At 43.1% G+C, this 72,089-nt stretch overlaps 1 protein-coding gene and 1 pseudogene across 1 annotated transcript; one reads left to right on the forward strand and one right to left on the reverse strand.

Moving 5' to 3' along the window:
* Window positions 1–11,315: 11,315 nt before the first annotated feature.
* LOC147454696 (uncharacterized) lies at window positions 11,316–13,460 on the forward strand (annotated as a pseudogene).
* Window positions 13,461–17,347: 3,887 nt separating this feature from the next.
* On the reverse strand, window positions 17,348–39,685 carry LOC147454697 (monodehydroascorbate reductase 3, cytosolic-like). The gene is made up of 10 exons (XM_086516563.1): window positions 39,505–39,685; window positions 38,560–38,631; window positions 38,211–38,262; window positions 38,059–38,139; window positions 19,502–19,620; window positions 19,139–19,358; window positions 18,934–19,052; window positions 18,730–18,855; window positions 18,314–18,454; window positions 17,348–17,769 (listed from the first exon to the last, which is right to left on the reverse strand). Exons 1-10 carry the CDS (start codon window positions 39,553–39,555, stop codon window positions 17,446–17,448), a joined length of 1,305 nt encoding a protein of 434 aa, XP_086372689.1. The 5' UTR covers window positions 39,556–39,685; the 3' UTR covers window positions 17,348–17,445.
* Window positions 39,686–72,089: the final 32,404 nt, after the last annotated feature.

The raw sequence follows: 72,089 nt of genomic DNA on the forward strand, positions 1-72,089 counted from the left end.
GGAAAACAGAGTGGTAATATGTACGCTCGGCCAAAAGCAAGACGCAGAAGACTAGTCTAGGACTACTCATGTTGTGTTATCAACTGCGATAAGTAAAGCCTAAAACTATAGTTCACTTGCTTTGTTAAGCCGTTGATGATAAGCCTCAATGAGAGGTGATAGTCATCCTACTTGTAATCTTCAGGACCTCAAGGCTCGGCGTGAGCTTAAGGTTGTTTTGTGATTATATTTTTTTCTTAATACAATTCACTCACAAATTGTGAATTGTGAGTGTTGCCAAAAAAAAAAGGCTTTTAAGGTTAAAAACCATCTCCCGCCCCTTAAGTTATGGCATCTCAAGTGCACTGCCCAATGTGATCCCAATATTTTCTTGGCTTTAGGTATTTATTTTACTTATTTTTCAAAGTCTGGGTAGAACAATTTGCTAAGGTGACTATTTAAGCACACCTAGCCCCCATTGTATAATCATCAATTCATTGCCAAGGTTGGTTGGTCCACTAATCTCTCTCTCTCTCTCTCTCTCTCTCTCTCTCTCTCTCTCTCTCTCTCTCTCTCTCTCTCTCTCTCTCACACACACACACACACACACACTCACACTCATGTATCCTCCCCATTGCTCTATGCTTCCGCATCTTTCAACTTTGACATGGTACTAGAGCTTTAAGCTCATTGATATTGGAAGACCATGGCGAGAAGAGGAACACATGTGGTGGCTTTTGAAACTAGCAAGGAGGAGCAAGAGCAAAGCATCAAGGCATGCATGGGCCAAGGACCAGTGTTTTGAAACGCAAGAAAAGGATACTAGTGTTTTCCCATCGGCTAAGTGGTGCAGCTTCTTGACCCTCTAGGCACCAGCAACTATGGTCGACAACGAGGACTGGTGGCAATCTTTGTGGCACGCATTTAAAACACTAGAGCAAGGAGAGTCAGTACCGTGGAGGTCATAGGCGTTATGAGATGCCAGTAGTACAAGGCATCTGAGAGCTCCCAACGTTCTATAATTCTCACATATGCGCTAGGCAACGCCATGGAGTCAACATTTCGAGAGACACATTTTCCTCTTCTTGCAGGCAGGGCATTTTGCCAGCAACACAAGGCATTTGCGAGCTCCCAACGTTCTATAATGCTCACATATGCATTAGGCGACGCCATGGAGTCAACATTTCGAGAGGCACATTTTCCTCTTCTTGTAGGCAGGGCATTTTTAAACGCCATCGCAATTAGCATTTGGAGATGCATGGCTTGGAAGGCCAAGGTGGACAACATTTTGGCAGTGTTTTGAAATGCAACGAAAAATTCACTCGGAGCATTCAACAGCAGTGGCGCATAGCCTTGGGATGCACCAACCTTGTGCCAAGTTTTGAGATTGTTCCCGCAATGCCTCACGTCATTGGAGAACCATAACCAAGACCAATGATCGGCTATGGAACATGGATCAACCAACAACTGATTAGCGGCCTATGCATGGACAAATTTCCCATGGAAGCCGTCAGTTTGTTTGGCACAAAATTGTGAAGCCAAAAGCAAATACACAAGTTTGCTAGAGGACAGAGGCAAAGGCAAGCTTGACAAGGATGACAATACCATTATTCAATTAGCTACCTCGATATCCACAAGATCCAACAACTGTTGTTATAAATGTGACACGACGCTTTCTTTCACTCAAGAATGCAAAGCCAAAGGAAAAAACAAGAACTCACGAAAGGACAAAGGAAAATGCAAGCTGCACAGAGATAACGGTGATAAAGAATTGAAAGAGGAGATTAGCATGGCACGTGTGGCAACAGCCACAATGGCCACGAGGCGAGATTTCTAATTAGATGGCGGTTGGTGCAACTAGCTTCAGCCAGAGAGAGGCTTGTGAGCGAGAGGGGAAAAATAAAGCTCCCTACAAATCATTTGGACCCTTGTGTTGGAGCTCAAGTTAAAGGTATTTGAAGCCGTGGGTTAGAGTTCAAGGCATATGCATCTGGCAAGGAACCAATCATACGTATCTAAAACACTATGGATATGTGCGCCACTTCATTGTTGTTGTTTGGATTATGGACATGATGTGTTTCAAATTTCATTGTCTAAAAATTATGGGCGTGATGTGTTCACAATTCACGAATATAGATTCTTGGAGGTAGTGTGGTCTACCGTTCAATTTTCTATGAGGCAAACGATACTCAAGATGGAATTCTTCTAAGGCAAAAAGTTGGAGGTGGCAATTCCGAGGTGTATCCAATAGGGACCACTACTGGGGTGCCCATGGTAGCTTCTTCATTGACTTGGTCCCACTATTTATGTCCACTATGAGCTGCAGAGAGGATTTTTGGTAAGTTATTTCTGGTGTTCATTAGGTTTAACTTTTTCTTTATATCCAAGATATTGTTGTTTGCAAAGACATGTGTGGTAAAAATAGGCGTTGTCAAATGCTTCTTCATAGCATATCTTTGAATTGTGGAGGGACATTGGTTGTAGTGTTGGAGTAAAGTAGCTAAATAGATTGGCCATCAGCTTTTTACAATACAATTTGTGTCACAATGAAATTTTAAAAGGAAAGTCTATAGTATGGAATTGATTGTTACATTGTCTTGGTAGTGGTGGGTCGTGCCAAGAGTGTGTTGCCATTGGTGAAGGTCAATCCCAAATCTGGTTTTCCTCTCCTCAATCAGTGATTAAACTAGCTCTTGAATATTACAGACAAGGAGTAAAAGTTCGAATGCACATTCAATGACATCAAAAACTGGAGCCACAATGTAACAAGGTGAGAATCTACACAAATTTGCATGAAAGTAGAAAGCCAAATTCATGAACGAGGTTTGCTAAGCAAGCCTCTAGTGTGCAGAAAAGGTTACCCTTAATTTGTCCTAAGGACACCCATTAAACCCCATAAATAATATAAGGAAATGGATTAAAATTTTTACAAACGTCTTTGGAAATGCACTTATTGCAAGTATATGTTCTACATGTGATAAGGGTCATTTGTTTTTCTTTTAAAATACCATAAGCACGAGGAATTTGTATTAGAAAATCATAATTCTTACAAAATTGTAGTAGTTGAGACTACATACGAACCAGACCAAAGGTTTATCTATAAAACATAATGATGTTGTCGGAATGTGTGCGGTCAAGCTAGGAAGGTGCAAAACCTTTGGCTGTGAGAGTTCGTGATGAGAGTCACAAACACTTTGTGAAAAAACGTTTGTGGAGAAGCACCAATCCTCTTTCTAAGGGTGATTGAAAATCTAAGAGCGCTCGTGACACTAAAGTCACAAACCCTCTTTCCTATCGTGCTTGAAAATTGCTTGTTTTCGTAGTTGAGATTATCATAAAAGGATCACCAAACCACATTCAATTTCACTTAAAAATACCATTTGAAAACACTAAAGTTTCAGTCATGAAACCTCGATGCTCATACAAGCACAAATCTCAATCAAAACCCAAACCTCTTTCATGTTATCATGTAGCCTCGGCCCCCAATTACATAGTCGTAGCACCAAACAATCAAAAGAAATGCACGAGATTCCACCTTTATGGCGATGATTTTCTGATCTTGCAGAGATTTATGAGCTTCTAAATTGAAGCCCACACACCATTTTGATAAGGGGAAACCCTAATTCACTCCCTCACAAGCTCAGATACAAGATTGCGAAGAGGCGGGACTGTAGCACACATAGATTGGGCAAGCATGGAAGCTATTGCACAGTAGGGAAAAATTGCATGTTTTTTCTGTAAAAAGCCACCCTCTCTCTCTTCCCCACGGCAATATGAGATGATGTGTCAATTTTTGGGCCATTTTGCCACTTTGGACCAAAACTAGGTCATTTTTAGCTCATTTTTTATGCGAAAAATCCCAAACAGAGTCAGAAAAATCCCTAAATTTGTGGGATCACTTGCATAAGCATAAAAAGATTATATAAGCATCATTTTTCATCAATATACCATTTTGGATCACTTTCCATGCAATTCTGCAATGGCATCTATTAGTTGCTATTTTTGGCAGTTTTTGTGCGCATCACTCTTTATAGGCAAGATGAGTGTGCCACCATGAAACACTTGGACTATGTACATAGTAAAGCCAAATTAAGCATCTTATCAAGTGGAAAAGCATGCAAATGCACCACATCCAAGGCCACGACTCTTCGAATAGGTATGTACATAATAGCGACCACAGTAGCCGCTTCAACATATATCACAATCTGTACATGATTTCTTTTATTTGCATACATCAAGAAGTGTCAAGAGTGAGATGAATCTTTTTATTTCAGACTATGTACGTGCCATGGCACGACATCCACCCCCTCTAAACCTGCACATCCTCCGGTATGTGCCACAACAACATTTGTAAAGCATTAAAACTCACGGTCAAACGCCATATTTTCACTTTCATCCTCAGTTTGCATATAGTTGGATTCATCATCCTCTTCACTTGGTTGTGCATCAAATGGATCATCATCCCCTCTTCTTTTGAATAATTTAATTCTTTTTCCTACAATGGGAATTTTCATTTCTGTCCCATCCAGTTCACGCAAAGTGTAAGTTGCATTTCATGCACATGTTTAACAACATAAGGACCAAACCATCTCTTTGTAAGCTTCCTTATTGTAGAGAGTTGTTTTTCAAGACTACTATCATAAACCAACACCCAATCACCTTCTTCAATGTCTTTTGGTTTGAGCCTATGCCTCTTGTCAAATCTATCTTTGTTTTTCAACCTTCATTCTTTAGTCGAGTTTTGCAAGCTCAACATCTTCAAGCCTTCTTTTCCATTGTTGTATGCGCAATGCAAGAAGGTATTCTCTACCCATTCCATCTTCCCATGGCAATACATTCCATGTAAGAACTACACCTTCAATTGGCATCACACGTTTTTTACCATACATCAATTCAATAGGCATATAGCCGGTGACTGAACTATGTGTTGTACGGTCAGCCCACAATGCAAATGGCAGTAACCTTGGCCACTCTCCAAGCTTACCTTCACAAGCCTTAGCTAAATCTTTGATTATTGGAGGATTCCCTCTTTCACTTTTGCCATTACCCTCTGGGTTATAAGCACAAGTTAAAGCTAGTTTGATGCCCATTCTAGAGAAGAATTCCCTTGCTTCATCAGCATCCAATTCTCCTCTATTTGCAGTTTTCTTTTCCACACATCCATAGCAAAAGATCACATCTTCAAGAAGGAACTTACATACATCTTGCCCATATACCTCGATGTCCTTCCCATAAACTTTCATGGAACTCCATGATGATTTGTTGTTGAGTAACCTTATCGCATACTACACGCAATGGTGTTCCATCTCTTTGTTTAGGATGCTTCCATAAGTAGCCATCCCTCAGGAAGTATCCATATGCTTTTCTTCTTATCCTCTTAAATTCCTGCTCATTCCAATCATCCTGCTTCTATAGAGTACTTAAGTAGCTACTTGTCAAGAGCCATTCATCCTCATATAGTTCCTCTGAAAAGGACTCAAGTGAAGACACAAAACATGCATGACTACTCTTTGCATGATCAATAGTATAAAACTTTGTGCCTACATCATCTCCCTCAATAAACATGTCATGTTCATCTTCATACCTTGCCCTAGATAGCATATCTGCCATTGGATTTTCTTTCCTTGCAATATGCTTGAACTCAGGATTCAAGGACTTTATGTAGGCTATCCATCGCAACATTGCAATATCAAGAGTCGAACAGTTTGTGATCATTTCAAGAAGAGGAAAACAATCAATTTCCACAACCACTGATGCCCCTATCAAGTACTCCTTGTCACACCCCAATGATGTAACCACCCCCAATAGTTCCCTTTTTATTTGTGCATAATCTCGTTGGCGAGAACTCAGAATCTTGGCTTCAAATCTCACCTCATAACTTTTTCCTTCATCATCATCTTGCCCTACTGCCCATCCTATTCCTGTAGGACTTGTGTCCACTGTCACAATGACAGGTCTCTCACATGTAGAGTCTACCTTTCTCAAGGTTGGCGATGAAATAAGTAGCTTCTTTAGCTTTGTCATGGCTTTTGTGTGCTCTTCTTCCCATCAAAACTTCCGATTCTTTCTCAACAACCTATAAAGGAAATCTGCTACGTGTGCATATTGTGGTATCCAAATAAGATAGAAGACGCAAGCACCAAGAAATCTTCGAACTTCAGTTATAGTTGTACATGTTTCTTTCATGTTTTTGATTGCATACATCTTTTTTGGACAAGGCCTTCTACCATAAGGACCACACATATGCCCCACAATCAACACTTCATTAACTCCAAATACAAATTTTTTTCCTGACAGGGTAAGATTAACTTCTTCCAGCCTTGACAAAATCTTCTCACAATCTTTGATATGGTTTGCAACAAACTTACGGCACTCCCTTGAATCCACACCTTCATCTTTATCTTTGTCTTCACATCCTTTGATGGGCACATCATCAAGAAATGGCATTGTGATTTTGAGGTTTGAAGTCACGTAGAACCTTGTTCATCCCATTCATCATATGTGCAGCTGAATTCGTTGCTCCTTGAGGTAAGGTACACATCTTTACCAGTCCCAAAGGTGTTTTCATTGTTGTCAAATCTCTACTCTCAACATCTAGCTGAAATTGATTGTACCTGAATAGAGATCCCCCATTAAGTAAATTGACCTTCCTGCAAACGCCTCTGTAAATTCATTCACTATAGGTCATGTACCCACATTCCTGTTGGTAACCTTGTTTATAGGTTGCTTATCTTGTATGAACCGCAAAGATCCATTCTTCTCAGGCACAATGAACCACATGTTCGAATATGGCGCATAAGAAGGCTCCAAGATACCTGTGCTAATCTTTTCATTGAGTAGTTCTATTAACTTTGGCAAATGTGCTTTCGGAACCGAAATTGGGCATAGATTCCAAGGTGCATGAGGGATAGTGAAGATCACCATAGATACAACAACATTAGGATCAACACACCCTATCTCATGTGGCTAGAAAGTAAAAGCCTTATTATGTCTTGAAAGAATTTCTTTAAAACTCTTCTTCTCTTCTTCTATTGAAAACTCCTCACAACCAACTTCTATCTCTTTTAGGGATTCCATTGTGAACTTGTGTCCATTTCTTTTTGGATCCCTGAGACTCGGCTGCAAAGAAGCTTGCTCTAGCTTGTTCTTGCAATCTGATGGTAAAAGGTAAGGCCACTGGTCTCACTTTCTTTGCCATTGTTTTGTACTTGGTCTCGACATGCACTTCCAGTCCTTCATTAGCATTGAAATATTTCTGATCTTTGACAGCCTCAATCACATCATACATTTTTATAGAGCATACTTCCACAACGTGGTTCCATCTTGCATTCTAGAGTCCATTATAGCCTCAAGCTTAAGCATAGTATCTGCATGAGAAACTTGTTCAAAGAAACCTGAAGTGCTTTCACTATCTTCTATGAAATCATTTTCCTTCATGTATTTCTCTACATTATATACATATTGTCGTGCACTTCTTTTCATATCCTCAAGCTTCATAAAACATACTGACCCATGCTCTGTTAATCCGTGGAAACCTATAGAAAAAGCTTATTCTCGCTTTGGGTCAGGCGAGAATGGTACATGGCCAAAACTCCTTATTTCCCTTTTTTTTTTGAACTCTTTGTTTGCTTTTGGTAGAGGATACTCACAAAGACTATTGCGGTTCCTTTCGTGATTCACACTCACACAGTCAAAAATTGCACAGCTCTCTTCCTATCTCTACTCTTTACCCTAGCATAAGCAGAACCATCATCCAAGACCTTTGTTTCCATGCGAACGGCTGTGATGTATGGCTGCCCAAGGATAAGAGGATAGGTAGACATCTCCTGCACAAAGAAGTTTTGATCATCCTTCACATTACCAATCGCCACTTTCACATTTGGACAAGCCCCATACATCTCTCTTGATGAGTTATTTGCAGCTCTAATCATCCACCCATGGTCTGTGTCTATCGGCCACTTACTCTTCATGTAAAGACTCTTGGACATAGGATTGATTTCAGAGCCATGATCTATCAATGCAACATATGGCTCCTCAAGATCACCCACCTTGACCAAAGTTTCTGTTGTAGCTCTTGCCCGATGAATTTTGGAGTAGTGGCTTTTATAGGAAGCTTCATCTTCTTCTTCATCATCTGTAAATCTAGCATGTGCATCTCTTTGAGAAGACTGGTAGCATCCTACCACACTTTCATCGCAATCACTCTCTTGGACATGTATCCCATGTGCCTTAAGTGACTCCCTTCACCCTCAGACTGTGGAGGAATAGACTCAGTGAGAGTTTGCCTCTTTCTTTTTATGATATCTATAATTTCTTCATGAAAATCGCGTTTAGCAATGCCAAGTACTTCACCTAAGATAAAATCAACTTTGCTATTCAAAATCTTTTTCTCTAATACCTGCTTTAAGTTTGTGGCAGCTTCAATGTTAGATTGTAGTTTGTATGCAGGGCCTTTCGCCTTGGCTTTTCCTTGCTCTCTCTACTTCCCTATAGATGCCTCCTCCATAGGAATCTCGATAGAGAAGGCACATGTGGTGGAGCCTCATAAGAAGGTCCTGCATCCTTTCTTCCTCCGGCTCTTGTAACCCTCTTTGAAGTAGAAGGACCTGCATCTCCATTCTCACGTCTACGCTTCTCTTTTATAATTGCATTGTTATAGCATTTTGCAAGATAGGCATGCACTGATAAAGAGTCCATAGGGTCATCCTAATCTGTTGTATGGCATAGGCAATCACCAGCTTCATGTAATACCTGTTTAGTTACCTTCCCTTTTTCGGTTGAGGCTACTCCATATGGCCACAAGCTATCAACCTCCTCAAAATCATCTGGAGTAGAATTTAACGCTTTCTTTGGAATTAGCTCTATCTTTGCCCCATAGGTAGCATCCTCCACTGCAGAAATAGCATGACTAGTTGCCATATCCTCCACTAACTTCCGCATATCCCCTTTTCCAAAGTTAGTTCCCAATGGCATACCTATCTCCTGTAGATGGATCTTGCCATCCTTAAAAAAACACAAGGTCTCTTTTCAAGGCATCATTGAAGCTATCACAAATCCTTCTACCATGGTCTGTGCCATCACACCATATGCATCTGTGCGCAAATCCTTCTTTGCTTTGGGATTTCCGTCATGCAGGTTGTCCTTTCTCTTCAAGCCTAGTCAGCTTTAACTTCATTTCTCGCATGCCCTTAACAAGCTCATCAAGCATAGAGTTATCACCTTTTGGACTCACACTAATAGGCTTTGATGGAATCCCAGACATGTTGGAGGTAGAAGTAGGACCATTCACCACCATTTTATCTCAACGGTGTTGCCTCTTAGCAAGCAATGAGACCGCGTCCTCGATCTCTTTCCACTCAGCCTTTAGACCTTGTTCTGTATTCTTGTCTTCAAGGAGTAGCTCTAACTTTTCTTGGAGCTCAGAACCTGCAGCTTGAAGGAACAATTCAGTCTTTTCACTATCTAAAGTGGCTCGCTCTGTTCCTGATAGCTGAGCATAGCTCCGCCCCAAACACTTTCAACAATTCGGTGATGGAAAGTCCTTCTTTTGGCTTTGCAACCCATTCCAAGAAGGTCCTTTTTGTAACCCTTTCAGAGTCCTCCATGAAGTATTCCTCCTTTAGGGATAATTTGAATTGCTCCCAACCTTCTCCATGCTCCTCCCTGATTCCCCTTACATGGTCTCTAATCTCGAGGACCACAACAAGCTCAAAACTACGAATCATGTCCATCTCTGGAACCCATTGTAGCTCCATCTCCTATACATAACCACGAAGAAACTTTGTGACATCTTTCCCCTCAAATTGGTCCATTTTGTTCACAATAGCTTGAAGGGCTTTGGTTGATAACACCTCCCTTCTTTCTGCAGCCCTGTTATTGTCGCATAAACATGGCAAATGATTGAAACATTTGCATTGTGCCTTGATCAAAACGCATGCCTTGTTTCTCTTACTGATCCATAGATTTAATTATTTGTAATTAAACCTTTCAAACCAAGTTTTTGAACCCCCACCCTAGCTGCTTTGTGTCGGGTTCACCAAAAATGTCGGAATGTCTACGGTCTAGCTGGGAAGATGCAAAACCTCTAGCTGTGAGAGTTCGTGATGAGAGTCACAAACACTTTGTGAAAAAACGTTTGTGGAGAATCACCGACCCCTTTTCCAAGGGTGACTGAAAATCTAAGAGCGTTCGTGACAACAAAGTCACAAACCCTCTTTCCTATCGTGCTTGGAAATTGCTTATTTTCGTAGTTGAGATTATGATATAGGATCACCAAACCACATTCAATTTCACTTAAAAATACCATTTAAAAACACTAAAGTTTCAGCCATGAAACCTCGATGCTCATACAAGCACAAATTGCAATCAAAACCCAAACCTCTTTCATGTTAGCATGTAGCCTAGCCCCCAATTACATAGTCGTAGCACCAAACAGTTGATAGGAATGCACGAGATTCCACCTTCACGGCAATGATTTTCTGGTCTTGCAGAGATTTATGAGCTTCTAAATTGAATCCCACACACCATTTTGATAAGGGGAAACCCTAATTCACTCCCTCACAAGCTCAGATACAAGATTATGAAGAGGCGGGACTGCCTCACACATAGATTGGGCAACCATGGAAGTTATTGCACAGTAGTGCAAAATTATAGGTTTCTTCTGTAAAAAGCCACCCCCTCTCTCTTCCCCACGGCAATACGATCTGATGTGTCAATTTCTTGGCCATTTTTCCACTTTGGACCAAAACTAGGTCATTTTCAACTCATTTTTGAACCAAAAAATATCATTTTTTATACGAAAAATCCCAAACAGTCAAAAAATCCCTAAATTTGTGGGATCACTCGCATAAGCATGAAAAGCATAGATAAGCATCATTTTCATCAATATACCATTTTGGATCACTTTCTATGCAATTCTGCAATGGTGCCTGTTAGCTACTATTTTTGGCAGTTTTTGTCCGCATCACTTTTTGTAGGCAAGATGAGTGTACCACCATGAAACACTTCGACTATGTACATTGTCAAACCAAATTAAGCATCTTATCAAGTGGAAAAGCATGCAAATGCGCCACATCCAGGGCCACGACTACCCTGATAAGTATGTACATGATAGCGATCGCAGTAGCCGCTTCAACATATATCACAATAGTACATGATTGCTTTTATTTGCATACATCGAGAAGTGTCAAGAGTGAGGCGAATGTTTTTATTTGACACTATGTACGTGCCACGACATGACACCGTGCAAGGCAAATGAGCTAAACACTTGAGACTTCAAACATAGATTTCATTCCATTCAAGTTATCAATTTTAGCCTGAAGTTGGCCTAGGTAGTAATGACCCTCGAGCTATCTCGATGTCAAGCTCATATCCCCAGTCGTCTTGATTACTGTGTTTTGGACCAAGAAAGGTATCCTAAAAGATTCCAAGCACTTCTATGACTGAGCTCAAACGTGGGGAGCTAGTGGTAGTGACCTAGAAGGGAAAGTAATGGATAAGGGTCATTTGTTAGAACTAAAATACTCTCTATGGCCTTTATAATTTGATTCCATGGAACTCTATAACTAGGGTAGAGGAGCCACTAAAAAACTGGGTGCCTTTTTAAGGACCAATCCCCCCCCCCCTTTGGTTCAACAATAGTAGGCTCCAAGTTAGGTGCACAAGCAGCGAGACGGTTTAGAGCAGGCGTGGGAAAATCCCATTCGTGCTAGAGGTGGTTCATTCCTTGCTAGCGCTTATGCCCCTAATTACCCCCTAAAACCGTTTTCTATTTTGCCCCCCTTTTGTTGGCACTGTCGTTAGGTAGGGTCTATGGGGAGGAATTTTGTCGCCATGGCATGGCCATAGGACCTTAGGCCAATGGGGAGTTTCCGAGCAAGGGTATGTTTTTTATGTGGATGGCATGCATTGGATTGCTACTTTTGTTTTTAGGGAAAATTACCAAAATACCCCTCTAATTTGTGGAAATTCCCAAAATACCCCTCAAATTTCAAAAATTCCCAAAATACCCTTGTATCTATTTTGGTTGAATTATTCAAGCTTATCATTCCTTTATTCTTTTTTGACAATCAAGATCCATATTTGAGTGCTTAGCATGTAATTTGTCACAAATTACCTCGCAAAAAAGGGCAATTATATCTAAAAATAATGAAGCAATTCATCTCCAAAGCCTACATAACCTACTCAAATTCTAGTTTTAGTATCTTGTATTGATAGACAATTAGTCTTCTTATGAAAGGTACAAATTTTTTAATCTTTGGAAAAATTTAATCTCACAACCGGGGGTATTTTGGGAAATTTGGAAAATTTGAGGGGTATTTTGCGAAATTATGACAAAATATCGGGGGTATTTTGGGAATTTTTGAAATTTGAAGGGTATTTTGGGCATTTCCACAAATTAGAGGGGTATTTTGATAATTTTCCCTTGTTTTTAAGACTTGTTACCTGCTGAGCTGCGCTTTTCGGCCCCACACAGACTCCTTTCGCTCCACCACGTGGTCAACCAGGAAGCCCTCCCGAGTGCCAACTCGTCCTGGACAACCAAGCCCATCTTGGCGACGACATTTTGTAGGAACCCTTTGAGTGTGAAGAGTCCTTTAATTGCAGCTTCGACATGATTATCCGCGACGAGGATCGCCTCTTGCATGACGTGGAAGCGGGGTCAGCCAATGTGATGAGCAGCTGCAGCAGCCGGCTCAGCAACTGCACAGCAGGAAGCTCCGGGACTGCATTCAGTGCAGCACATACAGCATTCTGTCGCAGTAGTGTGGATTCTGAGAGGGACCGTCTACAGCACGGCGTCCTCTGCAAGCTTTCAGCTAGCACCAGGCCGGCAATGCAGCTGCTCGTCTTAAGACAGCTACAGCCAGTATAGCGCAAATCTGTCTGCAGGGCTTGATTACAGTGCAGATACAGATGGCATGAGCGAGATCATCACAAATTCATGTGATGAGTTTGACTGTTGCGGCCACAAGACTGCAGGGCACAGCTTTGCACAGGCGGATGGCATCGCCGTAGGACAGGGTCATGCTGACAGAGCATGCGCCGAGGATGACGTGGATGCACGCCATGCACGTGACACAGGTGCCCATAACGATGATGATGAGGATGAGCATGTCATGTAGTATGATGATGCAACCATGGTAGACGAGACATGCTATTCTGAGGACCTCCTGCTAGATTTCGAAGAGTCGATTGAAGAGCTGGTGCGGTGTCACCAGCTGATTGGACAGCACGATGAGCTGCATGCATTGTACTGCCGCTACATCCAACTAAATCCTCCAAACCTCCACCATAGCCCTCGCCGTTTTCCAAGTTTTACAACGTCTTGAAGCTTAATTAAGCTGGTTAATTCCTCTTTGTAACATTATTGAGCCTAAGAGCTTTCTTGTAATGTAAATCTGCACACACCCTTAAATTTCAATACAATTGTAATTCTTCCATTGAGTGCAAATTCAATTCATTGTGTGGAATGAAGGCGATGCCCTCACCTAACTTAATTAATATAAGCCTCAATCTTGGTTCTCCATCATGTGAGATTCTCTCCCTTTAGCTAATTTGTCTCACGTATGGTGGTTCATTTTTGGAAGGTCCGCCAAGTGCTCACAAAATACATTTTTTTTCCAACCCATGCCCACACCTATCTTAATAAGCCTGCTGCCTCAATCCAGGTTCTCCATTGTTTCATACAGTCCTTCATTTTTGAAGGTCCACCAACTTCCAAGTGCTCACAAAAATATTGTACCAATTGATCACAGTCCATTTCAAAATAGGAGCAACTCTGTGCACGTTAACATCAATCTGCTTTAGCAACTTTTGACGACAAGTAGAACTCTCATATTACTTGGGTGTTGTACCACTGTGAACACAGTGCTATGTCTGTTAAGATCAATCTTTCCTGACTCCAAATCCTTTGCAATGCTTCGCGCTAGCAATACCTTTTGTTGTGCTCGTTCCTTGTTGCCACTATTGTCAAAACCTGGAATGCCATCATCTGTTGATCGTCGCCTTTGAATTTCTTTCTCATCAATCGTAACTTTCTCGATCTGGCCACTTGGTCCCAAGTGTACTGTAAAAATAGGACTTGTACCATAACCCCATGTGTCAGAGTCCTCTTTAATTTGTAAGCATCGTGAACATCTTTCCACCAAGTCTTCAAGTTTGTCAATTGCTCTGTGAACTTTGTTGACCCAATGACCACAGAATCAGACTGTTTAGAGCCTAATACATTCTGGGTTGATAAATGTACGAAATCGGTGGCTTCTGGCTCACTTTCAGGACCTTTGACTTTTGCCCCTTCACTAGAAACCAAGGCAGGCTTGCATGGCATAGCTGAGCCTTGATTTGGTGATTCTCCATGTTGAAAATTGCCTTGGTTGGTTGCAGTGGAGAGGCCAGTAATGCTACCTACATCAACTACATGTGAACCAATAACAAGGAAAAACCGACCATCCTCACGAAGGTTGAATTATCTCATTTCAAGCCCTTAAGGCAATGAATCAATACAAAGCAAATGCCTTGAGATTCAGATTTTATGATACCTATTATTCTATGTCAGAATTTGTTCATTTTTTAAGGTGTTTTTTTCGCCCAAAAAATCTAGCTCGAGGTTAGGGAACATTCTATACTTTAGCTCAACATGTCAAAGTGTACACAGCCTCTCAAAGAGTCCAATACCTCACGCCTTACGGGACTTGCCTTAAACTACTCAAGGAAAGGTAACTCGGTGTGACAGTGCGAATTTCTGCTCATAGGTCGAATCATGCTTGAGTTACAGCAGCCAGCACAACGGTAACCTTAGTGAACACGTAAAATGATAGGAAAAGGTTTTCGATTGTAACCCTCGTAATGTGTATTTTTCTTCTTGCTGGGAAGGTTGCAAATGTTAGGACACAATGCAATAAATAGTCATTTTGCAACGCTGTTCTCAAGAAATTCTCTTAGAAGAGTAACATACAACACCTGAGGAGTGGGTCATAGTGGTTCAGATCTTGAATACTTCCTCTCCTGCACCACACTTTTCAATAAGTTACTACTGTAAACCACATATCTTCCATAACCCAGATCACAATTTATATCATTTACTACTATGAATCGCCAAGCATAATTTAATAACACTTTGAGCCAACAATTTTAACTTTTACTTTAAGGTAGGGTAAAACCCCCAACTTAAGGCCACCTAAGAGAGGGAGCTTAGATCTCCGATCTTCGAGCTCAATTATAACCAGCCAGTACCTCATTTGATTCGCTTCGTCGAGAGCTTTACGAAAAAATTGATCTCAACTTTTTTGATGATCGGAGCCGAAAGTTATAAATCTATTTATGCATTCCTGTGTAACAAAAATGGGTGTGAAAAAGAAGACACACCAACCCCAAAAGAAAGACATGGGTGCCAACAAGGGTTAAAGTCATCCATTGCCCAATGAAAAGGTTGCATTTCAAAAAAGATGAACGTTGAGCATTCTTTTGAATTGCACAAAGTTGGTTCAGCTTTGTCTTATTATTGGGGGTGTCATTGTCCTTTCTTTGGGGGGTGGTTTTTTATTGGCCCCTTTACCCCAGTGCCCCGTCTACTGTAGACGACCTTGTTACAAAGGATTTCAAAATCTCTGTCGCGTTTGAGTTGTGGAGTAGCGATCGTGCTACCCTCTTTTGCTAAAGATGAGCGATGTCACGACGCATCAGACGCACCCTCCCCCCGCCTAGAATGGCTTTGTATAACTGGAGCTAGAGGCACCAAGATTTCAGCGCCTCTAAACTGGCTCCTCTACCCTAGTCAGAGTGCTTCAAGCCATTACCTCATTGCTTCAATCGGAGAGCTCCCTTCTTGACGTTGTGTTGACGACTTGTGACCTCTCGCAAGAGATTGGCCTACGGGGAACTGCAGGGTGGGGATTCAATCGAGGTTGCTGTTGGCAATAGACTGATGCAACAGATGGGATAGCTCCTGGGGTTGCAAGGTGGGGAGCCAATCGGAGGTTGCTAAGCGAGAGGAGGGGCCTTGAGAGGGGGCGTGAGAGTTTATATCCTCCCAGAAGCGTAGAATTGAAATTGCTAATGCAGAAATATGAGAGGTCCCCTCCCAAAAACAAAGTAATTTAAAGATAAATAGGTACTATCCATATCAAAAGACTACATTCGTAAATACATCCATTAGATTTGGCATACTTGTTGAGGTCAAAGTTGGCCTATGAGACCAATCAAGTACAGTGGGCTACTGCAAAATAAACAAAAAAGGACTTATGGGGATGGGTGGAGTTCTAGTACTAGGGATATGTTTGTATGCTCAAGGTAGTACAACCATGCAAATGCATCAATCTAGCTAGTCCCATCCTATGCTAAGGGGGGGTGTAAATTGTGGTATGGGAGGGTCGAGAGCAAGAGCTGCCCTCTGGACTCGTCTCTCCTCGACAACTCGATGTGCTCAAGTCCAAATCTCCTCAATTTGTCTGCAGTGGGGAGTCGTGGGGCTGGGCCTCTAGCTGCCTCAACCTGTTGTTGAAGGGTCACTCCCCTCGGTGGGTTTGGGAGTGGGAGGGGTGTAGCTCTGTGAAATAAGTCTGTAAACTATGACTATCTCCCCCAACTTGGGTCTCTATAGGTGTGAGGTACGCAAAGCACGATAATGACTTGGATGTAATGTGTCCTGCTTTGGAGGAGAGAGGATAGAGAGATTCTCCAATATATTGGGTTAGATTTTGATGAACTGAGAATATGTTTAAATATGTCCAAGCACCATGTGTTATTTTCAAGAGCTCATTCGTTTGATCATGTCAACTTCCGGCATAATGTGTCATGCCTTCAAGAAGCAAAGAGAGGTGATTGTCTCTAGAGAGAAGGCCTCACTTTGCCTTTGTCAAAAACATCTCAAAGATTCCTTACCCTTCTCCAATTGGGCGAGTACTATAGTATGTTGCAAGTCACAAAAACCATGGTGAGAAACTCCATCACATTAAATATTAGCCCAAGAAGTTGATTATACATTTCAAGTTGCTCCATCATGCCATATGCCTTCACGAAGCACAACCAATAGGTGATTGCATTTGGTGAGAACCCCTTGCTTCACACGCTCTCTACTTCTTGAGAGAATCCTGGCTTAATGACATGCTAAATGAGTGTTATGTTGATATGCTACTTGTATTGTCTGTAGTTAAGACGGAGCAATGAATGGTTACAAGCTATATTGCTACATATATAGATTTGATAAGGCCCCATCCATGCAAATTTTCAAATTGGCCATGTTTGCACTCCTCTTAGAGTTCAACTTGGCGATACCCCTTTGGCACCTAGCTACACATTTAGGTTTCCCTTTTCAAATTCCGGTGAGTGTTGGGAAGAGAGAGAGAGAGAGAGAGAGAGAGAGAGCAGCTACCCAAAACTTCTACTTATTTCAATAGCAATAAATTACAAATTGTAATTAACAGAGAACTCTTGTGTCTTGCGAAAAAAATTATGTGGGAATGGGAACTATATCTTGGAGGCAAACTCAAGGCCGGAAGCTAGAAGAGCCTCTTTGCTAGTAACAGGGGGCTGCACTCTGGCCACTTTGGCAATGGCCTTATTCTCTTCAGGAGAACCATTCTCCAAGAAGGCACCTACAATCTTGTCATCTTTGATCCAGTAAGCCCCAAACTTGGCCTTTGGCACTGAGGGGTCTGTCTGTCCAAAGACCACAGAATCCCCTACATTGTCACCATAGAACTGCCAGGAAAGATCAAATGACCGAGAATAGAAAAACGGTAGATAGTCATACTCAGCCACACTTGTCCCCTTCTCTGTTGCCTTGATGTGCTGCCAAGTATGAGCATGAAAGAAGAGCAGAGTTAGTGAACTGAAAATCTCTCTCTCTCTCTCTCTCTCTCTCTCTCTCTCTCTCTCTCTCTCTCAAATCAACACTCAATGTGTGCATTTAGATGCTAAATGTTTAAGAAGTTACAATCTATCAACCGCACACATTCAAGAGAAGCCGTTCCGCACACATTCAAGAGAAGCCATTCCACCACAACGAGAGCAGGGAGGCAACTGGTCAAAAGACATAGCAGGTAGCAGGCTATCCAGAATACACATTAAGCTTCGGAGAATTGCTGGCACATAGATTATAGATATTCCCATGTTGAAACACTCACAAATACTATATACAGCTATAATTGTAATGTGTAAGATGCACACACACACAAATGCACACATTCATACTTAACACAGAAAAATATTTTTCTACACATACTAATCACCCAACTTGCTACCTTTGAGGCTATTCCTACAGGCAGAGAATATATTGAGATCTTCAGATTCCTTGCATACCAAAAGGGATTGTACAAATCACTTGAAAGTATACCTGAACTGCTTGAATAGCAGATTTCCTTGCATGATCAACATGCTCGACCCTCCTCTTGTCATTAAAAATTTTCATAGGAAAAGTTGCCACATCACCAACAGCATAGACACCTGGAACACTGGTTTGGAAGAAGGCATCAACCTGTTCAAAAATAATACTTCAGTTTCAGACCTTCAGGGATACTTGTATACAAAGGGACACCTAGTTTGCTTGTTTAAAAAGATAAAACCATTTTATTTCAGCTAGCAACTTGATAGAGTCTAAGCAAAATTGAAATGATTGCAATGGACCTATCCAGGCATATAAGATTAATTATATGTTCTTAAGCAGCAACCAGTCTATTAGCCGTGCAGGTACCTTCCTTACTGATGATGAACAGAAAAAGCACGTATGCGACAGAAATACAAACAACAAACCTTTATGCCTCCTTTTTCTTCTTCCACCTGCCCCTTGAATAGGCTTACAAGCGGCCGTGCACCAACACCAACAACAACGATGTCAGCAGGGAGCTCCCGGCCATCTTTCAATTTCACAAGGTTCACCTGAATAATAAACAGTCCATCACTCAAAACGACAGCAAGGAAAAAAGTACACTAGTGCTTCTTAAAAACAAAACCTACATTTCCAGAAGCATCAGACTCAAAGCCTGTAGCAACTGTTCCCTTAACAATTTTCACGCCTTTGTTTTGGTAATATCCCTCATAGAATGCTGCTATTTCTGATGTGAAGAGACGAGGCACTGCAAAGGGAGGAGAAAAAATGGATAACTGCATGATCTGCAAGTCATAGATTCAACACCAGCTCACTGTCGAGAGGGATACTCACTACACCAGGGTTCTGGATACACCATGGTAACATCTAGCTTGTTGATAATCAAATCTGCAGCAAGTTCCAAACCAATGTAGCCTCCACCAACAATCACTGCTTTCCCTCCTGGTTTTGCACGGATTGCCTCAACAAGAGAGTCTGCATCATCGATCTCTCTAAGATAGTATATACCCTTGGCATCAGCTCCTTGGACACCAAAATCACTCAGCTTGATGAACTGCAAGGACCCAGATCGTTCTTCAATAAGCTTTCCATACCCATTGATGGTCTTTGATCTAACTACTAACCATAATGCATATGTAAATCAAAATTTAACTCGTGCTTGAGGCTTCTAAGAGAGAGCATAGATAAGACTCATACCGTTGCCCCCGTGGCAATTATCAAAGTACCATATTTGAAAATACCACCAAATGAGCTTGCAAGTGTCTTTTCTGCTAGGTCCACCTTAACTATCTCTGTGCTTAAAATCAGCTCAACTCCTGTACAACATGTAGCATTCATAAGCTTCTATATCCTTCATGGTAAAACAAACCAAGGAGGCTCTAACTTCAACATGGGTCGTTATGGCTGGCAATCTTATATTTATGCTAAGAGTGGAAAATAAACATAATTATAGATGGCAGGTAACTTGGGAAACAGACAGAATCTTGTTTGATTTTATAAAAAATTTGAAAACAAAAGCTAACCTTCGTGTGTGTCTGTGTCTATGCGTGTACGCAAGTGAAAAATACACCCATGAGCTTACATGGATATGAGGTTTTCATATGCAGTTTTAGTTGTGGCTCTAGAGATGTGTCTTCTGGAAGAATAGCGCTGAAGATAGAACATACTATCAGCTAGTTGTGACTCAGATGAAACTTCACCCCGGCGACTCAGACAGAACTTCAACCCATGAAATTTGCATGTGCACTACATAACCGTAATATATACCTAAATGAATCTAGATTCGCCTATAAAGGAAAGAGCAAGTGCTCATCCACAAGAAAATATACGCATCAGCACCATCATGCAGATATTGAGTGTATACTAAGAGATCCCCATCAACATCATAAATGCCCAATAGTGACTGTACACACCCACATAAGCATACATCTATCCAAAGGCCTAGGTGCTGAAATGTTGTCAAAGTTCAAGATGCAGGGTAAACTCAGCCATGATGAAGCCTAGCATTAGGATACCCTGCGCTGGCTGCTCCTGCTTTCATCTTGTCATTGCCTGTAAACCCCCCTCCTCGCTCGACGCTCGCACACCTTCGTCGCATCTGGGCACAGAGGACCCTCGGGAGTTGTACCTTACTGTGAGCAAAAATAAAGAAATACCGAAAGGGGCGGCAGTCTTTGGGGGCAGTCTCTTTGGGCGCGGAACTCTGCCGTGCCGTCTCTCTCTCTCTCTCTCTCTCTCTCTCTCTCTCTCTCTCTCTCTCTCTCTCTCTCACATATCTAAGTTCAGTGATTTTGAAGTTTCTGTTCGTGTGTTGCTATTGATTTCTCGCTTTGAGTGTCCAAGCCTGTAACAAAAGGAGCCATGTAGAGAGAAATCTTCTTCATTAACACAAATGTTGGCTGAACCATGCAAAAGCGCAAGATCTGGTGTTCTACTAACACTAGGCCTCCTCCAAAGAGATAGGGCACTAGACTGATGGCTCTCCTCTGCTAGCGCTAGTCCAATCTGACTGAAAATGCTAGGCTGAGGGCTCCCTTGTTAGGCACAATTTTTGACTTATAAATTTGCTAAGGGCTATGTAGGGCACCAGACCCAACAAATTAAATCATAAAAATGATTTATTAATAAATTGGACCAGGGGGTCAGTTTCTGGGTGAAACTGTGACACATCTGCCACTTGGGAATCCGATCGACGCGGGGAATGGCTCGTTGGATTTCTCCAACCTAAAACTATATGGACGTCATGTCAGATGCCCACCGTAGTATATAACCTCTATCAAAACGCATTGTTGGGCGCATTTTCGACACCTCATTTTTTGTAAATTTGTATATATGGACATGACGCCCAATTTCAAAAGGGTGAGTGGGCTTTCTTTTTGTGGATTTTTTAGGCAAGCACATGTACATGCAAGACAAGTCACTAGCATAGCGGCAGCGTCGAATTACTGTATGTGCCCGTTAGTGAGTTTTTTTGAAGTGAGACTTGTATATAACTAAAACTCATGTACAAACTTTAAAAAGTTACAAACAAAGTCCAGAAATTTGCAGGTTTTAGCTCGTTGTGCCTCCTTGATGGTTTTTGATGCCTTCTCTACGTATAGTCCTATCGGGACAACTCTCTGTTCACGTCAATTTTGCATGTAGCGGCGTGTAGATTCAATTTTGGTCATCTTAAGCTTTCTCGCCAATTATTTTTCAAGCTTTCTTCCAAGCTTTAAAGTGCCCCAATTGGAGTTGTGCTCTTCAAGTTACGACTAGTTCTCTGCAAGGTTATGGCTATGGCAGCCCAGTGGCAAATTATGTGCAGACAGATTGGGAGGGCATGTATCTATGAATTGTGGAATTGATGCTGAAGTTGTGGGTTTGTGATGTTCAATTGTGAAAGGGAAGGCCCTTGTCTTCATATGCATTGGTCAACGTGTGCCGTAAATCCGTGCTTTGGCAAGGTTTTGCTCCTATGTGCTATGGTCCTTTGGGTGGGCGTGTGCTTGTAAATTCCCAAGGGAGCATAGGCCTTTTGGTTGGGGTTTACTAAGAGTGGTTTGGTATACATTTTCGTGCTAAGGTTGAAGTTTTAACGCTCTTGGGTTGTAAAGCTATAGAGATGTCCCACTTTTTCTTTTGCCCAACAGTGTTTTGGTGCCCGCCACCGAGGAATCGCTTCAAGCTACCTTCAATTTATTTCCGGAGTTTAGTGGGAAATCAAATGAAAGTGCCAAAGGTGCCATTGAGCAAATGGAGTTTGCTTGCCTTCTTGCTAACAAGCAAGACCCAGCGTTGGTGCTGTAAATTACTTTTGTTTAAAGGGAGATGCTAGGGAATGATTGGAAGGCTACAAAAAGGAGCTACAATCAACCCAACCTCCTCAGGTTATGACTTATGAAATGTAAGACATGCTTTTCTTACACACTTTCATCAAGTGGAAGACCCACAAAAGGTATAGCAGTCTATTCAAGGCTTGGTGCAGGGTGAAGACCACTCTCTCTTTCTCATTTAAGTAGAGAAAAAGCGAAATTTGCGTCGCTCATCATTTTCCACAGAAAAAAAAAAAAAAAATCAACCTCCACGATTTCCGGAAATTAGGGTTTCTGGCAGAAATTAGGGTTTCTGTTGTCCGCCACATCATCACTTTGTGACATACCCCCCTCTTGAAAGCATTGTAATCGACCGCGATTACGCTTGCAAAACCGACAAAAGCCATAAACCGTCTTAGCAGACACTGACTGTTAGTACCTACGTACTAGGAACACACATCTAGCACATGTACAAAATCGACAGTCACATCACATGACATCACAGGACATCACCAGACATCACAGGACATCACATGACATTCAACATTCATTCGGATCTTAGACCATGATTTATCGGCAATGTAGCTAGCAATCACATCTAGGTCCAATCAGGACCTCATCGATGTCCGATTGACTAACCCCTATTGCAACCATGTCTATTCGAGATCAATCAGACCAAAATGCTGCAGTCATTTCGGCTATCAGTTCCTGCACTCACAAGAAGTCAAGAACAAATCAGTATCATAATCAGGAATTCCATTTCATAAAGTCATCCAGCAGAATATTGTCAACTCTCAGTATCCCTGAAGCTCAAAGAGACATCAGTGACTTTAGTATCAAAATCGAGGCATCTGTTGACAAAGGAGTGGAGTGACTCCCCTCTTGTGCATCCCACTGCACCAGATCTCCGGCCAAGCTGAATTCTGGGTTCCGTTTGGAGTAGACTATGCTAAACCAAAACATCGAGGTAAAGTTTCACAATCCGAGGAGTATCTGCTAGGTCCTCCTCCTCCATCCACTTCGCATCAAATGCAGGAAAGTTCTTGAACTAACCAAGAACCGCCTTCGGACTTTACCTTTCTTCGTATCGTTATGTGCCAAAATCTGTTCAGGAACAAGGATCTCCTCGTTTTCTTCCACTTTGGGTTGCTCATCAGGCTCCCCATCATCAGGCACATCACCCTTAACAGGTTTCAAGAGACTCACATGCAATGCATTGTGAATCCTCCAAGTATCTGGCAGTTTCAATCGGAAGGAGACATCATTTATCTTGTCAGTAATCTGGAAAGTTCCTTAGTATCACATACTAAGCTTTGGAAAAAGCCTCTCCTTTCTATTTTTCTTTCTTAGGCGTGCCTTCTCAAAAGTAAGAGCACCCAATCATCCTCCTTCAGTTTTGAGTCGTGACGATGGCAATCCGCTGCCTTTTTCTGTCGTTCTTGAGACTTCTGCAAAGTCTCGCGAACCTTGGCAAAAGCCGTATCCAAATCTCGCGAATATTCATCCGCTTCAAATTTATAATCTTTCGTGCTCAGGAAGGATGGAACCTTCGCAGCAGTTTCAACAATCTCACATGGCGTCTTCCCCGTCGAAGAGTGTATCGTGTTATTGTAGGCAAATTCCACCAAAGGCAAGTTCTTTTCCCATTGAGTCTTCTTATCCGAGATACAAGACTTCAATAAATCTAAAATCACTGAATTGGCAATCTCAAATTGCCCGTCAGTCTGCAAGTGGAACGATGACGAGAACTGCAACCGCGTGCCAATGTTCTCCCAAATTGCCTTCCAAAACAAACTCATAAATCTGGGGTCTCTGTCGAAGACAATCGTCTCAGACGTGCCATGTAATCGGAAAATCATCGTGATAATTCAGTGTTCTCGGGAGATCAAAAATGAAATCCATTGCAATACTTTCCCAGGGGTGGGGTGGGTATGGGTAAAGGCTGTAACAATCCCTGTGCCTTATGCCTGTCAAACTTGACCTTCTTGCATACTGAGCAACTACGCACAAACTCTTCCACATCCTTTTTGAGTCTCGGCCCAGGGAAGTATCTCTCTACCCCTTTCATGGTGGTAGCAATGCCGCGGTGACCCGTAAAAGGTGGACAGTGGCATTCAGTCATAACCTTTTCCCTCAACGGCTGTGTAACGCACAACAGTCTTTTTCATCAAGTAGCCTTCCCGAAGGGAGTATCCCGCTACTGTCTCCCCATCCCGTATCCGTGTGAAAATATCTACAAAATCTGTATCTGTAGCATACTGATCGACCATATCCTCGAAGCTCCTATGATGTATCGCGGAAATAGCCAGAACCAACCGTTTCCGAGACAAAGCATCTGCCACCACATTCTTCCGTCCCTGCACATGGACAATCTGGAACTCTGATGGTCTGTAAAGACAGTAAAATCCGCTCCGAGTAGGTAATGCCGCCACTGAGTAAGAGCATGGATAACCACCAAAAGCTCTTTCCCATAGATCTGTGCTGTCATCTCCGGCCTAGAGAACAAATGGCTCTCGTAAGCTATGACATGGCCTTCTTGCATCAAAACCGTACCCAGACTACGACCACAAGCATCACAAAATACTTGAAATGACTTCTGCAAGTCCGGCAAAGTCAAATCTGGTCTTGTAGTGAATTTCTCTTTCAATGTCTGAAAGGCAGTCACCTCTGTGGGTCCCCACGAAAAAGGTACTCCTTTCTGTGTCAAGGTCAAATTTGGTCTTGTAGTGAATTTCTCTTTCAATGTCTGAAAGGCAGTCACCTCTGTGGGTCCCCACGAAAAAGGTACTCCTTTCTGTGTCAAGGTCAAATCTTCTGCAAGTCTGGCAAAGTCAAATCTGGTCCTGTAGTGAATTTCTCTTTCAATGTCTGAAAGGTAGTCACCTCTGTGGGTCCCCACGAAAAAGGTACTCCTTTCTGTGTCAAGGTATGCAAAGGGGAAGCAACCTCTGCAAACTTTCGTATGAACAGCCTGTAGTACGAACACAGTCCCAGAAGCTTCTAACTTCATGGACATTCCTCAAATCGGGCCAATCACGGATAGTCTCTATCTTGGCCGGGTCCATTTGCACTCCTGCTGTGCTGCTGACACAATGTGTCCCAAAAAGTGTATCTCTGGTAGGAAAAATTCACTTTTCTTAGCATTAATCACTAATGTGTGATCTCGTAATGCCTGAAAGACTTGAAGCAGATGATCTTTGTGTTCTGCCTCATTCTTGGAGAAAACAATGATGTCGTCAAAGAAAGTGCCAACAAATAGCCTGTACTCTCGAAAAATCATGTCCATCATCCGGTTAAATGTCGCAAGAGCATTGGTTAAGCCAAAAGGCATCACCAAAAACTCAAATAACCCAAAAGTCGTCCGAAAAGCTGTCTTGTAGACATCTCCTGGCGCTATCCTGATCTGATGATATCCACTCTTCAAGTCAATCCTGCTAAAGCACGAGGATCCCTGTAACCTGTCGAGTATATCATCGATCCTAGGAATCGAAAATCTGTTCTTGATGGTGATTTCGTTGAGAGTGCTATAATCAATGCACATTCTCCAAGATCCGTCTTTCTTCAAAACCAACAACACTGGAGAGCAATACGGTGAAGTACTAGGCTGGACAAGACCTTTTTCCAAGAGGTCTTTCACTGAGTTCATAATCTTTTTATTCTGTACTCGGCTCACACGATAAGGTGGCCGATTCGGTGGCGTGCTTCCAGATATCAGATCAATGGTATGATCTTCAGGCCCTCTCAAAAGCAATCGGCATGAGCGTGGAGAAAAAAATCTTGGCGTTCTTTTCTTCAGGTAAAAACATATTCAACTTTTATCCATCGTTCAGTTCTCCCAAAAGAATGAGTAAGAAAACTGAAGTTCATCAAGTACAATCTCTAAGCCCTTCATTTATCAAAGTCGCTTTCTCGGCCCGGTAGTCAACCACGGTGTAGTTCTTGTGGTACCAAGGGATCCCGAGTAGAACGTCACTCGCGTAACACCCCTGTCATTGCAAACGAAGTTTGCCAATGCTCGGTGTAATGGCAACATCCCATCCGGGTGCCAGTCGAACTACCTCCGCCTGTGGCGTCAGTCTATCGGGCGTAGTTCCAAATCGAGCCGCCAATTCCAAGTGAAAAGAAGTTGGCCTTGGCTCCTTCAAAAGAGCTTCCTGATCCTTCACTTTGCCCCCGAAAGCGGTAAAGTTTGTACTTTCATTCATTAGATTCGGTGCAGGTCCCACGCCATGTGGTGCCAGTTCTGCTTTTCTATCTGCCTTTTCTGCCACATTCCTCAGCTGCTCTCGAACTCTCAGACCTGTCGTCGTCTTTATCATTCTGTTCTTTCTGTGCCTTATCAGGGCACTTTGCGGAAATATGTCCATGTTCCCCGCATCCAAAGCACTTCCCCTCTCTGATGAAGCGAGCTCTCTCCTCAAGAGTAAGCTTGGGTCGTGCATCCTTTTTTTTCTCTGGGTTGCTCTTTTTCATTCTACTTTCATTCCCAGAAGTCTGTTCGGCTCGTTGTGTCGTGGCCTCATCTGTGGGGTAGGTCAGACTGCCAGAGTGAATGGCAAAGCCCCGCTTCGCATGACTCATCGACTCCTGAACAGAAGCTGACTTCTGTTCCAAGCAGTGATTTCGGATCTTTGTAGGTAGACCCAAGGTAAACCGCTCAATCTGTTCTCTGAACGAGATCTTCTTGAATGAAGAGGCGGGTAGAAAAGAGCTCCAGAATCTTTCACAATAAGAATTCACTGTATCGCTCTTGGTCATCCGGAGATGGTTCCAAGCAGCTCGTATATCTCGCTCAAACTCTTGAGTCAACCAAGAAGAAATAAAAAGCCTCTTGAATTTCAGCCATGTAACTGGCACAGTCTTGCTTAATAGAAGCGTGGACCACCAAGTACGAGCATTCCCCTTAAAGTAAGAGGCAGCTCTCCGAATCTTGGAGTGCTCTGAATAGCGTCCTCCCGCGAAAGCGATGTCAAACTGCTGTATAAAAGACAAAGCCTTCGAAGCATCTGAGTATCCTGAAAAGTATCAAACTTGATCGAGTGGCCACCTTCCTTAAACTCTCGGACTTTCTTGCTTTTATCTTCGAGAAAGTCATATTGGTTGGCTTTGTAAAAATTCTTCTTGTTCGCATAAAACTTTCCGTCATCGGAATCTGAGCTGTCTGTAGACGAGTCCTCAGTAGAACTGTCAGTCTCTGGACGAGATTTAGCCTTCTTTGCCTTTCTCTTGCCCTTTCCAAAGCGTTGCTTCTTGCTTCGCTTTTTACCTTTTCTGTCTTCTTCACTCGAATCCGAGGAGCTAGAAGAACTGTCAGAAGAAGAAGAAGAAGAAGAACTCGGTAGGTCTTCAAACTTGACGCGCTTCTTCAATTTCTTTGCCTTGTCAAATGTCGACCGACGACCCAAATATCCCGGGAAGTCAGTGCCTTTCTTCTGCTTTTTGCCGTGCTTTTTGGCTTTCTTTTGCGTGTCAAAAAGCTGAGCAATCCGTGCATCAACCACGTTCTCTAGTTCCTTCTCCGTATATTTCTTGGAGGCAGAAGGTTTCTTGAGAGCGGGTTTCGGGAGTGGTGTTGTGGTTCTCTGCCACTCCATCTGTACCTCTTTCAGAGAGGTCTGGTTCATATATTTTGCCATCTTCGAGTCCTTGGCAAAATTGAGCATTATCTTTGTTGCATCGCCAATCAATTGACGACGCTCCATCTCTCTTTGCTCCGCCTGAGTAGGCCGAGGCGGGCCATACTCTCTGCCTGAATCTTCGTTGTGATCCCAGCCCGCATCTCCAGATGCAGAGGGAGTCGATTGATCATTGCCTGAAGCCATAGATGCCGCGGAAAAAAATTCGGGGATCGGATTTCCCGTAGAAGAGAAATCGGCCGTGCACTGATACCACTGTAACAGACTTGGACACTCCAAGTCAAGAATCAATCGCGACAGCACCAAATAACCACTTCAAAACAATTCACAGATCACAATAGATTTGCACTGGCCCGGCGGAGTTCCATGCCTAGAGATATTGGCCCCAAAGACTGGCGCCCCTTTCGGTATTTCTTTTTATATTAATCAATCATCAAAGTACAAAAGCACGGTTAGGGTTTCACTCTCAGACTCTGCGTCCAGATGCCCTGAGAAGTGAGGCCCTCACCACTAATTTAAAGGTTACAAGGGATGCCCAAAAGCAGAGCCCCAAAAGCTTCAAATCAAAAGCAACTGCTCTCTCTCTCTCACAGAGAGTCAAAACATGAAAGCAAAAGCATTCTCTCTCTCTTTCTCATTTAAGTAGAGAAAAAGCGAAATTTGCGTCGCTCATCTTTTTAAAAGAAAAAAAAATTCAGCCTCCGCGATTTCCGAAAATTAGGGTTTCTAGCAGAAATTAGGGTTTGCAGGAATTTTAGGGTTTCTGGCAGAAATTAGGGTTTCTGCTGTCTGCCACATCATCACTTTGTGACAGACACACATCTAGCACATGTACCAAATCGACAGTCACATCACAGGACATCACTAGACATCACAGGACATTCAACATTCATTCGGATCTTAGACCATGACTTATCGGCAATGTAGCTAGTAATCACATCTAGGTCCAATCGGGACCTTATCAATGTCCGATTGACTAACCCCTACTGCAACCATGTCTATTCGAGATCAATCAGACCAAAATGCTACAGTCGTTTCGTCTATAAGTTCCTGCACTCAAAAGAAGTCAAGAACAAATCAGTATCATTATCAAGAATTCCATTTCATAAAGTCATCCAGCAGAATACTGTCAACTCTCAGTATCCCTGAAGCTCAAAGAGACATCAGTGACTTTAGTATCAAAATCAAGGCATCTGTTGACAAAGGAGCGGAGCGACTCCCCTCTTGTGCATCCCACTGCACTAGATCTCCGACCAAGCTGAATTCTGGGTTCCGTTTGGAATAGACTATGCTAAACCAAAAGCATCGAGGTAAAGTTTCACAATCCAAGGAGAATCTGTTAGGTCCTCCTCCTCCATCCACTTCGCATCAAATGCACGATAGTTCTTGAACTTAACCAAGAACCGCCTTCGGACTTTACCTTTCTTCGGATCCCTATGTGCCAAAATCTGTTCAAGAACAAGGGTCTCCTCATTTTCTTTCACTTCGAGTTGCTCATTAGGCTCCCCATCATCAAGGTTTCAAGAGACTCACATGCAATGCATTGTGAATCCTCCAAGTATCCGACACTTTCAATCGGAAGGAGACGTCATTTATCTTTTCAGTAATCTGGAAAGGTCCATAGTATCGCATACTAAGCTTTGGAAAAAGCCTCTCCTTTCCCTTTTTCTTTCTTAGGCGTGCCTTCTCAAAACGTAAGAACAGCCAATCATCCTCGTTCAATTTCAAGTCGCGACGATGGCGATCCGCTGCCTTTTTTCTGTCGTTCTTGAGACTTCTGCAAAGTCTCGCGAACCTCGGCAAAAGCCGTATCCAAATCTCGCGAATATTCATTCGCTTCAAATATCTAATCTTTCGTGCTCAGGAAGGATAGAACCTTCGCAACACTTTCAACAATCTCAAATGGCATCTTCCCCGTCGAAGAGTGTATCGTGTTATTGTAGGCAAATTCCACCAAAGGTAAGTTCTTTTCCCATTGAGTCTTTTAATCCGAGATACAAGACTTCAATAAATCTAAAACCATTGAATTGGCAAGTGGAATGATGACGAGAACTGCAACTGCGTACCAATGTTCTCCCAAATTGCCTTCCAAAAAAAACTCATAAATCTGGGGTCTCTGTCGAAGACAATCGTCTCAGGCATGCCATGTTATCGAAAAATCATCGTGACCATTCTGTGTTCTCAAGAGATCAAAAATGAAATCCATTGCAATACTTTCCCAGGGGCGGGTGGGTATGGGTAAAGGCTGTAACAATCCCTGTGCCTTATGCCTATCAAACTTGACCTTCTGGTATACTACGCACAAATTCTTCCACATCCTTTTCGAGTCTCGACCAAAAAATATCTCTCTACCCCTTTCATGGTGGTAGCAATGCCGCGGTGACCCATAAAAGGTGGACAGTGGCATTCAATCATAACCTTTTCCCTCAACGGCTGTGTAACGCACAACATAGTCTTTCTCATCAAGTAGCCTTCCCGAAGGGAGTATCCAGCTACTATCTCCCCATCCCGTATCCGTGTGAAAATATCTGCAAAATCTGTATATGTGGCATAATGATCGACCATATCCTCGAAGCTCCTATAATGTATCGCAGAAATAGCCTGACCAACGGCTTCCGAGACAAAGCATCTGCCACCATATTCTTCTGTCCCTGCACATGGACAATCTGGAAGTGAAACTGTGACAAGATGTTCGCCCACCGCATCTGCTTTTCCGAAAACTGCTTCTATGGCAAGAAGTCTGTAAAGACAGTCAAAATCTGCTCCGAGGAGGTAGTGTCGTCACTGAGTAAGAGCATGGATAACCGCCAAAAGCTCTTTCTCATAAATTTTTGTGTTGTCATCTCCGGCCTAGAGAACAATCGGCTCTCGTAAGCAATGACAAGGCCTTCTTGCATTAAGACCGCACCCAGACTACGACCACAAGCATCACAAAACACTTCAAATGACTTCTGCAAGTCTGGCAAAGTCAAATCTGGTCCTGTAGTCAATTTCTCTTTCAATCTCTGAAAGGCAGTCACCTCAGTGGATCCCCACGAGAAAGGGACTCCTTTCTGTATCAACATATGCAAAGGGAAAGCAACCTCTGCAAGCTTTCGAATGATCCGTCTGTAGTACGAACACAGTCCAAAGAAGCTTCCAACTTCATAGGCATTCTTCAAATCGGGCCAATCACGGATAGTGTCTATCTTGGCCGGGTCCATTTGCACTCCAGCTATTGAGACAATGTGTCCCAAAAAGTGTATCTCTTGTAGGAAAAATTCACTTTTCTTTGCATTAATCACTAACTTGTGATCTCGTAATGCCTGAAAGACCTGAAGCAGATGATCTCTCTCTCCTGCCTCATTCTTGGAGAAAACAATGATGTCGTCAAAGAAAGTGCCAACAAATAGTCTGTACTCTCGAAAAATCATGTCCATCATCCGGTTAAATGTCGCAAGAGCATTGGTTGAGCCGAAAGGCTCAAATAACCCAAAAGTAGTCCGAAAGTCTCTCTTGTGGACGTCTCGCGACGCGATTCAGATCTGATGATATCCACTCTTCAAGTCAATCCTGCTAAAGCACGAGGATCCCTGTAACCTGTCGAGTATATCATCGATCCTAGGAATCGAAAATCTGTTCTTGATGGTGATTTTGTTGAGAGCTCTATAATCGATGCACATCCTCCAAGATCCGTCTTTCTTCAAAACCAACAACACTGGAGAGCAATACGGTGAAGTACTAGGCTGGACAAGACCCTTTTCCAAGAGGTCTTTCACTTGGTTCATAATCTCTTCATTCTGTACTCGGCTCACATTGTAAGGTGGCCGGTTCGGTGGCGTGCTTCCAGGTATCAGATCAATGGTCTGATCTTCAGGCCCTCTGAAAAGCAATCGGCATGAGTGTGGAGAAAAATCATGGCGTTCTTTTGATCAGGTCAAAACATATTCAACCTTTATCCATCGTTCAGTTCTCTCCCAAAAGAATGAGTAAAGAAACTCAAGTTCATCAAGTACAATCTCTAAGCCCTTCATTTATCAAAGTCGCTTTCTCGACCCAGTAGTCAACCACGGCGTAGTTCTTGTGGTACCAAGGGATCCTGAGTAGAACGTCACTCGCACCTTGAACACCCCTGTCATTGCAAACGAAGTTTGCCAATGCTCGGTGTAATGGCAACATCCCATCCGGGTGCCAGTCGAACTACCTCCGCCTGTGGCGTCAGTCTGTCGAGCGTAATTTCCAAATCGAGCCGCCAATTCCAAGTGAAAAGAAGTTGGCCTTGGCTCCTTCAAAAGAGCTTCCTGATCCTTCACTTTGCCCCAAAAGCGGCAAAGTTTGTACTTTCATTCATTAGATTCGGTGCAGATCCCACGCCATGTGGTACCAGTTCTGCTTTTCTATCTGCCTTTTCTGCCACGTTCCTCAGCTGCTCTCGAACTCTCAGGCCTGTCGTCGTCTTTATCATTCTGTTCTTTCTGTGCCTTTTTATTTAGGGCACTTCGAAGCACTTCCCCTCTTTGATGAAGCGAGCTCTCTCTTCAGGAGTAAGCTTGGGTCGTGCATCCTTTTTCTCTGGGTTGCTCTTTTTCTTTCAACTTTCATTCCCAGAAATCAGTTCGGCTCGTTGTGTCATGGCCTCATCTGTGGGGTAGGTCAGACTACCAGAGTGAATGGTAAAGCCCCGCTTCGCATGACTCGTCAACTCCTAGTCTGTTCCAAGCAGTGATCTCGGATCTCTGTAGGTAGACCCAAGGTGAACCACTCAATCTGTTCTCTGAACAAGATCTTCTTGAATGAAGAGGCGGGTAGAAAAGAGCTCTAGAATCTTTCACAATAAGCATTGATTGTATCTTTCTTGGTCATCCGAAGATGGTTCCAAGCAGCTCGTATATCTCGTTCATATTCTTGCGTCAACCAAGAAGAAATAAAAAGCTTTTTAAATTTAACTGGCACAGTCTTGTTTAAAAGAAGCGTGGACCACCAAGTACGAGCATTCCCCTTAAGGTGAGAGGTAGCTCTCCGAATCTTGGAGTGCTCTGAATAGCGTCCTCCCGTGAAAGCAATGTCAAACTGCTGTATAAAAGACAAAGCCTTCGAAGCATCTGAGTATCCTGAAAAAGTATCAAACTTGATCGAGTGGTCATCTTCCTTAAACTCTCGGATTTTCTTGCTTTTATCTTCGACAAAGTCATACTGGTTGACTCTGTAAAAATTCTTCTTGTTCGCATAGAAGTTTCCATCATCAGAATCTGAGCTGTCTGTAGACGAGTCCTCAGTAGAACTGTCAGTCTCTAGGCGAGATTTAGTCTTCTTTGCCTTTTTCTTGCCCTTTCCGAAGCTTTGTTTCTTGCTTCGCTTTTTACCTTTTCTATCTTCTTCGCTCGAATCTAAAGAGCTAGAAGAACTGTCAAAAGAAGAAGAAGAAGAAGAACTGGGTACTCCTTCAAATCGAACACGCTTCTTCTGTTTTTTTGCCTTGTCAAATGTCGACTGACAACCCAAATATCCCGGGAAATCAGTGCTTTTCTTCTGCTTTTTGCCGTGCTTTTGGGCTTTCTTTTGCGCGTCAAAAAGCTGAGCAATCCGTGCATCAACCACCTCTTGTAATTCCTTCTCTGAATACTGTTTGTGATCAAAAAGTTTCTTAAGAGCGGGTTTCAATGGTGTAGTGGTTTTCTGCCACTGTTCATGCACTTCCTGAAAAGAAGTCTTGCTCATATATTTTGCCAATTTCGGATCCTTCGCAAAACTGAGCATCATCTTTGTTGCATCGCCGATCAATTGATGACGCTTCATCTCTCTCTTTGCTCCGCCTGAGTAGGCCGAGGCGGGCCATACTCTCTATCAGAATCTTCGTTGTGATCCTTGCCCGCATCTCCAGATGCAAAGGGAGTCGACTAATCCTTGCGTGAAGCCATAGGTGCCGCGGAAAAAAAATTTGGGGATCGGATTTCCTGTAGAAGAGAAATCGGTCGTGCTCTGATACCATTGTAACAGACTTGGATACTCCAAGTCAAGAATCAATCGCAAAAGCACCAAATAACCACTTCAAAACAATTCACTGATCACAATAGATTTACATTGGCCCGGCGGAGTTCCGCGCCTAGAGATATTGGCCCCAAAGACTGGCGCCCCTTTCAGTATTTCTTTATGTATTAAAATCAAAGTCAGAGTACAAAGAGCGGTTAGGGTTTCACTCTCAGACTCTGCATCCAGATGCTCTGAGAAGTGAGGCCCTCATCACATATTTAAATGTTACAAGGGATGCCCAAAAGCAAAGCCCCAAAAGCTTGAAAGCAAAAGCAGATTCTCTCTCTTTCTCAATGAGAGTAAAATTAAAGCAATTCAACTCTCTCTCTCTCATCCAATTCTTTTGTAGCAAAAAGCCAAAAGCTAGGATTTTGCGTCGCTCAAAAATTTTTAAAAATTTTTTTTTTTCATCTCCGCGATTTTCGAAAATTAGGGTTGGCATGAATTTTAGGATTTTTGGCCATATTTTAGGGTTTCTGCTGTCGATAGCCACGTCATCACTTTGTGACACCTCTTCACAAGGATCGCAACCTTTCAAGTGTGCAACGGCATCTCTTCGACAGCATCGCATCCTTTCCACAAGAGCGCACCTCTTTTTGCAAGCGTTGCGACTCTTGAGCGTGCGTGAGCTGATCGCTGGCTGCGCTCCTTAATTCTTCACAGGAGGTTATACATCGAACAATAGCAACGCAAGGCCTTTCTAATTTACCCCCCTTTTGATGACCGGGCAGCCCCCATTAAAAAAACCCCAAATTCAAAGCCTATGTGAACTCACCCTTTCTTTCGATTTAACTTACGTAAAATACACATGCCAGAAAGCCAGCGATTTCAGAATTCCAACGCTATCTCTCTCCTGCTTGATTTTGGCGTTGTCAAATTTCTTGCGTGTGCGCCATGGCCAACGACGACTATGTACACCTAAGCTTCCTCTCGTACATAGACGCAATTCCGGAAGAAATCTTACCCGAAAACCCTCCTGCACGTGAGGTGATCGTGATTTTGGACACTCCGAACCCGAGGTTATCATAATTCCCGATTCCTCGACTCCAAAACCCAAACCAGTTCCGAAACCGTTTCCACAACACCCATTACCTGCTCGAGAGGCCAACCCCATACATTACGAATACAAGTTGTATGTGACACATCGTCACCCCACACTTTCAATTATTCCCTCGAAACAATCGGCATGGCCGAATCACAAGATGGCAAGAACTCTATTCCACCGGAGGACCCGATAGCAGTTCTCAAAGAGCAGATGGTAGCACTTTTGACAAGTCTCGCATCAATTCACACTCACTTGGAGCAGATGTAGACGCAAACCTCTTCTTGGAGTCGGACTACAAATGCTGCTTCTCCACCATCTTTCGACGCTTCAGAAGTCGACCAGGAAGAACCGCTCAAACCAAAGGTTTTCCAACCCAAATTTTCTCACCCAAAGCATGGTTTCTCAGAGACAACTAGACACAAAGTACCTTCGTGCGAGCAACAAAAGTCTCAGCATGAATATTCTTGGAAATGCTATAGTTCTAAGCAACCAACTTCTTATTGGAATCATAAGCAACAAAAGCAGCAATATGAAGCTTCTAAAGGATCATCGATGATATCAAGATGGGCTTACTTAGTGGCACATATATCCGACCCTAGTCGAGTACTTGGTCGTGAATGCCGCAACATTGGACAAGTTCCCCCTCGCGAGCCATTCCCTACATTTAAGTCTTTCTTGTCTGATGGTGGTAAAATTGAAGATTTATTGATCCTTTCCTTGTGCAAGAGGATCCTTCGAAGGTCTAAGAGGCAACAGCTTCCTCGACCTTTCCCTTCTCAATTGGAAGCCTTAATACCCACTAAGAAAGCTGAAGATTTTGGTTCTTGTGTCACAACCAACAAGCACATAACCCCTTCTTTGGCCGTGATCCTGTGTGTCGCAAGAAGAAGGATCGGATTTCCCGATAGAAGAGAAATCAATCGTGCTCCAATACCACTATCACAAACTTGGTCTAGAATCTGTCACGACACGAGAAAGAGATTCACTGAAAATACGTCACAACTTAAATCACAGTTCAATTCGAGACGACACGGCCCGGCGTAGTTCCGCGCCCAGAGGTATTGGCCCCAAAACAGGGCGCCCCTTTCGCTATTTCTTTATTATATTAAATCTTGAGCAAAGTACAACTCCCGTAGGGGACCTCCACTCTCAGATTCTGCGTCCAAAAGATGCTCTGAGAAGTGAGGCCCCTAAGGGTCCTTTTATTCTTACAAGGGATGCCAAAAGCAAAGCCCATAAGCAGTTAAACTCAAAAGCAAAGTATTCCCAAAAGCAACTTGGTCCAAAAACTGCAAAAAAAAGTCAGCCCAATTTATGAAAATTCCGTACAACTGTCAGCGCAATTTTCGGGATTGTCCATATAGTCTACCACATCAACATGCCAGCGCAAAATCTGGGGGTTCCGTACTGCCACCACGTCAACATCCGTACTGTCCACCACGTCAACATTTCTACTCGAGTGGTCATGCCACGTCATCACTTTGTGACACAACTGATCCAAAAGCTCACGTAAAAACTACCACATCAGCAATCCAACGCAAATCACAGAAATTTGTACAGCTTGCCCCGTGGCACCTGCAACGCAAATTACAAAAATTTCGTACGGCCTTGCCATGTCAGCAATCATACAATCTGCCTCGTCAGCATGTCAGAGCATTTTTCGAAATTCTCTCCCAAAGTCAAGCTTTTGGCCTTTAGGGTTTTAGGCCTCTCAACCAATGCTCCACAATTCTTTAAGTTGGTCCATTCAATGTTTCTCGTCCACTCGGCCATTTCTCTTCCAATTGGCCATGCCATGTCATCACTTTGTGACATATTTTCACTGGTTAGGATTTCTACGCCGAGGTCATAGATGCACCGGCCCAATGTGTTTGTTTGGCCCGCCCTAGACTCGCTCTCCCTAGGAAGGTGGTCCATGCCTATCTCTTTGTCAAAGCCGGAATCCTTTGTGCCACGACGAGTTTGCTCTAGGTGTGGTAGTTACATCTAAACATCATCTGCACAATGTTAGGACATCTGAGGGCTCTTCTTAGACTAACTTGATTGAGTTTTGCAGGAACCTAAAACTTAGAAGAAGATAAAACAAAAGTTTACCCAACTTAAAAAGTTCTGCCAAGGCACCTAACCTAATAAAAGAGGACACACACACACACACAAGGACTTGTGTAAGGGTTAATGAAGTGGCAGCTCATACGGACACGGATTTTCGCTTTTACGCTGGTAGATTTGGGCAACTTTTGGGTGCCAAATTTTGGTATAAGTGCTTTGAGTGACGTGTGCCAACTATACTGATTTTCCGCAATTTGCGTTGACATGCCACATGGCAGCTGTACGGATTTTCGCTTTTTACGCTGGTAGATTTGGGCAACTTTTGGGCGCCAAATTTTGGTGCAGGTGCTTTTGGACTTAAGTGCTTTTAGATAAGATGCTTTTGGGGCTCTGCTTTTGACATCCCTTGTACTCTTTGTAAGCAGCCTAAGGGCCACCTCTCGAGGCATCTGGACATAGAGTCTCCGAAAGAGTCGGACCCTCGGGAATTGTCCTTAGCGACCCCTAATAATAAAGAAATACTCAAAGGAACACGAGTCTTTGGAGCCAATGTTGTCGTCTAGGGGTGGGGGGGGGGGGGGGGGTGGGGGGGGGGGGGGGGGGGGGGGGGGGGGGGGGGGGGGGGGTTCGAAAGATATTGTTGAATAGGCTACTCATAGCGAGGTTGCCAGAAAGGAAGGTAGTTACGGCACAGCCACACCACAGCCAAAGATAGACACGCAACACACAAGGGGACCCTTGCAAAACCACGTTGAGGAACAGTCAGTGCAGGCAGACTGCGAAGGCTGTCAGACAGTAGGGCGCAGTCCAAGAGCGAAGGGGGCGGGGGGGGGGGTAGCACAACATAGGAGCAACCTCTCTCTCTCTCTCTCTCTCTCTCTCTCTCTCTCTCTCTCTCTCTCTCTCTCTCTCTCTCTCTCTCTCTCTCTCTCTCTCTCTCTCTCTCATGATTGTACTCCTTGAGCTATAGTTTCACACAAGACTTAGAGCTCCATCCGAGCATCACCCCCACATAGATGTACCACCCCCACCTTGCACCTTTAGCTTATTATGGTAGGACTTTATTTTGTACTTCGGTTCATTTTCTTGCGATAGTCAGAGGACATACTCGTGTCTTTTTATTTGTCTCAGAGGCCGAGATAAGGCATTCAGAAAGCTTTCTTTCTTTCTTTTGCTCTCTCAAAAGTTGTGACTACTGAAATCTGAAAGCCTACATCATACCTTTCTCTGCGTACCAATCAGGTAGCAACCTTTCCCCTCCACTTCCAACACACGTGTGGAATCCGGGAAGCCTGGCAGCACCTGCAAGATAGTCCTCCATTAGGTAGATGCACAAATTTCAAAGTGCTTTTGTATTACTCTAGTAAGCCTACCTTCAGGGAAAAGGTAAGCTTTACTCAATGCAGGTCTCTCATATGGAGCAACCTACCATGACAAACACGTCAGCGAAAAACTCCTTAATAATTACCTCATTGGAACAGTATGACAAGAACAAAGTGAAAGATCTTATTCACAAACATGAGTGAGGCAAATACTTTTCACTAACCAAAGCAGATCAAATCACAATGCTACTGAATGCAGTGTAAAAGCTGGATAAATGTGAGCCAAACATGCAGCCCATTAGCATGCTACTTTGATTCATGCAGACACATGATCAACCAGACATAATCTAGTGATCCTGTGATCATAAATCACTTCACATTGACGGGAATATACACTCACAGCCTCTTTTGATATAATCGCAAGCTCGCCAGGAAGGACGCCCAAAGACGCAAACTCCCTTGCAGCATAGCCCTGTCAAACCAGGCAGAAAACAACATCACATCAAATCAGTACATCTCTTTGCAACTTGGTAATTTGCAATACAAAGGCCAGCCTATTGTATCAATACCGATGCCAATATTTGTGCAGTATCATTCAGACATCAATATGTGTGCAAAAAGATACAGTGCTCATGTTGATCATCTTCGTGCTGATTAATGAGAAAAATGATATAAAACAATGTAGTTCACAGAAAATAAGTCTTAAACAGACAAGCATATACCTAATCATATTTCTTCTTTTTTCCGAGTTGCTTTTCAAATTCAGTCCAAAATTAGAGTTTTAACTTTAGTTGGAAACTTCATCAGACGAAGAAACCAATTCTGATGTTTTTTCGATTAGCTTGATGCTCAACTCTGAATCTTTACCCTAAATGTAGCTACAAGAGCTTTCAGAACATATAGGGGTGTAGTACAAGTACAAGTTAGAGAAAATCTCTGCTTATGTGCTTGAATTGGGGACAAAACTGGTAACTTTATACTGGCCAGTGAGATTAACTTTAAAAAAGACATGAAAGTGACAGGGAGGCACACACACACACACACACACACACACAGAGAGGTACGCCAACAAGGCTCGAGCTCAGGTTCCGATGTCAATGCTTTGCTGCACTGCGCTAACCAGTCCAACGCTGGCTTTCCTGCCAACGGGTTCCACGACAGGTTTTTTATTGGCCCCTTTACCCTCTTCTCCTCGTGCCCCAAGCAAACCCAGACAACAACTGGAAAATAATGAGACTTGAGGCAGCACGCAAGATCCGAATGAAGAGGGGAAAACGGTCGATCATGCACAAGTGGTCTAAGGCAATGACAACGTTAACAAATGAACGAAAGGTGGGAGACTAACCGCAGCTACGCCACCTCCGAGGATGATGTACTTGTAGAACGTGGCCGCCATGGCTGAGCAGAGTGAGTAGCGGGAGAGGAGGAAGATCGATCAAACGCGTATCCACCGGAATAGCGAGCCCGCTGCCCGAATTGCCCGATATAGAGGAGTGTGTGAGTGAATGAAACTCTAAAGAGCCTTTCTTCTCCTCTCCTTTAAACTCTATTTAAAGCTTGGCTCTCTTCCTTCCACATTTTTCTTCAAATTCCCTCCACATCTGCCGATGACTATTAGTGTGCGACTAGGATGACGTCATGGAATGCATTCCCACGAAACCCACAGACATGCTTTTAGTTCAGGCCCATCCAGGTGACAGTCACCTTGCCCTTTTTCTAATTTTGCACATATTGTGTTTTTCATGGTAATTTGGTGTAATTTTTGCTTGCAGAGTAGCTCACATATTCACCCATTAAGAACAGACAAAATACCCAAAAATGGGTAAAATGTATAGCAAAAAAAGCAAACCCCCTTCCGGAGGTTTTGCACAAGGCATACGTAGTGGCATTGCCTCCATTCTCTAACTACAACCATTTTAGCATACTTAAATAGTAAACTCTCTATAGCGAGGTCTTTCTATCTAACGTCAATAAGAAATTGGCGAGGGTTGATCACATCTAGGACACCTATGCAATGTAAATTAAAAACCTCTCCCTAATGATCTTTTGTTCAAACCCCTTAAATACCAAGCAATTGAAATCTTTCATGCTTGCATACTTTTGCCATATACTTCCGTTTTAATAAGGACCATACTTAGTCGTAACAAGGGATAAAAATCTTGTGCACCTTTGTCATTTCTTTCAATAACGATTACGGAGCAACTATGAGACTATCGTCTCTTGTGCTAACGAGTTCGCCCAAGCATTGTCACTACTTGGAGATTTTGCCCATATCATGAAAAAAACTATTTTCCCACCTAACTCAACGTGGCTGCCACCTATCCCGACCATGTGTCCTACTCTCCAGAGATCCACTACACCCATGCCTTGCGTTTTCCTTTCCTTCGCATTCACTTCTATAGAGGGTGTCTCAATTAAATACCCTTCAATAAAAATGGAGTCCAGAATTGATCCTTACACTTCCTTTTTTGGTTGCTTAAGTTTACAATTTCAGTTCACCTTGTTTGGAATCGTTTGTGCATGTTACAAAACTCAATCCAAATTAATTATTCTTTGTTGGTCTCTCAAAAAAGCTTCATCAGAGTTTGATACCATTATCTGAAAAATTGTGAATGAATTTTTTAATTTAAAGACCTCATAAAAGTCTAGTCAAAAGACTTTTTAAATCCATGTAATGAGGTGGCAACTTCACATTGATACATTATAATGTTTAAGGGGGACACAACATGTGATTGTAGACACTCATTTACAGAGGCTATCCTTAACTTGAGCATTTAAACCAATTATCCTTAACTTGAGGAGCTTTAGCGGGACTCCGCACCTTGTTTTCTCTCTCTCTCTCTCTCTCTCTCTCTCTCTCTCTCTCTCTCTCTCTCTCTCTCTCTCTCTCTCTCTCTCACACACACACACACACACACACACACACACACATATATATATATATATATGCCATAGTCATAATTGTGAGTGGAGAAATTTAAGATTAACCAACAAAGAATTCAAATGCCTTCAAGCATATGCCTTGAGGGGCAATGATTTCAAAAGAGATTAGCACACAGTTTCAACCAAAACCAGACCATGCTGAGCCACAATCACTTTGGTCTCAAATACCCACAGATTCCTAGACTTCCAAACTTGATTAAGGTAACAAAGTCCGGTGATTTGGGTGCACACCAACTATGCCTAGCTCTAGAAGCAGCACCCTCCTAAGATCAGGTCATTTGTAAATAAAGCAATTTTCCATGTTTTTCGTCCTCACTTGCAAACTTTAGCGGCCAACCCCCACGATGCATGAAACTTGCTAAACAAATGGAGGGGGTCCTCCGAAGCTGACTTACAGGCAGAGCAGATGTCAATTCCTATCCCTCAAGCTCGTACCTTGACCCCATTCTGCATGGCTCCCCACAGCACCTTCCAAATAAAAAACCTAGTGTAATCATGCCATTTGACCTCCCAGATGGCTCTAACACTTCTTAGCCAATGCTCTTTCTACCAATTTTTCTTCCATATTTTGTTTAGCAGGACATACCAGTCCACTTTGTATATCAGCTCACGATAGGTATCTTGTGTCTTGGGGAGTGAGACTATGTCTTTTGGCCAATGCCAGGCTTTTCAATCTAACTTAGACTCGCAGACAGGTGAAGGAGATGAGGATAGCACTTCTAAGAGTATACTAACTAGAAGCCTTTCGTAAAATTCAAGATTATGATGGGAAACTAAGAGTTGAGTATCCTTCCAACAGAGATTACTGTCATCCAAAGGTGATATAACTTAGAGATCCCTTTATTGCTTACATAGCGAGCAACTTCCCTCCAAAAAGGGTTCAAAGGCACCCCTTCCAAGTTTGGAAAGCCAAGGGGACCAATGGAGGGAGGAGCCCTTGAAGTATCTGAATATCTCTCCCAGTCCAAGGTAGCAGCCACTTTCTTACATTTTTGTACCAGCTCCCTGATGCAGCCTCCAAAATTCAAGGTAGTCCAGAGAGGCGCCAAGATCTTATCATGCATTGTGGCCTCCTTCCATGATCGCCCTTTGTAGGTCAGCACTGCGTTGTTGATCATATCACGGGCCATGATGGACTTTCTTGCTTTTGATTTGTCAATGAGACCACTAGCTTGGCACCTGCATGCAGTATTGGGTCAATGATCCCAATGCCACCTTGATTCTTAGGTCTCGCTATCCACTCCCATTTCCCCCACTAGCAAGGGGATGTGCTTTTAGTGTTTCTCTTCCAAGAAGAACCGTTTGACAGGCTTCAAAAATTATTTCCAATTGGATTTGCTTAGTTTAAGCAGCGAAGACACGAACGAGATATAAGGGATCAAGAATGCATTAATCACTCTAGCTTTGCTATGGAAAGGGAGGAGCACATAATCCCATCTTCTCATTTTGATATTTACCTTGCTTAGAAACCAGTCAAACCTTTGCTTATCCAATATGCCACCCCTAACGGGGTGCCTAGGTGCTTGAACACAATGCCTTTACTGAAGTGCGCGTGCAAGAGCGTGTATATGTGTGCAGCAATGCAGAAGAGAGAAGAAGAGAGGGGACACAGATTTGGGTGGACTCCAAACACAATAGTGTTAGGGTTATGAGTCCTTATTCTTTTATGCAAAATGAATGGTCAGTGTTAGTTCCCGGTTAGTCTCCGGCCACCCAACACTCAAGCGCGGCACATTGGGCTTTACCACCCCAACAACCTCTTACTTAAAGGACAATGTGCCTTTAAGCTGGGGTGACAATGTATATATACATACAATACAGGTAGACAATTGACCATAATCATCTACCCAATGCCCATGAGTGCCTGACAATGTGCAAAACGCTTTGAAGGTAAGCCCTTAGTTAGAAGATTAGCACGATTATCAGTGATGTGAATCTTGGCAAGGTGCAATCTCAAGCACCTCACGAATGAAGTGATACTTCACATCCACATGATTTGTCTTTGCATGAAACACTGGATTCTTTGCCAATTGTATAGCACTTTGGATATCACAATGTAACATAGGCATCTCAACGTTGATTCCCAAGTCTCCCACCAGCCGACCAAGCCATATAGCTTCCTTGCAAATTTCTGAAGTTGCAACATATTTAGTCTCTGTAGTAGACAAGGTAACACAATCTTGCAAACGAGATCACCATGAAACTGCACCTCCACTGGATTCAAAAACATATTCAGAAGTGGACCTTGTCTTGTCCAAGTCTCCTGCATAATCTGCATCATGTAACCCATTACACATGCTTCCTTTCTTCCAAAGCAAATGCACATGTCTTTTGCAAATATCGCATAACCCTTTCACTGCCTCCAAATGTTTCTTGCCTGGATTTGACATATATCTGCTGACAACTCCCACTGCAAAAGCAATATCAGGACGTGTAGCTATCATAGCATACATCAAACTCCCAATTGCATATGAATAAGGCACTTGTGCCATTTCAGCCTTTTCCTCTTCAAACTTAGGGCAATCATTTTTAGAGAGTTTCACATATGGAGGAAATGGAGTACTCAATGCCTTCCCCTTCTCCATATTGAAACGCTTGATCACTTTAGCAATGTACTCAGATTGAGACAAATAGACCAATTTCTTGCATCTGTCTCGCTTAATTCGCATGCCAAGGATATGGCTTGCTTCATCCATTCTTTCATTTCAAAATTTGCATGTAACTCTGACTTCAAGGCCGAAATCTCATCCTTGCATTTCCCAAAAATTAACATATCATCCACATAAAGGACCAAAATCAGCAAACTACCATCTTTAGCTCACTTAGTGTGGAGGCAATGGTCCATATCGCTACGTTTGTAGCCTTGAGAGACCATGAACGAGTAGAATTTATGATACCACTCCCTTGATGACTGTTTTAGACCATAAAGAGTCTTTTCTAACTGACACACCAAGTCTTCATTTTCCTTCTCAACAAAACCTTCCGGCTGCTGCATATAAACTTCTTCTTGAAGATCACCATGCAAGAACACCGTATTGACATCCATCTGGTCAAGTTCCATGTCGTCTTTAACGACCAACGCAAGTACACATCGCAGAGTAGTCATCTTGATAAATGGAGAAAAGATCTCATCAAAGTCAATACCCTGTTGCTGCTGCTTAAATCTTTTAGCAACAAGTCGTGCCTTGTACTTGGGTGTATTATCATGAGGTGTAATTTTATGCTTATACACCCATTTGCATGGTAATGCCTTTTTACCTTTAGGCAACCGAACCAACTTTCAAGTTTGATTCTTATGCAACGAGTCCATTTTTTATTGCATAGCTTTCTCCCACTTTGCCTTGTCATCCATTGACATGGCTTCCTTATAGCAGGAAGGCTCACCGCAATCTGTTGGAATTAGGGTTGTAGAGAAATGCACACAGCTTGGAGAAGATGAAGGAAGCTCAAGGCACACAATAGAGAGTGTGTTACTTCGTATGCAATGGAAAGATAGATAGCCCTAGAGTGATGGGTGTATATACAATTCTCGGGGGGAAAAACCTCCTAAAGAGGAAAAAAATGCCCCGGCGGTCCTAGTGTGTTCACACACATCACTACCACATGTATATGGTAACAAATCCCCCCTGGAGTGATGTGGTGAACGAGAGCTGGCACATGAGTAAAGGGAAGTTCCATGCCCTGAGGACATGATCAGTCCAGAAAGGGGAGTAAGCCCAAAGCTTCAAGCTTCTCACGAGACAATGCCTTTGTCAAAAGATCTGCAAGGTTGTCCTATGTTGACACATAAGCCAAGCTAATCTCTCCTACTGAGAGCCTCTCCCTGACATAGTGGTAATGCACCTCAATGTGCTTTGTGCGAGCATGAAAAACTGGGTTCCTCGCAACTGCCAATGCACTCTGACTGTCAGTGTTGGCAGTGTCCTGTCCAACACCCAAATCAGCCATAAGGCGTCTGAGCCATACACACTCAACCGTAGCTATGAAGACTGCCCTGTACTCAGCCTCACAACTCGAAGTGGCCACAATAGGTTGCTTCTTGGTCAACCATGATATACAGGACCTGCCAAGCATGAAACAAAACCATTTGTGGACACTCGCGTGTCAAAACAACCAGCCCAATCTGAGTCCGAAAAAGCATGTAAGTATGGTGGCAATGATCCCCCCTTGGGATAAAACAAGCCAAGATGTAAAGTGCCACTAAGGTAGCACAAAATCCTCTTGACAGCCTGCCAATGCTTAGACCCTGGGCTATGCATAAATCTGCTGACCTGTGAGACTGCAAATTGAATATCTGGCCTCGTGTTGCATACATAAATGAGGTAGCCAACAGTAGTTTGATAAAGAGTGACATCAGTAGGATCCCCAGCATCATGTAGACTCAACTTCAAACCTGTTTCCATAAGAGTGGCAATAGGTTTGCAATCCTCAATTCCAAACTTACATAGCAATGTCTCTATGTAACTTTTCTGACACAAGGCAATACCACCATCACATTGCTTAAACTATATACCCAAGGAATGATGCAACATCCCCAAATCTTTCATCTTGAAAGTGGCATTCAAATCAGCCTTAAATTCAGCAATATGTCTCTCATTTGGTCCAGTGATCAGCAAATCATCGACATAAAGAACCACAATGAGAAGTACATCACCCTCACGCTTTACATCAATGTGCTTTCTGTTGGACTGTTATGAAAGCCTCGTTTAACCAAATGAGTGTCAGCTTTCTCATACCAAGCACGAGGAGATTGCGTCAACCCATACAAAGCCGTCTTACATCTGCACACTTTGTCCTCTTGTCCTTTTATGACAAAACCGCGAGGCTGCGTTACATTCCTCAAATATGTCACCATTCAAGAAAGCAGTAACAATGTCTGATTGATGTACATCCCAACCAAAATGAGCTTCCAATGCACATAGAAAACGCATAGTAGTCATACGACAAGTGGGAGCAAAAGTCTCTTCATAATCTATGCCTTTTTGCTGTGCATAACCCTTTGCAACAAGTCGAGCCTTATGGCGATCGATCTCACCATCCAGCTTGCGTTTCAACTGGTAAACCCACTTCGTACCAATGTCCTTTTTTCCAGGAGGCAAATCACATAAATTCCATGTGTCATTTTCTATAAGTGCATCATATTCTGATTCCATGGCAACCATCCAATTTTCTGAATTTTGTGCTTCATCAAAAGACAGAGGCTCCTCAACATCATGTAAGCTAGACACAGCCAAAGCATAACAATCTGATGCATAAGATGCATGGCGAGAGCGTGAACAAGCACGACTAGACAGAGGTGCATCCAATTTACTGTCACGCAAAGTGTGCACCAGCCATTTTGGCATACCTCTAGCTTGCTCATTTTCAGTCCTTTCCTCATCAAGTACATCATGTACATCTGCATCAGTAATAGGCTGATCTGTAACATTTTCAGAAATCCCCATAGGCTGTACATTTCCCTCATTGGAAATTACATTCGTATTTCCACCACTGAAAAGAGGCAACAAAGTGTCATAAATGTCTTGTGAGCTTACATTACTGTCTTTAGTACATGACAACAAGGGCTTAACACAATCTTCCACAAACACTACATCCCGTGAAACCAGAATACGCTTTTTTTGCGGATGATATAACCTGTAACTTTTGCTTTCAGCACTATAACCAACAAAAATACATTTGACAGCCTTATCATCCAATTTCTTGTGCTGTGTTTGTGGCACCAAAGCATATGCCAAACAACCAAAAACATGCATGTGCTCAATAGAAGGCTTTCTATCATGCCATGCTTCATATGGAGTAATAGACTTTAAAGCTTTCATAGGACACCTGTTAAGTACATAAGTGGCACACATGATGGCCTCAAGCCAAAAAGAATGTGGCAAAGCTTGACTTTTGACCATACATCGTGCCATTTCTGTAAGTGACCTGTTTTTCCTCCCATCAACACCATTTTGCTGAGGTGTATAAGGCACCGTACATTGGTGTTTTATCCCACGACTAGTCAGAAATGCATTAAATTCATGAGACATATACTCTCCCCCTCGATCGGAACGGAGGGTGCCCATAATACATTTCGAGACATTTTCAGCCATAGCCAGAAATTGTTTGAAGCACATAAAAACTTCGGACTTCGCTTTAAGCGAAAATACCCATGCATGCCTGGAGTAATTATCAATGAAAGTCACGAAGTATAGGTAATTGCCCAAGGATGGAGTTTGCATGGGACCACAAACATCACTATGCACAAGCTGCAACCTACATGTGGCTTGGACTGAACCATCCTTTGGAAACTTAGAACGCTACATCTTACCCAAAATACAGCCTTCACAGACATGTTTCCCAAGTGCTTCAAGAGGCGACAAAGAAGCAACCATATCAGATTTTTGCAATCGCAGCAAACTGGCAAAATTCAGATGACCAAAACGTGCATGCCAAAGTTTTGCATCTGAAATAGCCCTTGAATCTGCAACAGCATTTGCAAAATTTTGTCCACACTTGTCATACAAAGTAAGCTTATACAGCCCACGGCACGAAAGGCCAGATGCAACAATTTCATCACCAAAACTGAGATCATGAACTGTACATCTGTCATCCACAAATTTGACTACAAGTCCAAGTCTAGCAAGTGCGGATATAGACAAGAGATTCTTCTTGATCCTAGGTACATAAAGTGCATCAACAAGTGTGAAGGAACTGCCATTTGCAGCAGTGAGCATAATCTTTCCAACACCTTGAACCGGATAAGAGGCATTGTTGGCACAAGTGACTGAATTCCCATGAGGGACATACTCGAGAGAGGTGAACAATTCACTATGTGAGGTAATGTGCTTTGTAGCACCACTGTCAAAATACCACACATGTGAATCTGCAGCAACTGACAAGCATGCATCATGGATAGAAGGATTGTAAGTGCACTCTGCACTAAAAGCCCATTCAACATCAGCAACACAGTCTCCTTTCACAGAAGACTCAACAATGGCTACATTTGTAGTGGAACCATCATTTGCAGTGGAACCACCCTCTTTCTTCTTAGCCTCTTTGGCCTTCAACTTAGGACACGACTTGATCAAGTGATCGTTAGCTTTACAATAATGGCAACGCATCTTCTTTTTGCCCTTATCACCAGAATTGCCAGACGAAGTGCTGCCAGCAGAAGCATTGGGAACAAAAGTTTTGCCACTCGCAGCCATAAGAAGTGACTGCATTGATGTTACCACCCTTTCTTTGAGAAGCAATAAAAGCCCGTTCAACTGCACACTGTCTAGTCCTGTTTTTTCTAGAAAGTGACTCTTGCAACAGCAATGTGCATAATGCATCAAACTTGACAACTTCTAGATTTCCTTGGGTCATAAGTCTCAAAGTACTAGCAAAAGTCTGGTAAGAATCTGGTAAGGCATCAAGAACAATCTGCACAAGGGAACTGTCTGAAATGACTTCACCTGCAAAAATAAGTTGCTCATTAATATCCTTGACACTAGCAAGGAAAGTGTCCTTATCATCTTACTCATGCATAATCTTCGACTCCAACTCTTTACGCAGCAAAGCAATTTTAGCCTCATTGCGACTTGCATAAAGACCAGCCAATATATCCCAAGCCTGTTTTGCAGATTTTGCTGAACGAATGTGAGGAACAATGGTGCGCTTCACAGACAACGCAATCAATGCATGAGCCTGCGCATCCTTTACATTCCAACGAGCTTGTTCTGTCGTAGGCAAAACAACTCTAATAGCAGCAATCCTTGCAGCAAGACCTGCAACATCCTCAACATTGCCTACATCCTCAGAACCAGGACGTACATCAATGCCCTACACAATATTCCAAACGCCCTTTGACACAAGAACATGTTGCATCATGTAAGCCCACATAGGGTAGTTGTTCCCATCCAACCTGTCCTCAGCAACAAACATCTTGAACACATCTGTGTTGTTGTCAGCCATGGTAAATGTTTCACCTTATGTGAAAATTGTCTGAAAATAGGAGAAATGGAGCGGGAACAACACGTGCTATATAGCACAAACCGTAGAAGACTATGAGGCACTTGTTATGCAAAAAACCGTACTGATAGAAATTCTACACAAAATGACAAAATAGCTTGTGCAATACTGCCTGTAGTGGAAACGGAGGCCGAAATGAGCCCGAATAAAAAATATGAGCAGACTAAGCTCAACGAGCTTTCCCAAAATTTTTGTCGACCTACGAACGCTTGCCAAAGCTCACTAAAATCAAAGAAAGTGAGCAGGCGTGTGCTGGAGCAGCTAGCGACTAAGCCCGGGAGGACACAACCTACTCTGATACCAATTGTTGGAATTAGGGTTGCAGAGAAACGCACACAGCTTGGAGAAGATGAAGGAAGCTCAAGGCACACAATAGAGAGTGTGTTACTTCGCATGCAATGGAAAGATAGATAGCCCTAGAGTGATGGGCGTATATACAATGCTCGGGGGAAAAAACCTCCTAAAGAGGAAAAAAATGCCCTGGCGGTCCTAGTGTCTTCACACACATCACTACCACATGTATATGGTAACACAATCTGTCAACATAATGTAGTCCAATGAGGGAGTAAATCTATAAGGAGGCCTTGAAACTCTTGTAGACCTTCTAATAACTGCTTGAGCCGGTTGTCCCTCAGCAACACCTTGTACTTTAGGAGGATTCTGTACTTGTTGTCTGACATTAGGCACTTCAGCCCTGTTGTGGACAATTCCATCTTCTTGGAGTATAACTCTCATGACCTCCACTGTATGCACATGCTTCTTATGCATATTTTCTTCATTAAAGTATACGTCATTGCTGTGAACTATCTTTTTAGCTTCAGTATCCCATAACTAAAATCCCATCTCGCCAGGGTTACCATAGCCAAGAAATATGCATTTCTTTGACTTAGGACCCAACTTGCTTCGAAACTCCTTTGGAACATGGCAATACGCTTCACAGCCAAAGACTCTAAGATGCTTGTAAGAAGGTGGCTTCCCAGACCAAAGCTCTTCAGGTACCTTCTCATCTAAAGCCTTGCTAGGAGATCTATTAATAAGATGGATAGCAGTTGCTTACACTTCCGCCCAAAATCCATTAGGAAACTCTGCATTAGACAACATGCTACGTAACTTCTCTTGTATGGTACGGTTCATCCTCTCAGCAACACGATTTTGTGGAGGGATATATGGAGCCGTCAACTCTCTTTTGATGCCTTCGGAATCACAAAAAGTTTGAAAGGCTTTAGTGACATACTCACCACCATTGTCTGACCTTAAGCACTTGACTTTTTGCTAGAATGATTCTCTACGAATGCCACAAAAGTCTAAAATTTTGAAAGAGCTTCATCCTTCTTCCTAAGAGGATATACCCACATTTTCCTTGAGAAGTCATCAATGAATGTAACAAAGTACAATGAACCTCCCATGGATACGTTAGGCATAGGTCCACACACATCACTATGCACTACCTCTAATGGCTCACTTTTCCGAGTGCTTCCCCTTTTGTGTGGTGACTGTGTTTGTTTACCATAAAGACAATGCTCACCAGCTGAAAAGTCTGAGAAATTGAAGCCAGGAACATAACCAAAACAAGACAATATTTTCATTCTTTTTTGGAACATATGTCCTAACTAGGGATGCCACAAAGAAACACTTGGCTATTCGGTTACACAAATTACATGGTTCTTAACATTGGATACATGTAGCATGTACAAAGTCCTAGAATTTGAACCATGTGTTGCCACTAAATAACCTTTGGTGATCTTCCACAAACTATCACCAAATGTACAGTAATATCCCACGTCATCCAATTGTCCTGTACTAATCAAGCTTTTGGTAAGCTTCTGCACATGTCTCACATTCTTGAACATGAATGACGAACCATTCTAAAATTTCACATGCACATCATCGACACCAACTATATTGCAAGCAAAATCATTGCCAAGACGAACATGACCTTTACGGGTTGCATCATATGTACAGAATCTCTCTCTGTGAGGACTCACATGAAACGATGCACCTGAGTTAATAACCCAATCTTGTAAAGCATATCATCAGTGGAAACCAAAAATGTTGAATCCATGGCAGATGTGAGATAAATGTCTCCATCAAAATCTTCAACAGAAACATTGTTGATCTCTTCAATCTTTATAGTGCCTTCCTTAGTTGTCTTTACATTTCTCTTGCTTCCACTTTCAACAGTCTTTCTTCATATGACCCTTTTTGTGACAATGATAGCACTCAATGTCTTTCGGCCATGTGATTTGCTACGAGATTTTCCCCTCTCATTTTGTTTGCCCTTTTCATGTGATCGACCATCAACAACAAAAACATTGCTAGTACCATGAGAAGTATCAAGATTCTTCCTGCTAACCTTTTTGGTAAGAAAATTGCCCTCAACATCAGCGCATGTTAAACCATCAGGAGGTGCTGAGTTACTTATGGCTGTGCGAAAAGTATCCCAACTTTCTAGCAACGTAAGTAGCAAGAACATTGCTTTGACTGAATTGTCAAAATTGACTCCCTGCGCAGAAAACTGATTGAAAATTGTGTTGAACTCATTGAGATGGTTGCACATGGGTGTGCCCTCATCCATCTTCCACAAAAATACCTTCATGTGCTACGGAACCTTTGGCTTCCAGATATTCTCCATTACTTGCTCCCACCTTTCCTCCGGCCATTGTTTTTTCCATATCTTGTTAAGGGGGGCAGACCAATTTTTCTTGTGCACCATTGTATGATATATGCCTTTAGAATGAGGTTTCCATAAGAGACTGCTTCTGGGTCATTTCCAGGCATTCCAATCAAACTTCGATTCACAGATTGGCATCACTACATTGTCAAGCTCTTTCATTAGTACATCAAGCTCTTTCATTAGTACATCAAGCTCTTTCATCACTTTGTTGACTAGTAAAACATCCAAGCCATTAAGTTGGTACTAGATTACCAGAAGGTCAATAGTTTTCCAGCTCTTGCAGTCACTATCCTAGAAGTACCCAAGTCGATTCATACCCTTACTATTCAGTTTCCTGGTTGTTTTTATCCAATAGGGATTTTGTGGTGGATCTACAACTTTGGAGAGCCACAGGGACCATTGCAAAATGGAGTCCTTGAAGTATCCGGTTTCTTCCCTCCACTTTAGGACTCTCGCTGCTCTATTGCCTTTCCTTACAAATTCCCCTGAGCTGCCCCCTAGACTTACGGTAGACCATGTCAGGGCTAATAGTTTGTCATGGACCTCTGCCCCTCTCCACTTTCCACCTTTCGAGCCAAGTTCAGCTGGTTCTATCATATCTCTGATCATGATAGCCCAAGCTTGATCCTGTTTAGCCTCACTGTGGTTCTTTATGTAGATGATTTGCTGATCACTAGACCAAATAAGAGACATATTGCTGAATTTAAGGCTGATTTGAATGCTACTTTTAAGATGAAATATTTGGAACTCTTGCGTCATTACTTGGGCATACAGTTTAAGCAGTGTGATGGTGGAATTGCCTTGTGTCAAAAAAGTTACATAGAGACATTGCTATGTAAGTTTGGACTTGAGGATTGCAAACCTATTGCCCCTCCTATGGAAACATGTTTGAAGTTGAGTCTACATGATGCTGGTGATCCTGTTGATGTCACTCTTTACCAAACTACTGTTGGATGCCTCATTTATGTATGCAACACGAGGCCGGATATTCTATTTGTAGTCTCACTGGTTAGCAGATTTATGCATAGCCCAGGGTCTAAGCATTGGCAAGATTTCAAGAGGATTTTTCGCTACTTGAGTGGCACTTTACATCTTGGCTTCATTGTCGCCATACTTACATGCTTTTTCAGACTCAAATTGGGCTGGTTGTTTTGACAAGAGAGTGTCCACAAGTGGTTTTTGTTTCATGCTTGGCACTTCCATGTATATCACGGTTGAGCAAGAAGCAACCTACTGTGGCCACTTTGAGTTGTGAGACTGAGTACCAGGCAGTCTATACAGCTACGATTGTGTATGAATCAGACGCCTTATGGCTCATTTGTTGATTTGGGTGTTGGGCAGGACATCGCCAACACTATCTACACTGATAGTCAGAGCGCATTGGCAATTCAAGGAACCCGGTTTTTGATACTCACATAAAGCAGATTGAGGTGCATTACCACTATGTCAGGGAGAGGTTGATGGTGATAGCTAGGCTCCTTTTACTTTGTAGTTCTTTTTTTGTCGGTGAGAATCGGTAAGATGCAAGGTGTGAGGCCCGTTTGTTCCCCTCGCTTTGTAGGTGGGTCGCGAAGTTTGTGGAGAGAGAGAGAGAGAGAGAGAGAGAGAGAGAGAGAGAGAGAGAGAGAGAGAGAGAGAGAGAGAGAGAGAGAGAGAGAGAGAGAGAGAGATAGAGATAGAGAGAGAGAGAGAGAGAGATTGTTGGTTTTGTGGGAGCGTCCGATAGCAGGTGTTGTTGGTATTAGGGTTGCAAGAAAACACACACATCTTGGACATCTTGGAGAAGACAAACGGAGCTCAAGGCACACAACAGAGTGTTTTACTTAGTGTGCAATGGAAAGATAGATAGCCCTACATTGATGGGAGTATATACAATGCACGAGGGGAAAAAACCTCCTAATGAGGGAAAAATGCCGTGACGGTCCTAAGTGTGTTCACAAACATCACTACCGCATGTATATGGTAACAAATCCCCGTGGGAGTGATGCGATGAACGAGAGTTGGCACATAGAGTATAGGGAAGTGTCATGCCCTGAGGACATGATCAGTCCACAAAAAGGGGCGTAAGCCCAAAGCTTTGCGAAAATCTTTGAACTTCTCATGAGACAAAGCCTTTGTGAAAGGACTGCAAGGTTGTCCCGTGTTGGCACATAAGCTAAGCTGATCTCTCTTTTTGAGAGCCCCTCCTTGACATAGTGGTAATGCACCTCAATGTGCTTTGTGCAAGCATGAAAAACTGGGTTCCTTGCAACTGTCAATGCACTCTTACTATTAGTGTAGATAGGGTTGGCAGTGTCCTGTCCAACACCCAAATCAGCCATAAGGCATCTGAGCTATACACACTCAACCGTAGCTATGAAGACTGCCATGTACTCAGCCTTACAATTGGAAGTGTCCATCGTAGGTTGCTTCTTGCTCAACCATGATACGGCAAATAAGGAACCATATCAAATTTTTGCAAATGCAACAAATTGGCAAAATTCAGATGCCCAAAACGTACATGCCAAAGTTTTGCATTTGAAATAGCCTTAGAATCCACAACTGCATTTGCAAAATTTTGCCGACACTTGTCGTACAAAGTGAGGGTATACATCTCACGGCATAAAATGTCAGATGCAACAATTTCATCAGCAAAATTGAGATCATGTACTATACATTGTCATCCACAAATTTTACTACAAGAAGTCTAGCAAGTGCAGATACAAGCAAAAGATTCTTCTTGATACCTGGTACATACAATGCATCAACAAGTGTGAAAGAACTGCCATTTATAGTAGCAAGCGCAATCTTTCCAACTCCCTGAACTGGATAAGAGGCATTGTTGGCACAAGTGACTGAATTCCCATGAGCGACACACTCAAGAGAGGTAAACAAACCACGCTGTGAGGTAATGTGCTTTGTAGCACCACTGTCAAAATACCACACATGTGAATCTACAGCAATTGATACGCATGCATCATGGACGGAAGGATCGTAACTGCACTCTGCATTAAAAGCCCATTTTACATTAACATTAGCATCACTGTGTGTGTGTGTGTGTGTGTGTGTGTGTGTGTGTGTGTGTGTGAGAGAGAGAGAGAGAGAGAGAGAGAGAGAGAGAGAGAGAGAGAGAGAGAGAGAGAGAGAGAGAGAGAGAGAGAGAGAGAGAGAGAGAGAGAGAGAGAGAGAGAGAATGAGTACCTAAGATAAGCATATCCTTCAAGACCAAAGAATAGTTGATTTCATCTTACTTCTTACAATATTTTAATGCTCCTTGCACTGCCATGTGCCACGTGGCACGAGCTAAGGCAAGGAGCATTAGAGAAAGAGAAGAGACTAGAGAAGAAGAGATTGTGCGAATTGAAAAAGAGGGAGTGGCGGCCGAGGCAGAAACAAATATCTCGTTGCCTTCTCTCTCTCTCTCTCTCTCTCTCTCTCTCTCTCTCTCTCTCTCTCTCTCTCTCTCTCTTTCTATTCGTCTCTGCTTGCATACCATTGCATCACCCTTCCCCTTTGTCCCTCGTAGTCCTTCTCCAGCTGCATTCTCTCACCGCCTGTCCCTCTCTTCAAAGTGTTGCCACCACCCTATCTCTCTCTCCACATTGCTGGTAGCTGAATTGGAGTGCTTGGAGGTGAAGCCAATGCATCGGAGTTGCCTTGCGAGTCATGGAAGTTCTTTGGAGTGTCAAGGGATGCAGTTAATCCCTCTCCCCGATGCTTTGTGATTATGTTAGAGAGAGAGAGAGAGAGAGAGAGAGAATGTAGTTGTGTGTGTTTTGTTCTGTATTCATTTGAAAATATGAGCCTCTTGGTTTTTTTTAAATTCTTTTGTAAATATTAGCGCCTTGCATACTGTCACATGCCTATGCACAAGAATTCTTTTGCACATATCAACGTTCTGCATGGTATCACACGTCTTCAAGATGCATGTATACATGCCTAATTTTTGAAGGCTTCGATGCCCTTCGGAGGCACTTTTATCCTTCAGTGAAGGGCAAAAATATTTTTACCCTTCGAAAGAAGGATAGAATATTGAAAAATCTTTGAGTAGCCCTTCTAATTTTTGCCTAAATATAGCTTAATGAAGGATATGTAAAAATTTACCCTTCAAATGAATGATTAGGGTCACCCTTCAAAAATGAGCCTTGCATGTATAGGTGATTGCAACTAGAGAGACACTCTCTGTTGTATTTATTGAAAATAGCCCAAAGCTTCATGGCGTTGCCGTTGTTGGGTTTCAAAAATCATTGCATTCAAAAGACGACGTCCCGATTTCATTTAGAGAGACACCCTCAGTTCGCATCTGTTGAAAACAGCCCAGTGCTTTGTGGCCCTACCCTTGTAGAAATCAGTGCACTCCAAGAGATGACATCTCGATTAGGCTGGTCCTTAAGCATCTTGAATGGTGCCACGTGCCTTAAAGATGCAAGCTTAAGTGATTGTATCTAGAGAGATGGCTTCGCTTTGCATCCGCTAAAAACATCCCAAAGCTTCCTGACCTTGCCCCTCTTCAACATATCTTGCAATCGATGTATTCCAAGAGACAACATCCTCGACAAGTAGCTTCTTCAGCTCTATCTGTGCTTTTTGATACAACACATTTGGCATACATGTCAACCAAGGCATTGCCAAGCATGACCTTTTGTTTCAATATGCCCTGACTAACAATGGTCATTGTAAATTATTTTGCCGATATCAGTTCTTGCATAGTGCCACATGCCTTCAAAATGAAAGCGTAGGAAATTGCATTCAGCCTCACTTTGCATCTTCTGAAACAGCGTAAAAGCTTATCGGCACTACCCCTATTGGCCATATCCAACATTCAGAACATTGGAGGAGAGGGCATACATGACAGACAACTTCTCAAGCACTTTTTGTGATTTCTGAAGTAGTCCACATTTGGCATACATGTCGATCAGGGCATTGTGAAGCACGATGTTTTCTTTTTTCAATAGCCCCAGACTAACAACATGATCGTGAATTCTTTTTCTCATGTCAATGTATCGTGTAGTGTCTTTCAACCTTAATGGCCATCAAGGGGTAGATGTGAGGCTGATTTGCGCTCCCGATGTGTGAGTGTGTATAAGAGGAAACAAGGGTTGAAAGATGTCTGCAAAACCCAGATGTGGCTACAAAAACACAGGCAATCTATCATGTAAAGCAGGGCCAAAAACACATATCTTGATGAAGCAAATGATGGGTAGCAATAGGGGCACTTGATGCGGCGAGGAAATGGCCAGGGAGAGGCTGCAACAGAAACGCTAGCGACGACAGATCCGAGCATGTTCCCTAATGAGGAAAAGGGCTGAAATCTGAAAATGTAGGGCTGAATTGCTTATTTGAGCAATTTGCTCGCGGTTGAGTGCCAAAATGCCAAGAAGTTGCTCCTCGAGCGCTTTATGTGCTTTTCAATGCACACCACCTTTGGCATATATGTCTACCAAGGCATTGGCAAACACAAGTCAATAGCCCGAGGGTAATAATATCATTGTGAATTCATTTTCCCGGATAATCATTTTAAGTGGTGCGACATGCCTTCAAGATGCCAGCGTAAGTGATTGCATGTGGAGAGATCCATCACTTTGCATCCATTGAAAACAACCTAGAGCTTCATGGCCTTGGCCCCGATCGGCATATCTTGCAATCAATGATTCCAAGAGACAATATCCTGGATAGGTAGCTCCTGAAGCACTTCCTGTGCTTTGCCAAGCATGACATTACTTTCAACAATCCTCACTAACAATATCATCGTGAATTCTATTGCCCATATTAGTGTCTTGCATAGTGCATCATGCATTCAAAATGCGAGCATAGGTAATTGCATATGGAGAGATGGCCTTACTTTGCATCCTCTGAAAACAGCCCAAAGATTCCTAGCACTGCCCCGGTTGGGCATATCCTACAATCAAAACACTCCCAAGAGAGGACATACAGGACATGCAACTCCTCAAGCACTTTCTGTGCATTCTGAAGTACAACACATTTTGCATACATGTCGACCAAGACATTACCAAGAACGATGTTTTCTCTCAACAGCCCCTGATTAACAATATCATTGTGAAATCTTTTGCCCATGTCAGTGTCTTGCGTAGTGCCACATGCGTTCAAAATGCAAGCATAGGTAGTTGCATCTGGAGAGATGCCCCTAATTTGCATCCTCTAAAAAGAGCCTAGAGTTTCCTTGCGTCCCCTGTTGGGCATATCCTACAATCAGAACACTCCAAGAGAGGGCATACGGGACATGCAATTCCTCAAGCAATTTTTGTGATTTCTCATGTAGACAATTTCTGGCATATATGTTTACCAAGCCATTGCAAAGCACGATGCTTTCTTTCAGCAATCTTTGACTAACAATATGATTTTGAAATATTTTTCCCATATTAGTGTATTGCGTAGTGCAATATGTGTGCAAGAAGAAAGCACAAGTGATTTCATTTATGTTTTCTTTGAGTGGCCCCTGACTAACAATATTGTTGTGAATTCTTTTGCCAAGATCAACATTTTGAGTGGTGCCACATGTCTTTAAGATGAAAACATAAGTGATTGCATGTGGAGATATTCCCTTGCTTTGCACCCCCTAAAAGCAGCCTAGAACTTCCTCGCCTTCAAGATGCAAGTGTAAGCGATTGCATGTGGAGAGATGCCCTCGCTTTGCATTTGCTAAAAACAGCCTAGAGCTTCCTGGCCTTGCCCCCATTTTTGGCATATCCTACCCTCATTGAATTCCAAGAGACAACATATGTGACAAAGTATCTCCTCAAGCACAGTCTTTAATTTCTAAAGTGCACCACACTTGGCATACATGTCGAGCACAGCACGATGTTTGGCATACATGTCGAGCAAGGCATTGCCAAGCGTGACGTCTTCTTTCAATTGTCCTTAACTAACAATATCGTCTTGAATTCTTTTTCCCATATAAGTGTCTTGCATAGTGCCAGATGCCTTCATAATGCAAGCGTAGGTCATTGCATTTGGAGAGATGCCTCACTTCGCATCCTTTGAAAACAGCCCAAGGCTTCCTGGCTGGCCCTTGTTGGGCATATCCCGCAGTTAGAAATCTCAAAGAGAGGGCATCCCGGATAAGCAGCTCTTCAAGCACTTTTTAGGCTTTCTGAAGTAGACGACCTGTGGCATACATCTTGACCAAGGCATTGCCAAGCACGATGTTTTCCCTTGACTAACAATATGATCGTGAATTCTTTTGCCCATATCAATGTCTTGCATAGTGCCACATGCCTTTAAGACGAAAGCGAAGGTGATTTTGTCTATGTTTTCTTTCAGCACCCCTGAGTAACAATATCATAGTGAATTATTTTGCCTAGATTATCATCTTGAGTTGTGCCACACGCCTTCAAGATGCAAGCGTAAGTGATTGCATTTGGAGAGATGTCCTTGCTTTGAATTTGCTTAAAACAACCCAAAGCTTCCTGGCCTTGCCCCTGTTCGACATATCCTACAATCAATGAATTCTACAAGACAACGTCTCGAACATGTAGATCCTCAAGCACTATTTGTGCTTTCTAAAGTACACCACATTTGACATACATATGGACCAAGGCATTGCCAAGCATGACGTTTTCTTTCAACAACCCTTGACTAATAATATCATCGTGAATTCTTTTCCCGATATCAATGTCTTGCATTGTGACACTTGCCTTCAAAATGCAAGCGCAGGTAATTTCATCTGGAGAAATGGTCTCACTTTGCATCCTTGAAAATATCACAGAGCTTCCTAACACTGCCCCTTTTTGGGCATATCCCACAATTTAAACACTCCAGGAAAGGGCATACACGAGCACTTTTTGTGATTTCTAAAGTAGACGACATTCGGCATATGTTTGGACTAGGGCATTGTCAAGCACTAAGTTTTCTTTCAACAAACCCTCACTATGATCGTGAATTCTTTTGTGTGGTGCAGCGGAACTGAAATGGTGTAGATCTAGACTTTACACTTCCACAAGTCTTGACTTCTTTCCTTGCATTGATGATTGCTGCTTAGCATGTGAGATGGTTCCTTTTATTTCCCGAGAGAGAGAGAGAGAGAGAGAGAGAGAGAGAGAGAGAGAGAGAGAGAGAGAGAGAGAGAGAGAGAGAGAGAGAGAGAGAGAGGGGGGGGGGGGGGGGGGGGGGGGGGGGGGGGAGAGAATGACACTAGATGGAGTCCCAACCAACTCTCTTAAGGACCCCACACAGTTATCGATGCGATATTCTTTTGATTACGTAAATGGAATGTACACACATGCAATACCTCATGTGCAGACTCTACTGACTCGAATGGGAAATGTCACCACGGTAACTCTTCAAAATGAAAAAACTCTCGGCTGATTTGATGTACCTTTGGATCCGTCTCGATGAGGGGTTGTTGATGGCCACCAAGGGGTAGATGCGGGGCTAATTTGTGCTCTTAATGTGAGAGGAAACAAGGGGTGAAAGCTGGCTGCAAAAACGCAATCAATCTATGGTGTAAAGCAGGGCTGAAAACACAGATCTTGATGAATAAGTTCATGGGCAGCAATAGGAACACTTGATGCAGCGAGGAAATGGCCGAGGAGAGACTTAATGAACTGCCAAATGTCCGGACTGCAGCGAAAATGCTAGCGGTGACAAATCCAAGTCGGTTCCCTGGTGAAGGAAAGGGTTGAAATCTGAAAATGTAGGGTTCAAATGCTGCGAGAAGTTGCTCGTGGTACAATGCCAAAATTCTTGGCAGTTGATCCTCGAGCATGTTTTGTGCTTTTTGACATACACCACACTTGGCATACATGTCGACCAAGGCATTGGCAAGCACGACGTTTTTTCTCAAGAGCCCAAGGGTAGCAATATTGTTATGAATTCTTTTGCCCATATCAACATCTTGATTCTTGAGTGGTGCGGCATACCCTCAAGATGCAAGCGTAAGTGATTGCAAGTGGAGAGATGCCATTGCTTTGCATCCATTGAAAACAACCAAGAGCTTCATGGCCTTGGGTCCGGTTGGCATATCTTGGAATCAATGAATTCCAAGAGACAACATCTTGGATAGGTAGCCCCTGAAGGACTTCCTGTGCTTTGCCAAGCAAGATGTTTTCTTTCAACAACCCCTAACTAATAATATCATCGTGAATTCTATTGCCCATATCAATTCTATTTGCTTTTGATTGCATAAATGGAATGTACACACATGCAATACCTCAAGTGCAGACTCAATTGACTCAAATGGGGAATGTCCCCGCGCTCACTCCTCAAAATGAAGCATCTCCGCGCTGATTTGATGCACCTTTGGATCCGTTGCTAATAGCCACCAAGGGATAGACGTGGGGCTGATTTGCGCTCCTGATGAGAGAGGAAAAAAGGGCTGAAAGTTGGCTGCAAAAACGCAGATTTGGCTAGAAAAATGCAGCCAATTTGTAGCGTACAACAAGGTTGAAAACACAAATCTTGATGAAGCAGATGATCGGCAACAATAGGGACACTCGATGCAGTGAGAAAATGGCAAAGGAGAGGCTCAACGAATTGCTAAAGGTTTGGGCTATAGCACAAACGTTAGCGGTGAAAGAGGCGGTTCCCCGGTGAGGGAAAGGGTTGAAATCTGAAAACGTAGGGCTCAATTGCTGATCCAAGCAGTTGCTCATAGTAAAGTACCAAAATGCCAAGCAGTTGCTCCTCGAGCACTTTCTGTGCTTTCTAAAGTACACCACAATTGGCATACATATCGACCAAGGCATTGGTAATCACAACTTTTTCTCTGAAGAGCTCGAGTGGTAACAACAATATCGTTGAGAATTGTTTTGCTCGGATCAGCATTTTGAGTGGTGCGACATGCCTTCAAGATGCAAGCGTAAGTGATTGCATGTGGAGAGATCCATCGCTTTGCAGCCACCACTGAAAACAACCCAGAGATTGATGGCCTTGGTTCCGGTCGACATATCCTGCAATCAATGAATTCCAAGAGACAACATCCCAGACAAGTAGCTCCTCAAGCGCTGTTTGTGCTTCCTGAAGCACACCACGTTTGGCATACATATCGACCAAGGCATTTCCAAGGATGATGTTTTCTTTTAAGAGCCCCTGACTAACAATATCATCGTTAATTCTTCTCTCGATATCAGTGCTTGTCTTCAAAATGTAAGCGTAGGTAATTCCATCTAGAGAGATGGCCTCACCTCACATTTTTTGAAAACAGCTTACTGACACTGCCCCTATTGGGCATATCCCGCAATTAGAACCCTCCAAGAGAGGGCATACGAGATAGGCAGCTCCTCAAGCACTTTTTGTGTAAAATACTTATTTTCCAAAGCTATATATAAAAAAAATCTTCCTATTTGTAGGACCATTTGAATTTATGGATGAAAATTGTGGGACGGTTTCTTCTTGAGTAACTCGCTAACTTCCATTTTGAGCTATATCTTGTATTGTGATGGGACTTATTGGCAATAAATAGAGCACTCTAAAACATAGAAAAGTAAATAAAATTGCCACTTTTTGGTGGGATTATTGAAGTTTTGACATATATAGTAGAGAAATACACATTTCCATTCTATAATGTGATAGCCTGGTGTGAATTGGAACCCCGTTATGTGACCTATCGTTGAGAATATAATCTTTATCAAATTGAGACTTTTGTTAGTATACAATTTAAAAAAAAATCCCAATAGCTCACGTTATGTGACCTATCGTTGAGAATATAATCTTTATCAAATTGAGACTTTTGTTAGTATACAATTTAAAAAAAAATCCCAATAGCTCATGTTTGGCCATGTGGTGGCACAGTAAAGGTCACCTAGCATTGGGTGCATTCGTTCTAAGTTTAAAATTTAATTTTCAAATTACTAAGTTTAAACTAAAAGGGCTTACCATACTTTAAGTCTGAGAACAAGTTTTGTGACATTAACTTACAGGATAAATAGGTGTGCCTTGAACAAGTAGAAAGGGATGGTCCGCCGTTTAAATATGGTGCCAGAGATAGAAGTTGAAAACTTTATCAACCTTCACAACGAATCCAAAAAGCTCATTACCTTTTGTAATTAATTTGTATATGTTACTTTTTAAAATAAAATTTGATCAATAAAGCTAAACAATTATTATTCCTTTAATTTTGAAAGTTTTACAGGGTTTCTTCTTGGGAAGCTGAGAACCTAGCTAGAGCGATACACTCTCACTCTCTCCCTTTTGCTCTTGCTATTGTGCTTCCCCCTCTTCCCAAAGGTCCCCCTGCCATGCTCATATCTTTATGAGCATCCTTGCTCCTCTGTATGCAATACTCGAGTCATGACTATACATACATTGATTCAAATGTACTTGACATATGGATTACTACTTATTAATTTTCTATTGAAAAGCTAAAAATTTAGTTAGCAATGCTCTCTCTCTCTCTCTCTCTCTCTCTCTCTCTCTCTCTCTCTTTGTAGCTCTCAGGCCTTCGCCCACTCGCATTGCCATGCATGTCACCCCCCGTCGTCCGAAGGACGGGTCACACACTTGTCTAAAGTAAAGTATTGAATTTCTCTTTCCCTTTCTCTTAAGGCCTCAAGTATTTACATGGATTCCACCTAATACTAACGGGTCCAAAATTTGGCACAACACACCTACTCACTACGTTTTCCTTTGCGGCTTTCTTGCACTATATATCGAGTTTATTTTGTGACAAGTCTACCAACTCTTTTTGGGTTCATTTGTATTAGAGGGTATCTTAGAAGATCCTTGGTTGGGGATTTAAGAGGAAAAGGAAAAGTTGGACTTTATTTTGGTGGAATCAGTCTGTCTATAGGTTTCTTTAATTTTTGAGAGTGCTTTTATTAAGAAGAATCTTATAAGATGCTTCTATACTATATATACCATAGCTTAAAATTTTTGAGGAAGGAGAGAGGCTTCACGTGTCTTTAAAACTATAAGAGTTTTGAACCTTTTATACTATATATAATCTATACTATTAAAGGGGGAGGGATCCCCCCTCCCCCCCGCCCCCGCGCGGGCCACATGGTGTGTGCTCCTTCATAGCTTGTGTGCCATGCTCCTCCAGTGAGATAGTGGACTGAGCGTTCGAGAGAGAGGGAGAGAGAGAGAGAGGCGGCCGAAGGCCGCCGGCCACACTAGTGCATCTTAAAATTTTGAGGAAGGAGACGGGCTCCACGTGTCTTGCATTGGAAGCTTTGAAGCTTTTAGAATTTTGAACCTGTTGAAATAACAAAACAAAGTTGACTTTTGTACCTCTGTACCTCGATGGAAGAATCACTTCATGTTGCCACATCATTGACATCAACAATCCTTTCTCTCCAATCTTCAACCTTTGAAATAACACTTGTTGCACATTAGATCTATGCCTCAATCTCGTTGCTTAGGAAGGGAAAAAATTTAAATACACCAGGTCAATCGCACGGGTTTTGACTCCTAAGGGTGGCAAGTTCTTCTGAGACTCTCAAGTGCTCATGTGTGTGTGTGTGTGTGTGAGAGAGAGAGAGAGAGAGAGAGAGAGAGAGAGAGAGAGAGAGAGAGAGAGAGAGAGAGAGAGAGAGAGAGAGAGAGAGAGAGAACCATTAGGCATGCACATTGCACCGCCTACACGATTGCACTCTATTTGTGTGTGTGTGTGTGTGTGTGTGTGTGAGAGAGAGAGAGAGAGAGAGAGAGAGAGAGAGAGAGAGAGAGAGAGAGAGAGAGAGAGAGAGAGAGAGAGAGAGAGAGAATTTAGGCTTGTGACATGCATGTGTGTGTGTGTGCGTGTGTGTGTGTGTGAGAGAGAGAGAGAGAGAGAGAGAGAGAGAGAGAGAGAGTAGAAGGGGGTGGGGTAAAGAAATCAGCCCATTATACAAAATCACCCTCCATTATAGCCAAATACAGTGGGTTATCCATTTTTAGGGTAGAAGAGCCTTGATTTGGTAGGGGGTAGGTCTTTAAATTCCATGGATGCTTCAAATTAAAGCAAGGGTAAAGTTTGTTACCTGCCACCATCATAAAAACAAAAAATAAGTTAGTATTTTTATGGAAGGTAGGTTTTAATGGCCTTACCACATGCTATAGTTTTCAACTTTAATTTAATGCCGACCCTTGGATGCATGCCCTTTAACCCGTGCTACTTGCTCCATGTGAGGTGGAGGTATGTAGGGTCCCAATTCGCTCAATGGTTTTCTTGATGACCACATCCTTGGATACCACCCTTATATAGAAGAGCTCCCTTTTGCGGGTTTTCCTCCACACATAATCTTGCCTATCCACAACTATCTTTTTTTTGCCTGCCCAAAGGGCAAAGGCTATAGATATGCCTTCTTTTTTTGCTGACTAAGATAGAACAAGTGATAACATCACAAGGCCTGCCTATAAATAATTAAGATTCACACTTCCTCAAAAAGGATTGGGAGAGTTCCAAAGTTTCAATCCTCTATTTCAACAGTTTGCACAAATCCCATCCATCTATGTATTGTGTTGTCTTCTTCCTCTGGGTGCTACCTTGTGGCCAAGCTCACTTCCTAGATTTTGATCAAACTGATATGTTCCTATCACCAACATCAATGCTATTATTATACATATTGTAATTTTTGTTTTTTTTTTGTTCCGTTGTTAATGTATTAGTGTTATCTTTGAGCGTAGGAAGGCCGGTTGTAGATAAAAGAGGTGTCAAAGATAAATTATACGTTTTTTATATATTTTTTCTATAGAGTTTTTCGAGTGTTTTTTTAACTACATTCAACAAATCAATACTCACTTATCTTTTGTCCCAAGGACCTTCATTAGTGAAAAATAAGGCCTAGCCAAATTAAGTAGGCTAAAATTGCTAAAAAAACATTTTATGCAAGAATCTTAAGGGAAACATTCTCAAATCATATAGTAGTATCTAAATCTTCATATACTTGCCAATTCTCATGGACAAATTGCATTAAGGCCTGATTTGATTCTAGGTGCTCGTCTTCAAAACTGTATAGCCATAAGATTGGCACCCATAGCAATAAATTTGATTTCATGTTCCAGATCAGTAATGTGTAATTTGCAAGTGTGAGACTATGTAATAATGCTTGCAAGAAGGTGAGATGCGTAGGGGATGGGGGGGATAGTGAAAAAAAAATACGTGGAGAATGGCCAATGGAAATGTTGAAGATGAGAAAATATGCAAGCTTGAAATGACCACCTTATAGTAGCACGGACCCAAAACTTGATGCATGAGGTTGAGCTCTATGGAAGCTTACTCGATGAGGTTGAGCTCTATGGTAGCACAAGCCCAAACTTGATGCATGAGGTTGAGATCAATGGAAGCTCACTAGATGAAGCCCAACATTAAAAGTATACAAAGTTTTTTTTGGCAAGTACAAGTATTGTTGGGCAAGGCCATCTCCAATATTGCCTCCACAAAAAGAGCTCTCACCAAGAAGAGGGCCCCAACTTGGACTATGGAGGCTTGTAAAATGATAGCCCCCAATACTTTGGAAGGCCCTCAGATGTGGGCACTCACTCAAGACATGTTACAAAAGGGATAGCCTTTGTCTTTTCCCGACTACCACATATGTCATACATAGAATCATCCATTAGAAAATTTTGAGGTACTTGCAAGAACTCAAAGTGCATATATTGGCAAGCCAACAAGAAGAGAAAACCCTGCTTATAGTCATCAAGTTGTCCACAAATCTCAACTACATTCACATGCCTCCAAATACCTTCTCAAGTGCTCAAAATCCAGCAAAATCATCTTAAAACCAAGATTAGGGAAGGCCTAGAGCTGATTCCCAAGTGGACTCCAACTTGACAAATAGCAAAACACAACTCTCTCCTCCTCCGTTGGGGCACCAGTTTATGTGAAGGATTGGGGGACTGGCCTCTACAACACCTCAAACCAACACCAAGAAAAGAGGATGAAGAGAATATCTCCCTCAAGATAATATGGACTGATCTTCTCTCACAAATTTTGACAGCCTCACTCGCACTCAGCTTTGACTAGCCTCAATTAGCTTCGACTAGCTTCCCTCTACAGTACCACTACAACTCCCACTATACTTGGATGGATTAAAGGAAGCAAGGGAACAAAGAAAACCAAAGGAAAAAAGTAAAGAAAAACAATGGAAATCTCTGCACTTTTTCTCATAACACCAATAGCTTCACTTCTTTTCAAATGCCCTTCCATGTGCTTGTAGAGACTCCATAGGTGCTCCCATATATACACATAGCTTGACCAAAACCCATCCAAATCAAGCCCAATTTGAAAACCCACAAAGTTCAACAAAAAAAATAAAAAAAATGGAACGTGCAAGGATTAGGTGGGCCCCAGTTTCAGTGTCAGAGGGGCCGACTGTGTCAGGAGCTTCAACGATGCCTTGTGGGAGGAGTGATTGACCTTCTTATGCTACAGGAGCATCATCTATGTGAGAGCTGCATTAGATGTTGTGGTCAGCTTTTGCATGGACGATAAGAGATTTTTTGGTCAGCTGCATTTGGACCTGCAGGCATCCAAGGTGGGGTATGTATGACTATTGCGGATTCTTTGCACATGCCATTGTGGGCTGAGGGATTATTGTGCCAGGCATGGCTCAATGGATCACCATGCAGGTTCAGGGTTGCCTCGTGGGCTTCTTGAAAATCTATGCACCCAATGTGGCGAGTACACATGTAGAGTTTTGGTCTCAGCTTGTTTAGTCCTCTGTCGTAGGCAGAGCAATGGTGCATTGGGGGTGACTTCAACATGTTGAAGAACCCCTCTGACAGGCTTGGAGGTAGACATAGTATTATGCATGGAGTGGAGTTGGCAGCTTGGGAGAAGTTTTGTATGATTTTGTGGATTTCAGATGTGTGGTAGCATTCTAGCTTTGTGAGGCCCCTAGACAGCCTGGATTTCTCTCGTTCGGACCATAGAGTGGGAGGAGTGAATCTATCTCGGATAGATCGCCTCTACACTAGTGACCAATTCTATGACTTGTGTGGGACAATTGGCATTCTGGATGGGACTTCCTTTTTGGACCATGCACCAGTGATCCTCACAATGACAAATAGGCAAAGGGGGGGGGGGGGGGGGGAGCACGATACAACGCATCCCTGAGAGGATCTTGCTGGACTCTGCGCTCAAAGAGTGAGTTGTGGTTCTTTGGATAGAGAGCTTAGACATGCAAAATTCTCCTGCTGACAGAGTGGCCTCAGGTCTTGCTCAGCTTAGTCGACTCTTTCTGCAGGAGTCCTTGGCTCACTTGGCTGTAGCAAGAGAGGAGGAGCAGCGTCTTCGACGGGGCGTTACTTCCTTGCAGAGGATGCAGGAGCAACATCTAGACACTCCTTGGTTGGAGGAGCAGTTGCAATAGGCTTGCCAGGAGCTTGTCAGCACAAAGGAGAGGCGCCATGAGTTTGCTTTCCATCAACAGACATCTCAATGGACCCAAGTGGGTGACAGAGTGACAGATGCTTTCTTTGAGGCAGTGGGACCCCGTCATACGCATGCCAAGGTTAGTCAATTGAGGAGGTCCGATGGGTCAATTGCTTCAAAGCCAGAGGACATGCATGCAGCTGCTTACTGACTTTTACTGTGATCAATTGTCTGCATAGCCTTAGTCAGAGCGTCAAGATGCATGTAGAGAGTAGGTGTGGGCACATATGCCTTGTCTTGTGACTGAGGAGATGCACCAGAGGCTTGAGCTGCCTCTTCAGCTAGAGGAGCTACACGCGGCTCTTAGAGCACTTCCTCGTGGTAGCTGTTCAGGTGAGGAAGGTTTGACTCCCAGCTTTTTCTTGGAGTACTGGGACTTTCTTGGCTTAGATCTCTATAGCGCTTTTCAGTACATCCTGCACACATGAGAGGTGCTTGACAACATGAGTCAGGGCCTGATCTATCTCATTCCCAAGAAGGGTGGCTCCTTGGATGAGATTCGATAGTGGCGACCCATCACCATCCTCAACTCATCCTACAAAATTCTTGCCAAGGCTTTAAGTTTGAGGATTCAACCACGTCTAGAGAGCATTATACATGGGACTCAGACAGGTTTTGTCAAGGAGTGTAGTATCCTTCACAACATCTTTAATTTTTGGGAGGCTTCTGCCCTTGCGCGGCTCTGTGGTGAGGATTTGGTGATACTGCTTCTCATTTTGAGAAGGCATACGATAGAGTTGATTGGGACTTTTTGGAGGGAACTCTACACAAGATGGGCTTCTTAGATGCGTGGATCAAAGGTGTGTCAGCTCTGTACAGACGGGCACACAGTCATGTACTTTTGTCAGGAGGTAGAGGTGATTGTTTCATGCTCACATGATCGGTCAGAGAGGGATTCCCTCTTACCCCCTTCCTATTCCTGTTCTATGATGAGGCAATGAGCAGGTTTTTGGTTTCACACCAGGTTGGTTTACGTGTCTTAGCGCTCCCTATTCGGGGAGATGCGCTACTGGATGCTGAGTTTGCAGACGACTCAGGCACACAGTCATGTACTTTTGTCAAGAGGTAGAGGTGATCATTTCATGCTCACACAATCGGTCAGAGAGGGCTGCCCTCTTGCCCCCTTCCTGTTCCTGTTCTATGATGAGGCAATGAGCAGGTTTTTGGTTTCACAGGAGGTTGGTTTACGTGTCTTAGTGCTCCCTATTCGGGGAGATGCACTACTCGATGTTGAGTTTGCAGATGACTCAGCCTTGTACTTAGATGGTGTGAGCAAGCTCTTGAGACCTTTTGTTGTGCATCAAGCGCACTGATCAATTGGAGAAAGACAGTAGCTTTCTCGCTTGGTAGTGCTCCTATGCCAGACTGGATGCCAGGTGTGGGTTTCAGATGGATTCCCTCGGGGAATGCAGTTCGATACTTGGGCTGTCAGGTTGGCTTGGACTTGTCTCCCGAGAAATGGATTGCTCCCCTCCTCCCGTCCATCAGGAGGAAGTTGTTTCATTAGAGCTCCGCACGACTTTCTCTGGTAGGCAGAGTTGTTGTGGCCAACCAGGTGTTGTTGTCTACTATGTGGTACATCACTTCTTGTTGGATCTTTTCAAGTTCTTGAATCAGTCAGGTAGAGAGCTGATCAGGAACCTTTGGTCAGGAAATGACACTCAGATAGCCCATGCCAAAGTGGCATGGCAGGTCATCATTCTTCCTTGTTCTTAGGGAGGGTTGGGGATCATAGACCCAACATAGCAGAGCAGAGCCCTTCTAGGGAAGTTTATCATTAGAGGAATTCTTCTAGGAGAGGAGCCCTGGAAGGAGTTCTTGCTTCAATGGCTTAGTGCTAGAGTGCCTCAGGCTGGAGGCCCCTGGAAACCTTCGACAAAATGGATTTTCACTGGAGGACCGCTTCGCTGTGAGTCTGCTCCGATCCTGGAGCAGCGTCAGCCAACTTGCACGAAGGAGAACCTAAGACAACCCCTTGTTTGGAACCCCATGGTTATCACTCAAAGAGGCCACTTGGTTGGTAGTAGGCCTCATGTTTCCTGGGCTCCCATGGTAGAAGGTCCAACACGCACTTTAGGTGACTAGCTACATTTCTCAGGCTTGCCAGAGGAGCTTCAGGGCATCCATCTTCAGGGCATGAGAGGGGTGCATAGCATGTTTCAAGAAATCTTTGAGGCAGTACCAGCTAAGTGGCTTGCACCTCTTGAGTCAGCAGCACCTAGATGGATGGGGGCCTTCACGCGACTGGAGTTTTTCATCGCAATTCAGGCTTGCTCAGAGATTGTAACCTCCTTGTTTTTTGAGCTACATGGTGAGGATTGTTTACACCGAGTTTCAATAGAGGCCTCATAGGTGGCAAAGTGCTATTTTCAGAGGATCCGAGTTGTGGGCATCTGTGGGAGGACTTGTGTTATAGATCCTGACCTAGCAGCTCTAGCGACTGGCCAGTGGAGACTTTGGGCTTGGGAGAGCTGTCCACTGACAGGAGTGCAGTGGGATCCTGGAGAGTGGTTTTGAAGGGACCCTTTCTCCTCAGAAAATCATCCACGTGTCCCTTTCTTTCAGCACATTGTTCGACTTGGACATCACTTACTAGTAGGATGTAGAGAGGCTCGTCCTGCTGCAACACCTCATTGGAAGGAGGAGTGTCTCATAGCTGAGTTCTTGTCAGCTTTTTGGGAGAGGTTGTGGGACTCCAGATAGCCGAGGCAGGTCACTTTGTTCCAGTGGTTGGCTGTACATCGAGCTACAGCACTTGGGACCTGGCTTGTACATAGTGGTCTCTTGGCAGCCTGCGCAACTTGTGACCATCTTGTGGAGAGTCAGTGTCACTGTCTTTGGGACTGTCCTTTGGCACAACAGGTTTGGCTTTGTGTTCTTTGGTTGATGCCAGATCTTTCCACAGATTGGAAGTACACCTGGGGAGCAACTGCTTGGTCCACTCTCATGGGCCCATCAGTTCACTTTGAGCTATCCTCCACCAGCAGGATGATAATGATGCAGGGGGGTCGACCTACACTCCAGCCTGCTACAGAGATTGCTCCAGAAGCGTGGTGCAATGAGAGAGAGGAGTGTTGGGAGCTCATCTGCGTCCTGACACTCTGGTTCATGTGGCGGGCTCACCGCTGTCACATCTTTGAGGCTCGCCCTGTACCACCAACAGAGACTATTCGGGATCTTCGGCTAGCGCTGATCCATACTCTCAGAGGACAGTTCGAGAGACTCTAAGGCAGTTCCAACTGCATACGGTGATGGAGGAAAGGACGCCGTGCGCACACTCACACACCGAGACTACTCAACACCACACAAGGAATTTACTTAAATTCCAACCCACACACACCATCACTCAAGAGCTCAATAAAAATACTACTCACAAGCTCAATTCAAACTCCAAACGCCTCGGTCTACAAGCCCTTGCTTGCCCACAGACACTACAAGGTGAGTCGAGTTGATCAACACTTGAAATCACACTTGATGGTGGTGACCAAAATATATAAAAAAAACCATCAAAAACTCAAAAACTCCAGCCACAAAATGCCTCTCTCAAACCATTGCAAAGACTTCACCAAACTCCACTCTGTTGGACTCTTTGGAGTAGCACCAACCCTAATGGCACCGATATAGGGTCACGTAGTCTTGCAGAAAGCCGCACCTTCTTCCCTCAATTACTTGCACACACACATCCATGGAAACCTCAGAACTTCCATAGACTCTCCCAAGTGCAAAATTGAAGGAAGAAAGCTCTCACTCACTTCTCCACACACTCGAAAACAGGACGCGAACGCGACGGGACTGCACTAGACCACATGTAGGAACCCTGCTTCCTCCTGCACACAGAGAGGTGAAAGTGCCCAAAATTGGCTTCCAAAATTCTCCCTCAGTTGGAACACTCACAGATCCGTGAGCGATGTGTCAATTTGAAGCATTTTCACACCATTTTTTGCCCTTTTTTGACCCAGTTTTGGCCAGTTTTGACCCCCTTGTGGGCATTTTTCACGGGAAAAACCCCAAACGGACTCCAAAATTC

Source organism: Adiantum capillus-veneris, chromosome 7 (assembly GCF_014529385.1).
Source record: "Adiantum capillus-veneris isolate H3 chromosome 7, ASM1452938v2, whole genome shotgun sequence".
Classification (NCBI taxonomy): domain Eukaryota; kingdom Viridiplantae; phylum Streptophyta; class Polypodiopsida; order Polypodiales; family Pteridaceae; genus Adiantum; species Adiantum capillus-veneris.

Excerpts from the sequence above, each read along its gene's own strand:
- LOC147454697 (XM_086516563.1), bottom strand. The coding sequence starts at position 39,555 with ATGGCGGCCACGTTCTACAAGTACATCATCCTCGGAGGTGGCGTAGCT. Across the intron at positions 38,263-38,559 it reads CGATTATATCAAAAGAGGCT|GTTGCTCCATATGAGAGACC; the intron begins GTGAGTGTATAT and ends TTGTCATGGTAG. Across the intron at positions 18,856-18,933 it reads AGTCTGATGCTTCTGGAAAT|GTGAACCTTGTGAAATTGAA; the intron begins GTAGGTTTTGTT and ends TTTATTATTCAG.